The sequence below is a fragment of the Esox lucius genome, chromosome 14, assembly GCF_011004845.1.
Source record: "Esox lucius isolate fEsoLuc1 chromosome 14, fEsoLuc1.pri, whole genome shotgun sequence".
NCBI lineage: Eukaryota > Metazoa > Chordata > Actinopteri > Esociformes > Esocidae > Esox > Esox lucius.
In genome coordinates this window covers 7,117,725-7,189,813 of record NC_047582.1, presented here as the reverse complement: position 1 = coordinate 7,189,813, position 72,089 = coordinate 7,117,725, and the positions used below count along the sequence as shown (strand labels likewise).

The window sequence follows — 72,089 nt, the reverse complement described above, 5'->3', positions numbered from 1 at the left end:
ACAGGCTGTGCACTACAAAAGTCTCTAGAAAAACAAGCATCGCATTACAACATTGAACTAGTCCCAGAAGAGATCTTGGTAAGGAAAAGGAAGGGACCAGAAGCCATCCCAGACGTGAGTGTGTTTAAGCTTCTTGATCCCATGATGTTCCCATCATTGCAGGTGATCTTAAAAATGGCCCTTACTATACTGGTCAGTAGCTGCAGCTGTGAGGGATCATTTAGTGCTCTTCACCGACTACATAGTTGGCTCAGGCACACCATCGACCAGGAGAGGCTCAATGATCTGTCAATTGAGAGTGAGTTGGTTTGAGGCCTTGATGATGACAGTGATTGACACACTTGCCCAACTGAAATCAAGACCCCACACCCTGATGCTACCTCCCCAGAAAAAAATTAATATATTTGTACACAATAGTACAAAGGCCAGGAGAGGAGATACAGTACAATAGATGAATAAAGATTTGGGGGATGGAAAGACATGACAGGAAAGGGCAGAAACTCCAGCAGAACAAGAAGTGGCATAGAATGGAAAGATACAGAGAAGACAGACCAACAATGTTAAAATAACTGATACAATAAAAGAGAGAGAGAGAGAATTTGAAAGAGAAACAAGAGTAAGGGGTAAGGGGTGAGAATCTGAAGATACAGTATCTCACAAAAGTAAGTACACCCCTCACATTTTTGTAAATATTTTATTATATCTGTTCATGTGACACTGAAGAAATTATACTTTGCTACAATGTAGTGAGTGTACAGCTTGTATAACAGTGTAAATTTGCTGTCCCCTCAAAATAACACAACACACAGCTATTAATGTCTAAACCACTGGCAACAAATTTTAGTACACCCCTAAGGGAAAATGTCCGAATTGGGACCAACCTGTCAATATTTTGTGTGGCCACCGTCATTTTCCAGCCCGGCATTAACCCTCTTGAGCATGGAGTTCACCAGAGCTTCACAGGTTGCCACTGGGGTCCTCTTCCACTCCTCAATGACAACATCACGGAGGTGGTGGATGTTAGAGACCTTGTGCTCCTCCACCTTCCGTTTAAGGATGCCCTACAGATGCTCAATATCGTTTAGGACTGAAGACATGCTTGGCCAGTCACCTTTACCCTCAGCTTCTTCAGCAAGGCAGTGGTCGTCTTGGAGGTGTGCTTGGGGTCCTTATCATGTTGGAATACTGCCCTACGGCCCAGACCCTGAAGGGAGGGGATCATGCTCTGCTTCAGTATGTCACAGTACATGTTGGCATTCATGGTTCCCTCAATGAACTGTAGCTCCCCAGCTGGTTGTCCCCATGTCTTTGTACTCCTCACCTGGTTGCTGCCACACACGCTTGACACCATCTGAACCAAATACGTTTATCTTGGTCTCATCAGACCACATGACATGGTTCCAGTAATCCATGTCCTTAGTCTGCTTGTCTTCAGCAAACTGTTTGCGGGCTTTCTTGCGCATCATCTTTAGAAGAGTCTTCCTTCTGGGACGACAGCCATGCAGACCAATTTGATGCAGTGTGCGGTGTATGGTGTGAGCACTGACAGGCTGACCCCCCACCCCTTCAACCTCTGCCGCAATGCTGGCAGCACTCATATGTCTATTTCCCAAAGACAACCTCTGGATATGATGCTGAGTGCGTGCACTCAACTTCTTTGGTCGACCATGGCGAGACCTGTTCTGAGTGGAACCTGTCCGGTTAAACCGCTGTATAGTTTTGGCAATCAGTTTCAGGGTCTTGGCAATCTTCTTATAGCCTAGGCCATCTTTATAGAGATAGCAAAACATAGAGTTAACAGTTTATATTTGTCACAGTTCAAAAGGAGCCCCTGTCCCACAATAGAAGCTAAAGCATTGGTAACATTTAATCTAGCATACAATCTAGCTTTATCAATGTCAATGTTTTTTTGTTAGTTGTACTACTGCTAATGCAAATAAAAATAACGAAGTTGACTGAGAACTCAGATTGCACTCATTTTGTTTATTTTGATTTCATGTTGTGAAAGCCAGCCTATGCTACTGACCTGAACCTTTTGGTGGAGCACAGTGTCTCACATTTTATAATAATTTTACTCTAGCGCATTTTGGGTCCTCTCAAATGAAGGCACAGCTCTAAGATTGCTGCTGCTAGAAAACTTGAGAACTTTGTTTACCTCAGTACTACCAGCTGTAGTGAGACCTCCTATACCAGCTAACGTTGAATGTGGCGATGAAGCCAGCTAGCTAGCCAATTTGTTTCTTAAGCATTATGATGAAACCAGGAAAGAGACATAAGGTCGACTTCAGGGCGTTTTTTTTCCACACAATGTGAGTGCTTATAGCTCAGTTAGATATTTATGATTCAATGAAAATATTCCAAGAACAATATCAGAAGTACAGCTAAAGAGTTGATGTCTGATTGACAATGTCAGAAATGTCAAGCAAAATTCACAGCAAACTAGGCATTTGTTCTGGTTCGTTGGTGCAGCAATTTTTGTACAAAATAAATAAAACAAATATGAATAGTGGACTGAGCATTAATACAGTAGACTGAGCATTAATAAATTACTAAAATATACTAGAAAATATGTAAGGTGCAAGAATTGTCCACTTGAGGGTTGTGTGTATATGTGGGGAGGGGTCATAGATTTGTCTAGTTGAGGGTTGTGTGTGTATGTGGGGAGTGGGCTATAGTCAGTTTGGCTCTGGGGGCGTGTTCATGAGGCCTACTGCTGTAGGAAAGAAACTGTTCTTGTGGTGATCCTGATAGACCTCAACCTTCTCCCAGAGGGGAGAGTTCTGAATAGTCAATTTCCAGGGTGAGAGGGATCAGAGGTCAATATTTGCTGCTCGTCACCGCATTCCTGGAAGTGTGTAGGTCGTATAGAGACAGCAGATTGCAGCCAATCACTCTCTCTGCAGAGCAGATGATGCCCTGCAGCCTGCCCTTCTCCAAGGTAGTAGCTGCAGTGTACCAGACAGTGAGGGAGGAGGTCAGCTACCACAGGAAGTACATCCTCTGCTGAGCTTTCTTTGTAAGTGAGGTGATGTTCAGCTCCTGGGCGATGATGGTGCCTAGAAAGGGAAAGGACTCCACAGAGTTGACCAAGGAGCCACCCAGGGCAATGGGGAGGGGGGGAGCTGGGTTTCTCCTGAAGTCCACTGTCATCTCCACTGTCTTTAGGGTGTTTAGGTCCAAGTTTTTCTGACTGCACCTTGACACCAGATGGTCATTCTCCCACCTGTAGGTGGACTCATATCCATCAGAATTAAGTCCAATGAGGTTGGTGTCATTTGCAAACTTCAGGAGCTTGATGTGGTGACTTGAGGTGCAGCTGTTGGTGTACATGAAGAACAGTCGGGGTGACAGGACACAGCCTTGAGGGGAGCCAGTGCTGATGGTCAGGGTGTCAGACAGGTGCTTCCCCAGCCTCACATGCTGTCTCCTGTTGGACAAGAAGACTTGGGCACGCCCAGTTGGGACAGCTTGTTCTGGAGCAAAGCGGGAATTAATGTGGAACTGAAGTCCATGAACAGGATTCTGGCAGAGGTTCCAGGGGATTCCAGATGCTGGAGTATGAAGTGAAGAGCCATGTTGACCGCATTGTCCACAGACCTGTTGGCTCTGTAGCCAAACTGCAGTGGGTCTAGTAGAGGGTCGGAGATGGTGGGACCGCACAAGGTGCTCAGATGACTTCATAACCACAGAGGTCAGGGTGACTGGTCTGTAGTCATTAAGTCTTGTAATCCTTGGCTTCTTAAGGACTGGGATTATGATGCAGCATGTCTCTAGTGAGGTGTTGAAGATGTTCGTAAACACAGCAGAAAGCTGATCTGCACAGTGCTTTAGGGTAGATGAGGAGACACCGTCAGACCCTGCTGCTTTTCAGAGTTTCTGTTTCTTGAATAGTCTTTTGACACTAATAGACATTGAGCATGAAAAGTAATTGAATTAAGCTTGACACAATGTACGAGAGTACTAACTAGCTCTGTACGAAGGACACTAGGTAGGAAATGTGATGCCCCATTACTGATGGGTCCCAAACAATCTGTCCATACCACCTGCTAGGAACTATGTGACTGTCATAGGACTCTCTGAATAGGTTGGAATATACCATACAACGGTATTTTCTTAGGATAAACTATTTCTTATAATAAGAAATATATAAGACTTACTAGCAAGCTAGCAATATTTTTTTCAGATCTGTTTTTCTTTCCTTTTTCATCCAAAATCTTATTTCATCATTTTATTAATACTCATTAATACAGATTAACTGTTCAAAATAAAAATATTTTGAGAATTGCTAATGATCCACACCAGGATCCCCCTTGTATTGGGTGTGGACTCTGGGCTAAGCTCCCAATGTATTGAAATCCTAGCAACACCCCTGCTGCTCAGACCAGTAATGTATTTATTTTGAGAGACAAAGTCCCAGCAACAGCAAATCTTCCAACACTCTAAATATCCACCTTTGTCTTCTTTTTTGTCATACTGGCATGCGGCCCAGAACGTTTACCTGACACAATACAGCCCTATAATCCTAACTTGCCTTCATACTGCAGCTAATACCTAGCCTGAGTCCCAAATTTGTTTGTCCTGTCTTTCCAACCCAGTGGATGTCACTGAGAGTTGACAAGACAGCACACACAGATTTGGGACTAAGGCTACTACCAGATTAAACACGGTTGATGGGAATAACTCAGGTTTCCTAGAAGATTTGAAGGTCAAGCTCAAGGCCTAAATCAATGTCACCACTGCCTGTGCACTGACCTTTGGTAAAAAGTAAAAGAGTTTAAAAGATCCTCTCCAGGCTTACCCGTCCTTAAAAATGCTAATTAGCTAGGCCTTCTCCAAAGACTTCCTTGGAAATCCTATAGGTCTCGGCTCTACAAAAACACCTTTGCCCTAATATATGACAAAAGAAACCCAAATCCTTTTCTCAGTGCTAACTCATTGAAGAAAACCATGTAATTTACAGAGCCTTTTTGGCAGTGATATCTCAAAACGGTGGTTCAGAGGCATGTTGACATGAATCAGTATCCTTGGTAAGCTCATTCAAACAATAGACTCACTGGCTAACTGGCATTGGCAGGTGTCCTAAACATCCTGAGTGAAATGGTCCATACACAACTGCCTGGGCAAGACTGATATGCTGAGATGCAGTACAGAGGGGAGTTTAGGACTGCAGCCCAAATTACATTCTATTCTATGCACTACCTTTGACCAGGGACAACAGGAAATAGAGAACCATTTGGGATGCAGGAAATCTTAAGACAGTTCCCATGCAGTTAATCACCACCTCTATAGTAGTACAAAACTCACGTTAGGATGCACAATCATAATCAACTTTGATTGATTGGGTTGTTCATGCTTTTACTTTACAACAGTCATTTTAGTGTTAATCTGTCATTCACTGCTCTTAAACCATGATTGCAAAGCCAATCATTAGCAATTTTCATATTTCACTTTTAGCACCTTGCATACCAAAGTAATGGTGTCCTTAGGGGGTACAGAAAAACTGACTTGGTGTTGGTTGAACTGACAAAAAGAATATGATCAAAGGTAAGGAATAAAGGATAGCTCACGTCTTAGGGCAGAAGTGTGGGGCTCAGCATGTCTAAGGCAAAGAGCAGAGAATTAATGTATTTTTTCTTTTTACAGGAATGTCAGGATTTCTGACACTTTTTCCACAATCATCCCTCTTACTGGCCACTACACTTAAATGGCAACATGGTTTGGGGTTGTTCCATTAATCAATTCTTAGTTTAGATGTGGATAAATCGATTACGATTATAAAAACTTGAAAGGTCTCCTTGGGTTTCTTGCAGGTATCCAAAACACAGTTGGAGGTGTAAGTGTACTAAGGCTAGGGGAAGGTTCCCTGTTTGGGGAGCAATAAGTGCCACTGAGAAAAGACCTATCAAAAATGTACTTAACAGTATTTTTGTAATCGGTCTCTAGAGTCGTGATTGAAAAAAAAAACACTGAAGAATCAGCATTTATGTTTAGAACTAATCACTGCTGTCTAGCATCCACACATTTGAGCAAATGTATTTCAGACTTTTCATAGTTCAAAATTTTCATTAAAAAGGCCATACAGTTACATATGTAAACGGTTCAGTAGGCCAGGAATATTCAAGGACATCTTCACATTGCTCATTGGAAAGGCTTTTCACTCCTGGTCAAAGGGAGCCATTATTTTTCAATGATACTACAAGCTTGGTGATACTGTAGTTTGTCTGAAAGGGTGTGCTGTAGCATATATACCCAGCCCATGCATTTTCATAGTCGGTACTCAAGGAGCATATTTTGGTTAATACATAAAACATCCTCCCGGCGTCTTGTCGAAATGAAAGGAAAGCCAGGTTTCATATTCTATCTGGAGGTCAATAAACTGTGACTACACACTCCTAGCTGGTTATTCAGTGCATGAAAGAAAGCCTTCCGGGAGTTTCCAGCCACATAATCTAGAGTGACTCCCCTATTCTTCTCTCTGATAAGCCAAGGGCCAGGTTGAAGATGTCCATTGTACTAGAGCTGAAAGAGCCTGATAGCTCAGGGAATCTGGACATTAGATTGCAGGGACATTGGCACTGTACAGGACACACAGAGCCTCAGCCATTTGAACCAAACAAAGTGCTCTGTCTACAGTGTGGTGAAAAGAAATGAATTGAAATATCGGGCTAAATACTTTCACAACTGAAAGACTACACATCCCCTTCACTGCATGCTATGCATTCAGTGGTTGTTTTCCACATGTTTCACAGAAATATTTCTGAATTCATTAAAAAAAAGTATTGACTGCATTTAAACTCAGTCTTCACAACGCACTGTTAATGTTCAGTGGAAGTACCTATGGTAGCCATTACAGCTGTGAAACATTTCAGATAGGATTCTACTGCACTGAGTATCAACCATGCACGACATACATACAGGTATATCCTTTATGTTTGTCAACATTGCTCCAGCTCAGTAAATTTGGTTTGGAAACACATTACAATTTATTGTCCACGTTTTTAAAGGCAACCATTGTTTAAATCTTTTTGTAATTTTTTTCCCACAATTGTATGATTTCCAATTTGTGATTCAGTCTTTCCCCATCGCAGCAACTCCCAGCGGACTCAGGGTAGTCAAAGTCAAGATACGTGTCTTCTGGAGCACACCCAATTCCATTCTTACTGCCTTCTATCTTAATTACAGGCCCCCACAAGGAGTCGCTAGAGAGCAACGACTCAGGGACTATATTACTAACCTGTTAAACCTGACAGTACCTTCCAATTGCAGCACCCTCTTAGGGGGCACTGTAATTGGAACTATACTTCTATTGATGATATTTATATTTCATTGAGATATGAATGTTGTTAACTTAAAGCTGTTATAAGTAAATAAACGTAATAAGCCATGAGAGGTATTTTTTTATTACGTATAATGAGGAAGCTCAATAAGCGTCTCATGGTATCAGATGAACTTGCTCATTACTAACTGATTTAGGATTCTTAGAAAAATCTCAGTTTACAAAAACATTTAAGAATCCAAGTTTGAAGAAAAATATTATTTCTTCATCAATCAAAGGAGAAAGAGTGCACAGTGATTTTTGCTATTAATTTTGTACCAGAACATATCATTCAGCAGTAAGCATTAAAATAAAAAAAATGTATTCCCTTTTGGAAATGTTCTCATTTTCTAATTTTCATCCCAATTTAAAAGTAAACTGTGTTAAAAATATTATTAACTGAATAATTTTTTTTCATTGAAAACTTGAAACAATTCATGAAAGTCAGAAGACCAGGATAGATGATGGCAGTGTTTGTCTTTGGCCTGTTTTTTGCACTTGCATTGTGAGATTTAGATTTATATCATATTTTATTACCGTAAATCATTTATAACCATTAATTGTATAGCTTTGTGTGTACAAAACCCACATTTGTCCAGAGAACTGACCTTTTGCAAAACTCCTCGCCCAAACGGTCTTTGTCCAATCCTACCTTAGCAACCAATCACTACTTGTATAAGGTCGGTCAAGCTTTTGTTGTCAAAATGGTGAAGCGATCTGCTACAAATCTGACAGCAGGTACCCTAAACATTTAGAGGGGGAGTTATTTAAGGTCACTTCTCTTGGGTTGTGAAATGCTTTAGTCAACATTTATACATGATTGTTCATTAGACAACAATCTTATGTAACGCTGACCTTATAGTTATTAGTGCTAACACGACCATTAACATGACTTACTTGCTAATACTATGTTAGCTAAATAGCTAGCTACCTCTAGCTTTTGACGTCGGGGCACACATAGGCTTAACTTTAATAGGTGACTATCGGCTGAAGTTGATAGGATGATGTTAACTGAGAAGAGTTCAATAATAGCTATGTAAACAGAACTTACCCGGCCGTGCAAGAGCATGAATGGTCCACAAGGCTGTGCTGGTTGCATTTGAGTTCATGGGGTTTCTCATTCTTTGATTAAGATCTGTATGCTTGTTTCAATTAGTGTCCCCTTCCTTGTTAATCTGAATATTGTGAACATATCCTTCCTTTACATATTGCAATTCCTGGAGGATATCAAATTATACTGACGGGTAATATGCTACTTTTCCCCCCCGTGCTTGGCTGTTTACTGTAATTGCAGCTTACAAAGAAGCGCAGCTTGTGGGTGTAGCAACAGTAACTAAGATAGGCAAGGCTTTTGTGAAAGGTCAATTATGACTCGTACATACATACTTGTGTATTAGCCGTGCCTATGTATTAACCGAATGCTTAATACATAGTTGAAAATGTTTTCAAAATACACGTATAAGGCTTAGTTTATAAACTGGAAATTACGGTATGTGTCAATTATACAAAACCAACTGTCGAGGGACCATTTGGGCTAAACATACTGAAACGGTCAGGGACACAGGGATCAGACATACCACCAGTGTTCTATCATCGGCAAGAGTTGAGGAAAGGGAAAAAACGAAACAGAAGGACATCATTTAGATGGCCGTCTGGTGGCAGCTTGGAAGACATGAGTGCGGGTGGTCATAGCTTAGACGGCCTATAGTCCTGGCTGTCATTTCATCCCTAGCTTCTGCTTCACTGTGACAGACAAGTGGTGAGGGCAGCATGGAGTAGTGTCACTGAAAATGCTCTTCAGAATAATCTCTATCTTTACTCGATATTTCCATCCAAGCAAAGACAAGAGCCAACCGCATAGTTCTCTGTCTGGGAGATTACCGTATAGGACAAATTGATTAGCTAGAAGCTTTCTTTCCATTAAATGTAGGTAGCTCTGTAAGTTAGAAGTGTGTGTTAGCTAACTTGGTGTGTGGATAAAAGATCTGCTAAATAGCTATGGTTTGTGAATTGTCGATCAGTTTTAATCTTACCTTTTCCATCGGAAAACTGTTCGTCTGGGGATGTCACTGTTTTCTTTCAAATACTTACCTTCTGTTTGTGCATAGTTAATGTGCTTGCCTATATTACTGAAATGCCAGGACCAACCCAAATTATTCCTGGAAGCATGCAAAAGCAGCGAGCTTGCGCACAAATGCGTGGAGTACTGAATGTTTTTTTCAACTAACGACTAACACCTTGTTTACCTTATTTGAGTTAACAACTAGCCTGTAGTCTACAAAAACAAATTGAAATATAATTGCGCTGGTGGTGGGCTGCTTGACACACACTCAATACTGTTTCGATTTGTTCAACACTCATCAAAACAATGGCCGTTTATCAATCTGCGTTTTTGTCTGTTCTTGTGTTCTAGTGAACCCGTTTGACGTGATATTTCACAGTCCAAGTACTGTTCCAATCCAAAGAACACATGTCACCAAGAATGCCTAAAATGCCTGGTGTCAGGGCTTCGTAGAGACGAGGAGCAGGAGACATGGAGTCATTTCAGTAAACGTTTGTATTTTAATAATGCGAAGCACTAACATATGCTCACAAATGGCGAGACAGTAACACACAAAGACAGGGGAAGCAGAGGGAACATATATACTGGGGGGAATGATGTGAATGAGGACCAGGTGCTCTAAACAAGACAACAGGTGAGATGAATAGATGAGGTGAGATGAATAGATGAGATGGGCGGTGGTGTCAAAAGGCCGGTGAAGTATTTTTTAGCTTTATAGTTGATTTTCACTTATAAAAATGTCATATCGATCATATGATTATGACTATAGTCTCCAGACAACTTTCTACCAGTCATATTCACAGTAATATTGTATTCAGGGACTGCTTAGGAGACTACAGCCCTCATAGAGTGGAGGGAGGTGAATGATACCCGATTCCCTGGTAAGAGGAATTCTTTCAAAACCGGATGGGAGTGAGTAGAGATTATAAAGATCATAATTTTGGCAAATATTACAGGTTCACTTAAATACAAAAAAGATATCCTAGTCATGCTAGTTGAGGTATTATATACATTGTGGTAGCAGGTGGGAAATAGGCACCTGCTGTTGCCAGCCAAATGGCATTTTATGTAGAACACTAGTTTTCTCTAGTTTCTCTTTCACTAGTTTTTACTCAATAGTTTTTACAAAAAAAAGGAAAAAGCAAATTAGAGATGGAATTGCCTAATATTTATCAGTTTCCCTTAATAGTTGCCATGTGGATTTACACTGTCCTGATGTGACTTCCAGTCTCAGAAAGATGGAGTTTTCAGCAAGCCAAACGTGCGCCCAGATACGCGCCTTGGCGTGGTGGCAGTTGAACCGGGCCTCAACACATCCTGGTGGTATACATTATGGTGTAGAAATGTTAGACAGTTACATTATTTGGTAATGTTGTTGTTTACTGTGTTATTTAAGTTAGGTCCAGTAAATATCCCTACCAGCTACAGGCCTCAGCTGAGAGCAGGGGACTCTTACCAGATGCATGGTGGAAGCCTCTCACCAGGCCTTTCACTCGCCTCTGTAAGGTTGATTTTGGGATGTTCCATACCCTGGCTCAAAACCATAATTTAGGTTTTTGTCCTTCAAACACCTGCCCTGATATTCATCAATAGCCCCTGCCATTCTTTCTTCCTTCCACTGATGGTGTTTTTTCCCCTTATGTAGACATACAACAACAATACAATAACAACTGCTGTGACTGGCTTACAAAATTAACACTGCATACCACCCATAAGCTTAAGTGTCCCACTCAACCTGACATTACCCTATGTGTGTTCTCTGTCCTCGTGATCTTGCAAGACCATTCCCCCAAGGACACTTGGCAAGAACGTTCCTCTCAAGAACACAGGTACGTTCTTAGCGTTCTTGGAATTGATAAACAGCCAATGTTCCGAGATATATTCTGAAACACTTCTGGTCACTTGACGCTGGGTGCCAAAACAATGTCACAATGTTGTTGAACGAAACCTGTGCAGTTACGTCACAAACACTTTACTGACTCAGGTTTTGATAACCAAGTGCAATACCAACAACTTTGAATGAGTGGCGCCACTTTGTTGGATGGTAGCGTAGTTTGTAGTAATCATAGAAAGGTTCTATCATCTATGACCTTTGCTCAACACCTTATTACCAATGTCAGTAGGATACCACAGCTGTGAGGGAAGTTCAGTGGTGGCTCAGTGGGTAGTGTCAGGCTCTCCTGTGGAACTACAGAAGTTCCATTCCCGGTTCTTTTCTTCCAAATTAAACTTAACTATTTATTGTTTTGTTGTTTAAATTAAATGTATTGTTTTAAATTAATCATTTAATTTAAAACATCCCATGGCTCTGACTTTATCATCCAAATCTTTATAATGGATGCATTGTTTTAAAAATGCATGCTGAAATGTAGTGATGGCCTGTTCCAGTTTTTTCGACACTCATTGCATCGGAAACAATGTCTCGAGTAGTGATGGGCTGCTATGCACACGCTCAACACTGTTCCGAGCTTTTCGACACCCTTCCGACATTTACTGAATCAGAAACGATGTTTCCGAAACATTTCTGGTCGCCTGACAGCAGGTGTTGAAACACTGTCACGTGATATTTAACGAAACCATTAGTGTCGATTGAGTGTCAGAGACCTGACTGCCTCAGGCTTTGAATATTGAGGTGGCAATACCAATAACTTTGAATGATTTGTGTCAGTTTGTTGCAAGAGAAAAATGTTTGAGATGAATGAGAGATTGTAAGGGTTAGCTGTGTGACAATTGTTTGAAATTAGCCTGGTTAGTAGAAAGTCGTTTTAAAGTGCTTGTTGCAAATCACAGGTTTCCACAATTCTCCAGCACCTGAGTTGCCTGTCGATCGGTGTTGACACTTTCAAATACAGAGCTCTATTTAACAATTGAAGTAGATGTAAATCAAGTAAATGTGCATTAAATGTGTGTAATAGCCATGTGAGAAAGCACATTCTTCTTCAGAACTTTATTTGAAAATCAAATCTAATGTTTCATATGACGGAAAACATTTTGAGGACCGTGACGTCGCCCGGTATGGCGCAGCCGGGGCCCCACCCTGGAGCCAGGCCCGGGGTTGGGGCTCGTATGCGAGCGCCTGGTGGCTGGGCCTTTCCCCACGGGGTCCGGCCGGGCTCAGCCCGAAGAAGCGACGTGGGGCCACCTTCCCGTGGGCTCACCACCTGCAGGAGGGACCATAAGGGGCCGGTGCAGGGGCCTCGACAACCCGATCCCTGGACACGGAAACTAGTTCTAGGGACGTGGAACGTCACCTCGCTGGCGGGGAAGGAGCCTGAGATTGTGCGTGAGGTTGAGAGGTTCCGACTAGAGATAGTCGGGATCATCTCTACACACGGCTTGGGCTCTGGAACCACACTCCTTGAGAGAGGATGGACTCTTCACCACTCTGGAGTTGCCCATGGTGAGAGGCGGCGTGCTGATGTGGGTTTGCTTATAGCTCCCCCGCTCTGCCGCCATGTGTTGGAGTTTACCCCGGTGAACGAGAGGGTCGTTTCCCTGCGCCTACGGGTCGGGGATAGGTCTCTCACTGTTGCTTGTGCCTACGGGCCGAACGGCAGTGCAGAGTACCCAACCTTTTTGGAGTCTCTGGGAGGGGTGCTGGAAAGTGCTCCGACTGGGGACTCCATCGTTGTACTGGGGGACTTCAACGCCCATGTGGGCAACGACAGTGACACCTGGAGGGGCGTGATTGGGAGGAACGGCCCCCCTGATCTGAACCCGAGTGGTGTTCAGTTATTGGACTTCTGTGCTAGTCACAGTTTGTCCATAACGAACACCATGTTCAAGCATAAGGGTGTCCATCAGTGCACGTGGCACCAGGACACCCTAGGCCCCAGGTCGATGATCGACTGGATCCCGAGGGAGGCTGGAGATATTGAGTCCGAGTGGACCATGTTCTCCACCTCCATTGTCGAAGCGGCCGCTCTGAGCTGTGGTCGTAAGGTCTCCGGTGACTGTCGAGGCAGCAATCCCCGAACCCGGTGGTGGACACCGGAAGTAAGGGATGCCGTCAAGCTGAAAAAGGAGTCCAATCAGGCCTGGTTAGCTTGTGGGACTCCTGAGGCAGCTGACGGGTACCGGCAGACAAGCGGACTGCAGCCCGGGTGGTTGTGGAGGCAAAAACTTGGGCCTGGGAGGAGTTCGGTGAGGCCATGGAGAAGGACTATCGGCTGGCCTCGAAGAGATTCTGGCAAACCTGGCTGGCGCCTCAGGAGAGGGAAACAGTGCCCTACCAACGCTGTTTACAGTGGAGGTGGGCAGCTGTTGACCTCAACTGTGGATGTCGTCGGGTGGTGGAAGGAGTACTTCACGGATATCCTCAATCCCGCCGTCACGTCTTCCATTGAGGAAGCAGAGGCTGGGGGCTCAGAGGTGGACTCGTCCATCACCCAGGATGAAGTCACTGAGGTAGTCAAGAAACTCCTCGGTGGCAAGGCTCCGGGGGTGGATGAGATCCGCACTGAGTACCTCAAGTCTTTTGATGTTGTGGGGCTGTCTTGGTTGACACGCCTCTACAGCATCGCGTGGCGGTCGGGGACAGTGCCTCTGGGATGGCAGACCGGGGTGGTGGCACACTTCTCAGCCTCCCCAGGAAAGTCTATGCCAGGGTACTGGAGAGGAGAATACGGCCGATAGTAGAACCTCGGATTCAGGAGGAACAGTGTGGTTTTCGTCCGGGCCATGGAACACTGGACCAGCTCTATACCCTCTATAGGGTGATGGAGGGTTCATGGGAGTTTGTGTATGTGTTCTGTGGATTTGGAGAAGGCATTCGACTTTGTCCCTCGCGGCATCCTGAGGAAGGTGCTTCGGAGTATGGGGTCCTGGGTCCTTTGGTAAGGGCTGTCAGGTCCCTGTACGACTGAGGCAGGAGCATGGTTCGCATTGCTGGCAGTAAGTCAGACTTGTTCCCAGTGCATGTTGTACTCCGGCAGGGCTGCCCTTTGTCGCCGGGTCTGTTCGTAATTTCTATGGACAGAATTTCTAGGCGCAGCCAGGGGCCGGAGGGTGTCAGGTTTGGGGACCACACGATTCCGTCTCTGCTCTTTGCGGATTATGTTGTCGTGTTGGCCCCTTCAAACCAGGACCTTCAGCATGCACTGTGACGGTGTGTAGCCGAGTGTGAAGCAGTTGGGATGAAAATTCCAGGGCATGGTCCTCAGTCGGAAAAGGGTGGGTTGCCCACTTCAGGTTGGTGGAGAGTTCTTGCCTCAAGTGGAGGAGTTTAAGTATTTAGGGGTCTTGTTCACGAGTGAGGGAAGGATGGAACGGGAGATTGACAGACGGACCGGTGCAGCTTCTGCAGTAATGCGGTCGATGTATCGGTCTGTCGTGGTAAAGAAAGAGCTGAGCCGCAAGGCGAAGCTCTCGATTTACCGGTCAATCTACGTTCCTACTCTCACCTATGGTCATGAGCTTTGGGTCATGACCGAAAGGACAAGATCCCGGATACAGGCGGCCGAAATGAGCTTTCTCCGCAGGGTGGCTGGGCGATCCCTTAGAGATAGGGGGAGAAGCTTGGTCACCCGGGAGGAGCTCAGAGCAGAGTCGCTGCTCCTCCACATCGAGAGGGGTCAGCTGAGGTGGCTTGGGCATCTGTTCTGGATGCCTCCTGAACGCTTTCCTGGGAAGGTGTTCCGGGCCCGTCTCACCGGGAGGAGACCCCGGGGAAGACCTAGGACATGCTGGAGGGACTATGTCTCCCGGCTGGCCTGGGAACACCTTGGTGTCCCCCCGGAAGAGCTAGAGGAAGTGTCTAGGGAGAGGGAAGTCTGGGCATCTCTGCTTAGACTGCTGCACCCGCAACCCGGCCCCGGATAAGCGGAAGAAGATGGTTGGATGTTTCATATGACAATGTTGGATTTTTTTGTTTCACCCCCCCACGAGGAAAAGGAAAATAATAGTTTGTCCCTTATACGTACAGTAAATGTAATTGCTACAGTAAGTTGCACTGGATAATAGTGTCAGACTCATTCTGTGTTAATACCTTCTAGATATTTTGGTCTGAAGCCCTCTCACCACCAAAAAAAGAAATTCACATTAGCACCACAATGCCTTCTCCATTTAATTATTAAGAAGATTTTCCAGCACACACCGTTGACTTTCTTTAAAATGTATTCAGAATTTTAAGAAGCTTTGAATCCTAGCAACCTACCTATCTCGATAGAGGTACAATAGAAAAACGAAAGCTTTGTGCTGGAAAACCTTTGGCAGAGTGGAACTGAAATTCCAGTCTCCAGACCAATGCCTACTTCAGACTTATTAAATTAGAATATTGTGATAAATTCTATAAGAATTCTGCATTAGGGATACAACTGACTAAGCCAAAGCCTAACAGACCTTGATTTGCTAAGACAGTCGTTCAAGACAGATTGTACAATAATCAGAAGGAAAATTGTCAATAAACAAACAAACAATGCTCATATTGAAGAAAAAAATTGTTGACTGAACTATTATAATTGAAACTTTCATGTCTATTTAATCAACACATCAGTACACATGGAACATAGACTCCTGTCAAAAAAGGGTGACACAATAATGAAATGAATGAATTCAAAGTGAAAATTCCGCTTATATATATTCCTATAACTTTGTACATTTCTCATTTTTAACATTTCAGTTTGAGGCTTGCAAATGCTGATAAGGAAATGTAAAAGGCAGGGTTTGAATATTTTCCCACTTGATGGAGAAATGACTCTTCTCCCCTTGATGGTAAGATTTTTAACAGTCCCCAGCCGTTCAGTCAGCGTAGTGCAGTTATTTCATCACAGATTTTGATTATTCTGTTTCTAGCTCTTTTTTTTTTAAGACAACTGATGTGCCATGTCATTTTTTTTCTTTTCCAATCAAAGCTATTCAAAACTCTTTTTGGAACAAAATGGCACTATTGTCAGATCCACATTGGACTGCACTTTGCTGATTTGTGTCTTTGAAAATTCTCTAACAGTGTGTGATTGTAAAAGATTACCTTCCATCGCCACTGACACATATGCAGACACAATCAGTGTGACAGTTTCCACTCTGAAATTGTCTGAATGCGGTATGAAAACAATCTAACCCCGCAAAAGGTGAACAAGTATAATGTAATGCCACCTACGGTGTGTGCCGCATAAATAAAATACACCCATGGATACCTATATAAAACAATTAAAGACATTTTTTAAATTTATTTCATAATATACTGCTTTTATCATATATGAAATACAGATTTGCAATGTTGAAAAGTTTGACCGCAAAAGAGCATATATACTACCTGGCAAATCTATTTTCAAATGTAACAGCATTGTAAACACTCGAACATTGACCATCGCTATATGAAAGCTTGACCAGATTTGCTGCTCACACAATAGTCCTTCAAAATCACATGCACCAGCACATCAGACAATATCAACAGAGAGCAAGAGACAGTGTTTCTGGTTGAGACTCAGGGGGCTGCCTGGGAATAACACAGGAATAAACCCTATAAAGTCCATCTGCTGCTTGGAACTAGATTACTGCAGACAAACAACTCAGAGAATGATATCCGGAGGTGGAATGTGTGTGCCAAAGTGTCTGGCAGGAAGGAAACAAATAACATCTCCAGTATAGGGGTGTCCTCTTTTCTGATCTCAGAGCACCCGTGTCTCAAGTAGCACCTTATTGCCTTCATAGTTATGTCCTACGCCGATTATGCAATGCCAGTGTAAGATGCACACCATTCCTTTGGGCCTGGCTGCTTGTCAAAGGTAATGTTGGACAAAGCAGTGATTTCGTGATTGACAGACAAGACCCTTTGCCCTTCCAAAGTTGCATAGGGTGCCCTGCATTGACATGTCTCTGACAATACCTTGAGTGGCTTTCAGAGAATGGCGGCGGGATCAATAAACCCATCAACTTCGGGGACGCACATGACTTGAACGATGCAATTCGTGTTCCATTTGTAAATGATGAGTATGAAATTCAAACAATCAAATCTCTGCTGTCATTTTATGAGATATACAAAGCAGCAATAGTCAAACCTTAATTTTTTGAGATATTTAATATTTATATAACATATTTATATAACATGTCAAGTCTCAAAATAATGCCATATAATTTTGTGGGAAATGAAAGCACCGTTGTTGCAGCTACTAGAAGGTCTAATTAGTACATACACCCTCAATATTTTCCCTTATTTAGCTATTGGACATGGTGAAAATGGCGTGAACACTCAAATGAAGACCTGGGCAAAGAAAGAATTATTCAGGAATGAGCCATTAAGTGCTAATTCTCCATCCTTTTCCCAAAGTGAAGATCCTGTTCTTGCTCTGACAGATATAGTGGGGAGATATTAAAAATGTTTGAAAAGAGTTCTTGTTGTTGGGGGGGGAACAGACCTCTTCCACTTGGCATCCCCACTTGTTAAACTGAGAATTTAAAATCGGATCTTCAGTTTCCAAATATGGTACCAACAGTCATTTTGACATCACAGATTCTTGCATCAATTGCTCCGTCTATGAATTAGTGGTTACATTTCTCCAGCCCCATCATTCTGTCCTCAGAAACAGGGGCGGGAGAATGTTTGAGTATTCTTTTAACCGCTGATTCACACTTTTAGAGGCAAAGTCTACCCAGACCAGTTGACTCGTATTCATGCTGGAAACAACCACAAGCTCCCTACCCAATACAGCAGCCAGCCAGCATTCTGTCTTGCCACAGCCTACAGCCTTAATCCACACTGGGACCAGGCACAGAAGGTGGATTTGACGCACAGCCTTAATTAATGGTTTGATAACTGTTCAGGCGTTAACATGGGCACAGGGACAGGCATGAATTCCAATTGGAGTGTAAAAGCGAGGGGCTAAACTGCCTGGTAATATGCTGTGAAGGTTTCCTTAGGGGTTATCTCGCTGGCTGTCTTCAAAATGATACCCTATTCCCTATTTAGTACACTACGTTTAAACCAGAGCAATGTATCAGTCAGTCGTTGATATTTAGAATTTGCACAAGGTGGAAAAACAATTGTTATCAAATAATGATGTGAAACTGTTGGGAATGGTAGAAGACTACATTGCTATCCCTATAACGAAAGACTGTAAGAGTGCCCTTTGCTTTCTCAGCCACCCAATTAGCCTGTCTCTGGTTGATTACTACAGAGGCTTGTGTTTGGTTATTTAGAATTATATTATATTATTGTATTATTTTTTTCTTGTTGATATTTTAAGGCATTCTATGCATTATGGTACAGGGATGTGGGGAAAGACGGAGAGGATGTGCTGGATTCGAACCAGTGTTACAGCAGTACAAATGCACTGGAGGCAAAGGCTTAGACCACAGGACCACCCTAGGTCCCCAATGCAATTTTTTCAGAGTAGAACTTAACTGTCAGCACGCTTATTGTGGCCTGTCCTGTCAGCACTTCCCTCCCGCAGGTAGAGAGCCCAGTGCCAGTGGAAGTACAGGACCATGGAGAGGGCACATTGAGAGTGATTCTGGGAGCATTCTAAGGGCAAGTCAGAGGGTTGACCCCATCCCTCCACAAATGCCTGTCATAGTTAAGATGGTTATACAGGATAGGACAGAAGCCCCCCCCCAGGGGTAAGCACGTCACAGAAGAAAATAACGGCCTGTCTTTGTTTGTTCTCCAACAGACTGTGACGGAGAGTATTGAGGGCTGTGCAAAGACCCTCTAGGACAGAACCTGCCAGAGTGTGACGCCATGTAGGTTGTTTGCATGGAGGTATATTTCTAGCAAAATGATGTAAAGTAAGTAGTAAGTCATTGTCAAAGGATGTGTTGTGCAAATACAGCTCCGGAAAAAATGAAGAGACCACTGCACCTTTTTGTTTCCTTTCCAAAAAGGTTGAAAAGGAAGGTTTTGCGTGAGGAACAGAAGGTAAAAATTAAGAGACCACTGCAAATTGAACGCAGTGGTCTAATTTTTTTCTGGAGCTGTATATAATGCAACTGTCAAATAAAAATCACTTTCAAGAACACGATATGGCCAAAAGTATGTGGACAACAGACCATCACATCCATATAAGCTTGTTGGACATCCCATTCCATAACCATTGAAACAGCCGCCATTCTTCTGGGAAAGCTTTCCACAAGATTTTGGAGTCTCTGTGGGAATTTCTGTCCATTCAGCCAAAAGAGCTAAATGGACACAAATTTGTGAGGTCAGGCCCTGATGTTGAAGGGCTGGCTCTCAGTCGCTGTTCCAATTCATCCCAAAGGTTTTCAGTGGGGTAAAGGTCTGTGCTCTGTGCAGGCCACTCAAGTTCTTCCACAACAAACTTGTGGAACCATGTCTTTAAGCACCCCGCTTTGTTCGCAGGGGCACAGTCCTGGTGGAGCAGGACAGGGCCTTCCCCAAACTGTTGCCACAAACTTGGAAGCACCCAATTGTCTAAACTGTCTTGGTATCCTGTAGCATTAAGACCTTTCACTGGAAATAAGAGGTCTAACCCAAACTCTTTTCCACCAAACATTGCAGTAGGCAATATGCAGTCCGGTAGGTATTGTTCTCCTGGCATCTGCCAAACCAAGATTCGTCCACCAAGCTGCCAGATTGTGAAGCATGATTCATCACTAAAGAGAACACGTTTCCACTGAACCAGAGTCCAGTGACAGTGTGCTTTACACCACTCCAGCCGACGCTTGGCATTGGACATCCTGCTTTCTTGAAGCTCCCAACACACAGTTTGTGTGCTGATGTTGCTTTCAGAGGCAATTTAGAACTTTATGGTGAGCAATGCAAAAGATGATTTTTACACGTTACATGCTTCAGCATTCGGTAGCTTCGCTCTGTGAGTTTGTGTGGTCTACCGCTTTGTGGCTGGGCTGTTGTTGCTCCTCTATGCTTCCACTTCACTATTATAGCACTTACAGTTGACCGGGACAGATCTAGTGGATCCAAAATTTCACAAACTGGCTTGTTGCAAAGATTGCATCTTATGACAGTACCACATTTAAAGCCACTGAGCTCTTCAGTATGACCCATTGCACTGCCAATGTTTGTCTATGGAGACTTTATGGCTATATGCTGGATTGACCGATTGACCGTCATCTTGAACTTCTTCCATTTTCTAATTATTGCGCCAACAGTTGTTGCGTTCTCATCTAACTGCTTGCCTGTTGTCCTGTAGCAGGTCTACAATTTTATCCCTGATGTCCTTACACAGCTCTCTGGTCGTGGCCATTGTGGAGAGGTTGGAGTCTGTTTGATTGAGTGTGTGGTCAGGTGTCTTTTATACAGGTAACAAGTTCAAACAGGTGCAGTTAATACAGGTAATGAGTGGAGAACAAGAGGGCTTAAAGAAAAACTAACAGGTCTGTGAGAGCTGGAATTCTTACTGGTTGGTAGGTGATCAAATACTTATGTCATGCAATAAAATACAAATTAATTATAAAAAATATCATACAATGTGATTTTCTGGATTTTTGTTTTATTTCCCGTCTCTCACAGTTGAAGTGTACCTATGATAAAAATTACAGACCTCTACATGCTTTGTAATTAGGAAAACCTGCAAAATCAGCAGTGTATCAAATACTTGTTCTCTCCACTTTATCTATATTGTTTATGTCCATACAGTTTAACAAAAAATTGTCGAGATTCACAAACATATTTTGATTAGCAAATACATGAAAGGCAATTTTTAATGGTCAATCGTGTTTGTGAACTCGTATTTGAAGAACCTTATTTGTGAAATTATGTTTGTCAATTACATTTTGCAGATTTGTATTTGAGACCACTTTCCTGACTGCTAGCAAATCTGTGAGCTGTCTCCTTATGGATGTATCACGGCTTGGTGGGTGGTGGAAGTAAGCGCAGGCAGGATGGTGGTTCAAACAGGTACGTTTAATGGAACCAACCGGAAAACAAAAGGAAACCAGAACACAAACTGAGTCTCCTCAGGACAAACAATTACCAACAACAGCAACTAAAATGGATAACAGTAATTAAAATAGGATCCCCAATCAGAGGCAATGCAGGCCAGCTGCCTCCAATTGGGGACAACTGAAACAAAACACAGAGATGTGCGTCTTTTTCTGCCAGGTCCTGACTGGCCCGCAGACCAGAGATGGCTAGAGACATCCTCATAGCCAGGACCTGACAGGTTGTTGGTAACTACAAACTTTCAATAATGCCATAACATTAGCAAAGTAATTTACACAGTTACTCTGCTAACAAGTTATTTACCTACAAACAATAATACTATCAAGTAATGTCACAAGGTGCTTACAACTTTAGTCCTCAAGAATGGACAGACTTCCAGTCCAGTATGTCCAGTATGAAAAAATACATTTTAAACCTAAATCCAATTTCACTGTAAATGTGTAGGATCCCCCAAAACATGAGCTAGCAGTAATGCATTTTATTTTTCTGGACTGGTATACATCTGAAATACAATGAGATTCAGGCTACACCTATTAAGATAATAGGATAATAAACATTAGCTGTAAGGTGAGTAGGTAATTTGTACTTTCATTTTGATTTGGCTAGATCAAACAAAATACTCACTGGCTTTACAAAACAGACGGCACATAGTGCAACAAGCAGCTAACATGGTACCAGCCTAGAGTCTTAAATAGAAAATAACAGGATATTAAATTGACTTAGATCTGCAATTTGCCCCTTCTCCCATCATTTTCATCCATTTGCAATCTGTATTTTGCAGCCAGTGCATAATGTCTAGCTCTAACTTTATCATGAGTAAGAGGAAGGCAGCAGACATTTCATTGCAAAAAGAAAGGTTGCTTAAGACATTAAGTTAAATCAGTACATATTCTGTACTACAGGATAAATAGAAATGAAATGTATATCTGAAATGCTGAGGGAATCTCCACAGGTTTGTCTGACTTATATGACTAATTCAGAAGAGTAAGTCTGACCCAGATGCAATGAGTGGTAAAAGCGATTCTGTAGAATCGGATCTTTACCTGTTTAGGTAACTGGTGTACATTCGATTATTCTAAGGTCATCTAGATATACACCAATCAGCCATAACATTATGACTAATGACAGGGGAAGTGAATGACACTGATAATCTTGTTATCATGGCACCTGTGAGTGGGTGAGATATATTAGGCAGCAAGTGAACATTTTGTCCTCAAAGTTGATGTGTTACAAGCAGGAAAAATGGGCAAATGTAAGGATCTCAGCGATTTTGACAAGGGCTAAATTTTGATGGCTAGATTACTTGGTCAGAGCATCTCCAAAGCTGCAGCCCTTGTGGGGGATTCCCAGTCTGCAGTGGTCAGTACCTATCAAAAGTGGTCCAAGGAAGGAAAAGTGGTGAACCAGCGACAGGGTCATGGGCTTCCAATTCTCACTGATGCACGTGGGGAACAAAGGCTGGCTTGTGTGGTCCAATCCAACAGACGAGCTACTGTAGCTCAAATTGCTGAAAAGGTTAATGCTGGTTCTGATAGAAAGGTGTCAGAACACACAATGCATTGCAGTTTGTTGTGTATGGGGCTGCGTAGCCGCAGACCAGTCAGGGTGCCCATGCTGACCCGTCACACTGCCGAAAGGGCCTACAATGGGCATGTGAGCATCAGAACTGGACCACAGAGTAATGCAAGGTGGCCTGGTATGATGAATCATGTTTACTTTTCACGTGGATGGCTGGGTGCATGTGCTTTGCTTACCTAGAGAACACATGGCACCAGGATGCACTATGGGAAGGAGCCAAGCCAGTGGAGGCAGTGTGATACTTTGGGCAATGTTCTGCTGGGAAACCTTGGGCCCTGCCATTCATGTGGATGTTACCACCTACCTGAGCATTGTTGCAGACCATGTGCACCCTTTCATGGCAACGGTATTCCCTGATGACATTAGCTTCTTTCAGCATAATGGTTCAGGAATGGTTTGAGGAACACGAGTTCAAGGTGTTGACTTGGCCTCCAAATTCCCCAGATCTCAATCCAATCGAGCATCTGTGGGATGTGCTGGACAAACAGGTCCGCACCCTCTCAGCGCTATTGAAGTGTGGGCGCGTCAGTTATTTTTTTTAATTCAGTGCTCCGTAATGGTAAAAGTTAGATGCTTCATTCTTCTTCCACGTGAAAAGAGATATTCTGCTGCAAATAACGACATCTCATTTGTGTACTTTCGTAAACCAGAAGCGCCACCATCACAATCACAAAACCTCCAGTTGACGCGCCGGCGTGTCCAGGTCACACATTTTTATTCATTGCTCCGGAACGGTAGAAGTTAGAGGAACAACGACACGGGAACAACAACATTCCACAAATAACAACGTCTCGTTTGTGTACTTTCGTAAACAAGAAGCTCTGTAATCGTGATCACATAACCTATAGTCCTTCAGGATTTCAGCAGCAGCCCTAACTAATTATACTGGATCTAATTCTGTTGTTTAGAAGTCTACAATGCATAAACCAATCACAGACTGTGGTGAAACACCCAAAGTGAAGTCTATCCATGTCACCTCCCTCCCCAAAAGAGAGAGAAAGAACAAGCGAGCGTGCCACGGGGAGAGGTGCGTGTAGCACTTACCATGCTTCCAATAAAGTCATTATGCACTTGGATGCATTGAAGACACATTCAGTTGCTACAAGCAATTGTTTTCTGAAAAAAGAAATGGCCAAACGGATATTCACGGTGAAAGAAGTGGAATAAATGATTATGGAGAGCAAGGATAGTGAAAATGGGTCTGAACATTCAGACGATAAAAAGTATCAGGACAGAATTGACCCATTTGTAAAAGTGTAGCCTAAATGCTATTCTATAATAATGTTTATTATTTTTTTGCTTATTTTATGTGGAATTACTAGGCCTATATCAATTTTTTTTCAATGAATCAAATGTATTTATGAAGCCTTTTTTACATCACCAGATGTCACAAAGTGCTTTTAGAAAACACCTAACCTAAAACCCCAAGGAGCAAACAACAGTAGTGTTGAATTTCATCTATGATAACTTGATATAACGGTACAGTAGATATAACCTTTGGAAGTACACTCACCTAAAGGATTATTAGGAACACCACACTAATACTGTGTTTGACCCCCTTTCGCCTTCAGAACTGCCTTAATTCTACGTGGCATTGATTCAACAAGGTGCTGAAAGCATTCTTTAGAAATGTTGGCCCATATTGATAGGATAGCATCTTGCAGTTGATGGAGATTTGTGGGATGCACATCCAGGGCACGAAGGTCCCGTTCCACCACATCCCAAAGATGCTCTATTGGGTTGAGATCTGGTGACTGTGGGGGCCATTTCAGTACAGTGAACTCATTGTAATGTTCAAGAAACCAATTTGAAATGATTCAAGCTTTGTGAAAGGGATGGACATGGTCAGAAACAATGCTCAGGTAGGCCGTGGCATTTAAACGATGCCCAATTGGCACTGAGGGGCCTAAAGTGTGGCAAGAAAACATCCCCCACACCATTACACCACCACCACCAGCCTGCACAGTGGTAACAAGGCATAATGGATCCATGTTCTCATTCTGTTTACGCCAAATTCGGACTCTACTATCTATATGTCTCAACAGAAATCGAGACTCATCAGACCAGGCAACATTCTTCCAGTCTTCAACTGTGCAATTCTGGTGAGCTCGTGCAAATTGTAGCCTCTTTTTCCTATTTGTAGTGGAGATGAGGGGTCTTCTGCTGTTGTAGCCCATCCGCCTCAAGGTTGTGCATGTTGTGGCTTCACAAATGCTTTGCTGTTGTAACAAGTGGTTATTTCAGTCAAAATTTGCTCTTCTATCAGCTTGAATCAGTCGACTCATTCTCCTCTGACCTCTAGCATCAACAAGGCATTTTCGCCCACAGGACTGCCGTATACTGGATGTTTTTCCCTTTTCACCCCATTCTTTGTAAACCCTAGAAATGGTTGTGCGTGAAAATCCCAGTAACAGATTGAGCAGATTGTGAAATACTCAGACCGGCCCGTCTGGCACCAACAACCATACCACGCTCAAAATTGCTTAAATCATCTTTCTTTCCCATTCTGTTTGGAGTTCAGGAGATTGTCTTGACCAGGACCAAACTACCATGTGATTGGTTGATTAGATGCATTTGTCATAACATTGTCCATCAAACAATTTCATTTTCTATTTTAGGACAAATGTAGGCTATTTGAAACATATGTGTTAAATAAAAAGGTGTATTAGTTTTTAATGCTTTAATATCTTAAGGCTATGGTTTGTTGTGACTGAAATGCATCAAAATTGCATTGGGAACTTCATTAGGATACACCAACTTCTGCGATTCTCAGCAAAATACGTGTCCATTTCTAGGCAAGTTCGTCACAGTTCCGGTTGATTAAAACCTCTTAACTATAGTGGATGAGTATTTTCAGGTGGTTAGCTATTTATTTTACAGCCATTATCTAGTTTATGAAGGTCATCTACCTTTTTGCAGATTATATTTCTTTGTTTAATGATCTATCACCATATTGATAGACGTCTCAAGGAGTTAGGCATGTGTCATCACAAATATAGCTAAACATTGTATGGAACAATTAGAATTTTGAATAATTTGGTTATTTTTCGTGAACCTATTTACCCCATATCCTTACCGATAATAAAAAATGTAGATTGACATTTTACTTATGCTAGCTACTTCTGCTCTCAATGTAAACATTGTTCTTTGATTAAAAAAACAACAATATTTTCTGCATACACGGCCACAAGCAGCCAGTGGAATCCGAAACAAGCTTAGGCAGTCAAAAAGCCAACATGCCTAGTGGACACCACCTGTAAATCCTTTAGATGTCAGGGCCACCAAGAGGCCTATAACTAGTGTCCTTCTCACCCGGATACTCAGTTTTTAATGACGATCTGTTCTAAATATATTCACAGTTGTGCCATATTCTTTCTATTTCTTCATAATTTATTTGACTGATCTCTGGGGCATTTCCAATGTCTTGGAAATGTCATATCCTAGTTGATATGACATTTCACAAAAGAAATGTTGACCTTGAAAAAATTACCTTACATTTACTAATCATCATTGTCACGTCTTTGCACAGCAAGCTTGCTGGGCCAGTTAGGTCCAGCGCCCTCTCCCCGCATTTAGGACAAGGACACCTATTCCTTCTTATTACTTCGCCTGCGTTCCTGACCACTGTCCGTTTTTGAGTTAATTCTCACATGTATTTTGTAACATTGTTCTGCTTTGGTTTTGTTACATCTCAGTTATTTTTATTAAAAGTGGTGGTGGGGGGGGGGGGGGGGGCATATTTAAGGCATTTGGTTGCCTTACATATGATTATTAATTTGTCAGTCAATGCTAGTATTCAGTACTATCGAGAAGGTTACCAGTTATTTAACAGAAGAATTGCATTGATGAAGTAATTCATGTTTTTTACTCTTTTCTGTGTTTTTGCTGGACTGCATAAGCGGAGCCGGCCAAGAAGAGCGAATGTCTCTTACTGAGTGACTGACCACCCCTTGTTAAATAGCGTAGTGGTTAGAGAAGCAGACTTGTGAACTATAGGTCCCGAGTTCTCCTTGCAGGCGAAACAAAGTATGCATTATGAATTATTCCATATATATGAATCCTTCGGTAAAATGCTCTGTATCTACATTATAGTAAGCATGAAATAAAACCATTTATGCTTATATTGCGACTGTTTCTGGTGGATGTATGCATCCGTGCATGCATTTGGGTCAGGATAGACAAACACATTTGCTGGCTGCAACATACAGTAGTTACGTTATAGTAAGCCTTAAATGAAACTGTATAGTGTTATATTGCGACTGTTTCTGGCATGGAAACGTTAATCTTCAGTCTCACTAGCAACTGCTCAATTCTTATGATTATTCCTAGCAAGTTAGTAGATACGAGTAGGCCTATTACTGGCTAATAAGCTGTTAAAACGGCCAGTGGCAAAAGCAATACATTTCATAGATGCTATTTGTGGTGGATATAAACTTAATATGAAACGTTAGTCAGTTTAACACAATCCTCAATGTCTAGCGACTGCTGAAATGTGTAATGCCGTGGGGTAGTGGTTAAAGACAGTGCCTCTTATGTGGAAGACCTGAGTTCAAATGTATTGAGTGCTACAACATTTATTAAATATTTCAGCTTTTCACTTAATGAAAAAGTTAGTTATCATCACCTTAATTAATAGTTATTGTATCAATGTTATTCACCAATGAAAGAAAAAAGTATGTTGTTTTGCCATGAAAGAAAAAATTAAATGAAGTAGCTTTGGCAGACTCGCTAGCAATTGCAAAAATTGTATGACTATTCCAGTATGTTAGTAGATACCGGTAAAGCGTATTACTGGCTAATACACTGTTAAAAATGACAATGGCAAACGCCATACATAGACACTATTTGTGGTAGAGGTAAACCTAGTAAGAAACATTAGTCAGTTTAACTGTACCAATGTAATTCACGAATGGCCAATTAACTGTTAAAACGGCCAGTGGCAAGAGGCTATACTGACACCCAGCAAATGTGTAATGGTGTAGTGATTAATGACATAGCCTTTCATTTCGGTGACCTGGGTTTGAATCTTGAGTGGGCAACACTTTCTATTGCGGGCCAGCTGAACTAGGCTTGCCTGGTTTCTTGTTTATTCAGCATGACGATTACACTTTTTCTGTAAAAATGGTGTGTTCTACCACCAGCCAATCAATGATACCCTAACACCAACAGCCAATCAGGGATATACCCTAAACACCAGCGCCAACATAACTTTGTTAAAGCTGCCCTCGATAGGATTTATTCAGTAGGAAGTTCAGTGCCAGTGGAATGTTATTTTATCATTTTTGGAGCATGCCGCTACTTCCCAGCTAATCGCCTTCTGCGAGGCAGGCTTTCTTCTTTGGCTTACCTGGATTATATTATATATAGCCTAAGTATGTCATAAGGAGTGCAGTTTGCTTACTGTAAGAAAATATAATGGCAACTAGAGACCAGGACGACAGACAGTTCCTCCCTTGTCCACTACAGCATACTATGAAAACGGCAAAGCGAAAGAAGACTTCGATCAACTCTCTGTAGCTAGCTACCAGATAACATTAACAAGGCTAAGAAGAACGTCGTCGAACTCTGAGTTAGTGCTTTTTTTTGGAAAAGGTAATTCAATTTTTCATATTTTTATTCGGCCGTTGGTGCAAAACCGCTTTCTGACGGGTGAGTAATTGGAAAATGCTTTAATTTAATAATAAAATCCTACACAGTTCAGCTTAATTTATTTTCAGATGTAACCAATAAATGTGTTTAACTACAGTACTGTAGCTATCTGGCTAATACATTGCCACCATGCAACCAAAACTAGAAGCACAGAAATGGAAGGACAAATCTAAAAGAGAACGTCTAAATACAGCTCTGGACAAAATTAAGAGAACTCTCCTAATTTTTTTAAAATCAGCATCTCTACATATATGGCAGCCATTCCATTCCAGTGTCTGTTAAATTCCAACACAGTCACACCTAATTTTACTTAATGAGGTAATGATTAGGTGATTACCTGAACCAAATCTAATTTAACGAGGAAAAGTATAAAAACCACTGCTGTGGTCAGCACTATCCTCTTGCAATAGGACCAGCTGGATGGCAAAAACAGTGCAAGTAGTACCTCAAAGGTAATATGAATAAATAAATAACTAATCTGCATAAGAAAATAGTTGAAAAGAAAAGCTTTGAGTGAGGAAAAGAAGGGTTCAATCCTGGCTTTACTGGCAGAGGCATAGACTAAGCGTCAGGTGGCTTTCAAAAGAACAAGGTCAAGAAACAGACACTGGGGACAACAAAGCTACAGACTGGCCGAGGGCGAATTTGATCAAGAGGAAGATGGATGGTCACAAGCCATCAAACAAAGCCTAGCTACTTGAATTTTTTTGCAAGGAGTGGCATAAAGTCAGCAAACAGCAATTTGACAGACTGGTGGAGAGCATGCCAAGACGCATGAAAGCTGTGATAAAGAATCTGGGTTATTCCACCAAATATTGATTTCTGAACACTTCCTAAGTTAAAACATTAGTATTTTGTTGTTGAAAAATGAATCTGAATTTGTTTTCTTTGCATTATTTGAGGTCTGAAAACAATGCATATGTTTTTGATTATTTTGACCAGTTTTTATTTTCTACAAATAAATACTCTAAATGACAATATTTTTATTTGGCATTTGGAAGTAATGTTGTCAGTAGTTTATAGAATAAAACAAAACTGTTAATTTTACTCAAACACATACCTATGAATAGTAAAACCAGAGAAACTGATTATTTTTACAGTGGTCTCCTAATTTTTTAGAGCTATATGATTGTTGTTCGCTACTTACAGGTTTTCAACATTGTAATAGAAATCTACCTCCATATTAGACATTCTCTAATTATTACACCTCACCTGGAGTTGAGGAAGCAAGAATCCTTGGACTACCATAGTCATTCTCAAATCATATTAACAAAGTTGTGTGGGAGACTTATAGCTGGTATAAAAATGTAATTGTTGATGCAAATATACAGTAGTAAGGCTAATATTAATTGTATGTATGCCAGTCTCTATTGGATAAAAGTAGTGGAGCTGCATTATTTATTGTTTTTATGAGAAGTATTATTGCGACTGAAATCCAAATCGTCTCAACACTCACAGCATGCAGCTGAGACACCCATATTTGCCCCACAATACATTGGAGGCAGCCTTATACTCCCCAGGCCTAGAACAGAAGCAAGGAAATGCACAGTGCTATAAAAACAATGACAAAATGGAAATCTTGCATATCTGGTTGCAAGCAGTAAAATCTGCAAAAAATACCAAACATAATTTAACACCTATTTGCAAATTGGGTCTGTGAAGACAGACAGATACACAAATATACAGTACCATCTCAATTGCAGTGATATAACCACAGTTTCTGCTTAGGCCTGCAAGGAAAAAACTCAGGAGACATAAAAAAACAAGTAATATTTATTTATTTAAATAAAATGTCTGGTATTTTCTGATGATTTTGGTAGCTCCACCAGTACCTAAATTCTCTGCTCAAATTATGTCAGAACTGGGCACTGACAATTAATCTCAGCAAGACAAAAATAATTCCAGATGCCAGGACTGCAAACATTAATTCTACCTAGAGTATTTTGCCCTAGACTAGAGCAAACAAACAACTACACTTACCTTGGCCTAAATATGAGAGCTTAGAGACAAGGCATGAAGGCCATCTATTGCCATTATACATAACATAAAACTTGACATCCAATTCCCAATTAGAATCTTACTTAAAATACTCCAATCAGTCATAGAACCCATTGCCATTTAAGTCTGGGGTCCATGTACAAATCAAGACTTGATTAGATGGGATGAACACCCCTCTGAGAATCTGCAAGCAAAATGTTTTCTGAGTACACTACTAAAAACTCAAAATAATGCATGGAGGTCTGAATTAGGGCTACACCCACTTATCATCAAAATCCAGAAACAAGCTATTACATTTCACATCTACTTAAGACCTTTCATAACACAGCCCTAATCTACAGAGAGATGAACCTAAAGAAGAGCCTCTTATTTCAGCATGTACTGGGGCTCTCTGCTCCCAGACAGACCCCACAGAGACCCAGATGAACAACACAGACCAAACCAAATAATGAGGAAACAGAAAGAAAACACGCTGGAAGGAATACACCAACAAAAGCCAACTGGAATGCTACCTTACTCTAAACAGAGAGTAGGCAGTGGTAGAATACCTAACCCTGGATACCAGATCCAGAATTACTAAAACCTTGACTATTTACACTCAGTGTGCATGCCCTTGCTGTACTTCCTAAACTCCCCCAATTATATGACCACATTAGCGGCACATATTTTTCTCAGATCGTAAAGAGTCTCAGTGTTTAAATGAAATGAAACGTTGATAAGCTCCCATATCTGTTAGGTGAAATAACTTAGTATGCAATTATCGCAATAAGATGAGGAAACCATGAGAAAAGGGCAACCAGTGGAGCAGAAACAACATTGTGAACCTAACCCATATTCATGTCTTTATTTTTTTGCCTGTCATTCTCACTTGTAACTGACACCTTTATCTGTCCTTAAACGTGCATGTAACTTATTTTTTAGGCCATCCTGCTAACTAGTGTTTTTGCGCATAACTATCAAGCCTCTGCGTGTAAATTCTTCTGCCAGTGGTAGTGGCTGACATCCATGCCTACCTCCAGGAGAATGTTCCTGATCTGTCAGACAGGTCAAAGTTTTTTTTTCTCATTGTGGGGTACACGGTGTGGTCAGACACCAACAACTGATTCCAAATGGAAATGCATAACCTAGGATCAAGACTAGACACATACAGCTCTTTCGTGTATGCTCTAATGATGCAAACATAAAACACCTGCCTAATAAGAGACAGCTGTGAAATAAACTGTCCACATGTCTTTGGTGCCTTCAAATGGCCGGACTGTTAGCAAATGTTGCTATTATTTCAAAATGGTACCCTCATATTAAAGCAGTCATTCTGCACTTTCACGTCATTGTCAATGTATTATTTTAAATCCAAAGTGCTGCTTTACAGAGCCAAAACCTTAAACAAAAAAATGTCCAAATACATATGCAGTGCACTGTATATATTTTTAAAGGGGTCACCCTCGTCCTTGTTTTTTTCCATGTGTTAAGTGTGAAAACAGTGGGAGATGAAGGGATACAATTTTGGAAGGGAGAAGGCTGGGATTTAACATTCCTGAAGTTATACCACTGGACCATGGCTGTACAATGCAATTTTGTTCTAAATCCGCGACAGCGCTAGATTTCACATAGGAAGGCAAATCACAGTGACCAAAAATACTTCAGAAAATACATAAAATAAAGTATAGTTAGTCACTATGGTACATTAACCAATTAATATTGAGTGAAATACAAATGTATATAGGAATGTAATAGGAGAGCACTTTCACTCATGCTTAGACTCAGTTAGCCTTACCCAAAACATCATCTGGAAACAATTTAAAACAAAAGGTCAAAATTGTAGTGGCATATTAAAATTAACATCTTGATGTTAACCTATTAAAAACTGATGAAAATTAAGTAACATTTAGGAAACACATTTGATCATGTCACATAACATTTAATTCAAATTGGTCGCTCACAGAAATAAACTTAAAAAGCAATGTCAATACACACCACAGAACTTCAGTGACAGAATCTGTCATGGAGCGACTTAAAATTTAACTAATGTCACATGGTCAACTATCTGAAGTTTACTTCCTTCGAAAAGTACTCTCCTACAAACAAATGTTTGATTTTGAAGACAAAAAGTGTGATAACCAATTCTAGGCAATTGAAACAGAACAGTGCATCCCCTTCCCAAATGTCCAGCTCCTCACCTGAGCTCATTTTCACTGGAATTGGGAGTGATATGTCTGAGAAATGTCTTAACAGTGTGTTTTTTATAATAGTTTGAATGGGGTGGTGACCTGACTGTTCGTCCCTTTTAAGGAGTGATCTTTACGTGATCTTTGACTGTTTACCATGACTTGTGCTCCTACACTGACAAAACATTGGTTCCTAGCCAGTCATGCTTGGGATCCTATTTGGCTACATGCATGAAAACAGAACTTGCTAAGACAAACATACAAAAAAAATACTATTTTACAGTGGGGAGAACAATTATTTGATACACTACCAATTTTGCAGGTTTTCCTACTTACAAAGCATGTAGAGGTCTGTACTTTTTATCATAGGTTCACTTCAAAGAATCACACTGTATGAATTTTTTTATAATTAATTTGCATTATTAATTTTATTGCATGACATAAGTATTTGTTCACCTACCAACCAGTAAGAACCCGAAACACACAGACAGGGCAACTAAGGAGTGGCTCCGTAAGAAGCATCTCAAGGTCCTGGAGTGTTCTAGCCAGTCTCCAGACCTGAACCCAATAGAACATTTTTATAGGGGGCTGAAAGTCCGTATTGCCCAGCGACAGCCCTGAAACCTGAAGGATCTGGAGAAGGTCTGTATGGAGGAGTGGGCCAAAATCCCTGCTGCAGTGTGTGCAAACCTGGTCAAGAACTACAGGAAACGTATGATCTCTGTAATTGCAAACAAAGGTTTCTGTACCAAATATTAAGTTCTGCTTTTCTGATGTATCAAATACTTATGTCATGCAATAAAATGCAAATGTATTACTTAAAAATCATACAATGTGATTTTTGGGATTTTTGTTTTAGATTCCGTCGTTCACAGTTGAAGAGTACCTATGATAAAAATTACAGACTTCTACATGCTTTGTAAGTAGGAAAACCTGCAAAATCGGCAGTGTATCAAATACTTGTTCTCCCCACTGTTTATATCTTTTTATCTCTAATGTATTTGATGTTGAGTGTCGGAACCTAGGAAAGAAAAGCTGTCGCCTTGGCGTCGGCTAATGCAGAGCCAAATAAACATAAACTCATTCACTCACACAAAGAGCTCTTGTCCCAGGAGGCCGGACTCTAATTTTAGGCTCCTAGGCATATTGATTAGCCTGTGCTAGTGTTCTGAGATGAACAATGTTTGTGTGATGAGAGCTTAACGATTAGATCATACGGATAAACGCACAGCGGCGAGTCTTAATGAACATAGTATTTTAAGCCTGTAATTAGAAAAGTGTAGATATAAAACACAGCGATGTGAAAGATGTTAAACAGTGGGTAGCAGGTAGTTATCAGATTTGTAAGCACCTCTGATGTATTAATAGTTTTGGCCACGTGTCACACTACTCCCTAGTGACAAAGGGGCCGAAATCCAATTGAGTGTGCGTCTCCTCTCGGAAATAGATTCACCCATCTGGATTACAGAACAGAGACAAGGATAGCATTTAAAACCCCCGTATTCAATCTGCATACGTTTGAAGTTGTATCCCCGTGCCGGCTTGACTCATTAACAGGAGGTAATTGGGCAGCAGTGAAGCAATGTTCTGTGAGCTATAGGCTAGGGCACATAATGAAGAAGCCGGACAATTAGACGCGTAATGAATGCCTCAAGGCATTACCATTTAAAGGAACAGGTGTTCTCGCTGGAGAGGAAGTGAGAGAGTGAAAAAGATACAGCACACCACCAAACTACAGCGATGCTGATAGGATGGGAAAAAATGGATTAAAAAAACAAAGTAACATAATTCTGATAGTAAACGAACATAGGTTGGCCTACATTGTGAGAGTCCCTCCCCATGAGATGTTTAACTCCAGTGTGTTCCTCTCTGGTTATGGCTAAACATTTTCCTGTGTCAGAAGAAGACCTGGCCTTTGTAGCACAGCATTAGGAATCATAAGTTGGTTGCAAACTTGAGACTGTACAAAAAATGCTTCTTGCCCCCTGGTTTCAGAAAGTATTCAGTGGCTTCAGACTTTTAAACTTTCTCTAAGTATTCTGCCATTACTGACTAATTATAAATGATCACTCTTTCGCCATCAATTTACACACAGTAGCCCATGATGACAAACCAAAAACATGTTTTTGTACATGTAGTCAACTCACAGGTCATGAAATTATGAATACAAATATTTTTTGCAATATTTTGCATTCAAACAATGGGGAGACATGTACTGTTATTTCAACACAATAATTTCTCAAACACAAACATTTTCATTTAGTATGATATTTTTCAGAAAAATATAGATATCAAAAGTTAAAATCTATATTTTTCATTGCTGAATAAATTTAGAATGTGTTGAACTAATGTACATCCTTCCTCAAACTGTGTTCAATCGGGAAGCAATAAAAAGGGGGAAACAGCAATATTACTAGTGGACACTAGAGGGTGTAGAATAATATGAATATATGTTTTATTGAAAGTTAAATGCCTAGATAATGAGAAAAACAGAAATGTGTTTAGCCTACCTCTGTAGGTTGCGCTCTGCCAAACCTCGGGAATGTGGAATGTTTACATTGACAATCTGGAATGGGGGTTATTGTGTTGGAAACATGATCTGTATTAGGTAGACACACACTTCAATGTATACACCAGCTAGTAAAAAATTTTTCAGTGAGAAACAAGGGCATTGAGCTGAGATGCAATCTAACAACCCAATCCCAAACAAGAAGAGATGGTATTACCCAAACAAACAAGGAAAAACGAAATATTAAAGCAATAAGCTATGAAATGTATTGACCAATCAGCACTTGAATATGAACATTGTCATTTAATTATTTAATGTCTACGTTCATTTATACGTAGTGGTTACACTATCACTTGTAATGCACATGTCACAGCTACATATGCTATTATGTGGGACTGCTGACAAACTAAAAAGCAAAATAGCTGGTGGATATAAATGATCTTCTCTCCTAAAAAGAGCCTTTAGTTAGGTCCAGGACTTTGCCTGTTAAGCTGGGAATACTGGCTAGAAAAAAAGCTAGCTGATGGATGCAAATGACGTTCTTCCCTAATAAAAGAAACGCACAAGTTTGAGGCCAGCAGCTATAACAACATTAGTTATCTTTGGGACAACAGGGCTGGTATGCTAGCTTTTTAAAGTTTTTACAGTTAATTATAGTTTGTATTTACCAAGTCATTCTCAAGTTCAAATGTTTTAATAGTGCAACGTAATATAGTCACATGAATCATAATCACAGTTTTTAAAAAAACATCAAACACGACTACAAGTTGCTGGTCAGTTTTCATGATAGTTCCCTAACATCTTATTTGATGTGTCAGAAAGTGTTTGTAATGTGGTAATTTTGAGACAAAAACACCCCATCAGCGTTCTGTTAATCAGCATCCTTGTTGAATAAATGATTACACATTAAAATAAATTTAACCAAGAGGAAGAAAATGATTAAGACTTTGGTTACTAGACTTTGGATTGATTCAAGGAAAAAGGTTATGCACACAAACACTCACAAAGACCGAAACTACCCAATTTGTCACAAAATCTATTCACATGGCATTGTGATTGAGAACCATGCCTTCATAACAATGAAATATGCCCTGACATTAAGCCTCCTCAAGTAATATCTGTCAATGTTGGCACACACTTTGAGGGATCTTGGACCATTCCTCCATGCAGCAAATTACAAGATCCTTGATAGTCTAACATTTACGCTTGCGGGACAATAAAATTTCTTGTTGAAAGGTCTAATCACAGCCAAGTATCAAGATCCTGCAAACCAGGTTTTGGGCTAGAATATCCTGGTACTTGTGGACGTCGTTATGCCATTGATTTTAGCAAGTGCCCCTTGACCACTAGTAGCAAAACAGCCCTAATGCATTTTCCTTGTATGTACTCCTTTTTTATCAACAAAACATGCTGTTGGTGTGCTTGGGCAAAGATTTATATTTTTGTCTCACCTGACCAGAACACACAATTCCAATTTTAGTTCCAATAGCACTTGGCAATGTTTGGGCGCTTCAATTTGTGTGTTAGACTCAAAAAACCAATGGCTTCTTTTGTGCAACCCTACCAAAGAGCTTTATGACAAGTCTAACAGTTGATATTAAGACTTGATAACCCCAAGATTCCACTAGATGGTGCAGTTTTAAAACTGTGGTCCTCTACTCATAATCATGCATAACTAAAATAAAATGGTTTTAAACAATGTTTTGTGGAAAGTCAATTATACAGCTCCCCCGTATGTTTGAGTCCAAAATATGACTAATTATTTTAAAATGTTTTGCATTCATTTTTGCTCAAATTCAGGAAGGGTATCAATACTTATTGAGTTGACTGTAAGTATTCAGGTCTGTTGCCATGACTTTCTAAATTGAGATAAAATGCACCTGTGTCTTTTGATTATCTTTCAGTCCACCTGTGACAAATCCAATGTATTGGACATGATATAGAAAGGCACACATTTGTCTATATGTGTCTACACTTCACCGTAGGGATGGGAAACCAAGACTTTCTGAACCATTGAGGCTTGTTATGCAAAAAAAAACGCTACATTGTAAGAAACTTTCTAACATCTGCTGGACAAAGAGTAATATGATGTTTGATTTAGACGTATTGTATTTAAACCCGAAGTGATACATATTTTTGTGAGGTTCGCGGCCACCAGCCCTTTACTCAGTCGTTATCAGTGCATTCAGAGTAATGGTAAGGCTTAAGGAATAATTAAGACCATTGAAAAGTCTAAGCTCAATAAAACAGGAATTTGTTGATGAAGAAAGGCTCACTTTTTGTGTTTAACAAAACCATATTACTTATAGCAGGAAGAATCGACCATGTTACCATGTGAACAGTAGTCTGGAGTAGTATGGTTGCGCCACAATATTGGACACATTGATTTGGTACTTGGTCATTTGTGCACTGTGGGATATTTTGTTCTGGTTTGTAACAAACTTGGTCAAACGAAGCTTCAGATGTCATTGATCACATGATTATGTCCCTTTGAAGCTGTAAAGTTCACCATAGGCAACAAGTCAAATCAAGTCTGTTTATCTAAACAGCAAAAGGAAGCACACTATGCGGCTTTACACAAAACACAAATCACAATAACCCAACTTAAAGCAAACATAATCAACACAACAAGACAAAGGTGCAGGAATGGTTGTTAGTACACCGACAAGGAGGAGCACGGCAGAGAGGTTGGCAATACCACACCCCGGGACACTGGCGTGATATAACTAGCCAACTAACACTCTAAATATTTCTCTTGTATAACTCTCAAATTACTGTTCTATGACTACTATCAAATAACAAGCTCTATTTTATGACTATCTTGACTAACATGCTCTTTCAAATCTGTCTATATAATTTCTATTTGCAGGCGTTTCTCAAACTCCTACTGACAGCCCTCAAAGTAACCAGATTTCCTTAACCTTTTATGCATGCAGTTTCAAAACAGCCATTTTGGAAAACAACACAGGTTAGAACTCAAAATGAATTTTGTAACATCTGAAACTTCAAATGTCATTGGTCAGTAGAGCTCAGAAAACTGAACAGCGTACTATCCCTACTTCTCTGTGCATTTCAACCAAGTCCAAGACTCTGTAGGCCTCTGAAAGAGAATTGTATCAATGCATAGATCTATGGAGGACCAAACCTACCAAAATTAGAAATAAATGAATAAATAAATGTCAATAAACATATTTATAAAAATAAAATAATGAATGTATTAATCAATATAATTTCTCTATTTAATTCCTTGATCATTCATTTCTGTGTTTATTTATTTTTATATACATTTTCATAATCTTTTTCTGTATGCCTTTTATGCCTAGAGGCACCTCTGCGGTCAGGTCTTGACTGTGGTCCCAAGGCGCATAGAGATGCCTAGAGGCCCCCAGCCAGGAACTGACAAATGCCAAGTGTTACATCCAGCAAAAACAAGGTACCATTCATGACCTGGCTAATACTATCCCAACGGTGAAGCATGGTGGTGGGAGCCTCATGTTATGAGGATGATTCTCAATGACAGGGACCGGAAAACTGGTCCGGATTGAGGAAAGGATGAACAGAGCAAAATACGGAGAGCTCCTTGAAGAAAACCTGATAAAGACTTCACAGGATCTCAGACTATGCTGAAGATCCCTTGTCCATCAAGAAAACAACATAAAGCACACAGCCAGGACAATGCTGATGTGGTTTCAGGACACATTTTTGCATGTCCATGAGTGGCCCAGTCAAAGCCTCCACTTGAACCTCTTGAAGAATGGGAGAAATAAATCCAGATCCAGATATGCAAAGCTAGTAGAGGTATATATTCTTTACAATATATTGCCACACTTTTCTAAATGTTTTTGGGTCTTCATTATGGGGTAGTTATATGGGGCAGTTATACATTTAGTCTACAACAAATGTAGGGCTCTAAATACCTGCTGAAACCACTGTATGTCTCATATAACCTATAGTAGTAACCTAATGGAGTGTTTGCTGCAACTGGGGCCTAGTAGAAGTGACGGTATGATCACATTGGCGCTTTTCCACTGCATGGTACCGGCTCAACTCTACTCGCCTCGCCTCTACCCGCTTTGAGAGCTTTTCCACTGCATGGTACCGACTCGGCTCACAATTTGCTTTTCCACTGGCCAAAGGTTGAGATAGTACCTATTACCAGGTACTTTCATCAGTAGGGATGGGAAGGGTCTTTTATGTAGCAGCCATAGTGTACATACACTTTATCTCATGCAAGGTTACAATTCAATATTGAATTTGCCATGAATGAATTCTGTAAATTCAGCCACCCGTTTAACTGTTATTTAATCACGACTCAATAACACAGTGTAAATATTGTTATAGCCCTGATTCATTGTCTGCACTGTTTGATTGTATTGTACTATACGCCATATGTTAGCCTTGCCATCTTTTAATTAAAACTGGACAACCTTTTATCAAACCTACAGGTGGTGCCTCTCATCTGGGAAGGTTCCCAGGATAAATATAATGTACATTCTTCTGTAATTAGAACAAGACCGTGCCGCTATGTTGCCTGCCATGACAAGAATTCAGCAGACACATCCATGGAATCTTTACAAATGCATGCACGCACACACATATGCAAAGTTAAGTGGTGTATTGGGCCTGTAACTGAAAGGTGGCAAGTTAAAAATACAGAGTTGTGGTGGGTGGTGGTGGTGGGGGGGTTGATCCAATTAACCTCCCAGGGTCATTGTAAAAACAAAGTCAGATTCCTTGCCATTGAAAATCTAGATTTTTCTTCAATCCAATTGCTGTGTATTTGGACTAGAATGAACATAAACTTTCCATATTCGACCTTAGACACATCCACATACAGCAATGACAACATCACAACAGCCTCATCTAAGGGTGACCTAATTTCCTTGACACAGGAACATCATCCAAAGTTGAATATTAGGGTGCCTTTTATCTGTGTGGTCCTATTAATCACCTTCCATGGAAATAGAATACTTGACAACCTTTTATAATGATGAGATTGGGATGTCATCTAGAATTAGGTACTTTTTCTTTACTCAGATTTCAATTTTAGGGAAAAGGAAGACAGCAGTTTTTTTCCCTTCTTTCTTTTTGCCATCTGGAACTTTAACAAGCTTTCTTTTTAAAGTTCCACTAGATTAATGGGGAGATAAGGCATGCGTCCAAAATGGCGGTGTTATAGATATCCTATTAAATTACAACCGTCAATTAGTACTCTCATTCTGCAATCTATGGACTAGGGTGCGATTTGGGAAACTCAAGATATGGAGAAAAAGTATGTTTCTGAGAACAAAGGGCCTTTTCTCTTTGTGATGCTGTGACACTTCAATAACCGTCATACTGACTATTATCATCATTGTAATTGGGTGCCTTTGCAAACGGTTTTAGATATAGAAATTGTTTTTTGGTCACACTTAGAATGAACAAATTAGTATGCTTGCTTCAGTAGGGCATTCAAAAGTTCTTCATTAAAAGCATAAAGGATTATGGCATCTGGAAATAAAATATGCAGTTACTTGAATGGTCTTTACCATCTATGTACTGCATGACATGGAAATTATATATATCTTTTTTTCAGTACAGACAGTCCCTTATCTTGTTTATTTACATTTTAATCACATTTTTTACTCCCCAATTTGATGATAACTAATTTGTTATTATTACCATGCTTCATCACAACAACTTCCATCAGAGTTAGGGATGTCAATGTCGAGATAAGTACAAACCCGATTTCAAAAAAGGTGGGACACTGTACAATTGTGAATAAAAACAGAATGCAATGATGTGGAAGTTTCAAATTTCAATATTTTATTCAGAATACAACATAGATGACATATCAAATGTTTAAACTGAGAAAATGTATCACTTTAAGGGAAAAATAAGTTGATTTCAAATTTCATGGCATCATCACATCTCAAAAAAGCTGGGACAAGGCCATGTTTACCACTGTGTGGCATCCCCTCTTCTTTTTATAACAGACTGCAAACGTCTGGGGACTGAGGAGACAAGTTGCTCAAGTTTATGAATAAGAATGTTGTTTCATTCTTGTCTAATACAGGCTTCTAGTTGCTCAACTGTCTTAGGTCTTCTTTGACGCACCTTCCTCTTTATGATGCGCCAAATGTTTTCGATGGGTGAAAGATCTGGACTGCAGGCTGGCCATTTCAGTACCCGGATCCTTCTTCTATGCAGCCGTAACATTGTAATTGATGCAGTATGTGGTCTGGCATTGTCATGTCAGAAAATGCAAGGTCTTCCCTGAAAGAGACAACGTCTGGATGGGAGCATATGTTGTTCTAGAACTTGGATATAACTGTCAGCATTAATGGTGCCTTTCCAGATGTGTAGGCTGCCCATGCCACACACACTCATGCAACCCCATACCATCAGAGATGCAGGATCTGAACTGAGCGCTGATTACAACTTGGGTTGTCCTTGTCCTCTTTAGTCCGGGTGACATGGCGTCCCAATTTTCCAAAATGAACTTCAAATTTTGATTTGTCAGACCACAGAACACTTTTCCACTTTGCCACAGTCCATTTTAAATGATCCTTGGCCCAGAGAAAACGCCTGCGCTTCTGGATCCTGTTTAGATACGGCTTCTTTTTTGACCTATAGTTTTAGCCGGCAACGGCGAATGGCACGGTGGATTGTGTTCACCGACAATGTTTTCTGGAAGTATTCCTGAGCCCATGTTGTGATTTCCATTACAGTATCATTCCTGTATGTGATGCAGTGCCGTCTGAGGGCCCGAAGATCACGGGCATCCAGTATGGTTTTCCGGCCTTGACCCTTACGCACAGAGATTGTTCCAGATTCTCTGAATCTTTGGATGATACTATGCACTGTAGATGATGATAACTTCAAACTCTTTGCAATTTTTCTCTGAGGAACTCCTTTCTGATATTGCTCCACTATTTTTCGCCGCAGCATTGGGGGTATTGGTGATCCTCTGCCCATCTTGACTTCTGAGAGACACTGCCACTCTGCGAGGCTCTTTTTATACCCACTCATGTTGCCAATTGACATAATAAGTTTCAAATTGGTCCTCCAGCTGTTCCTTATCTGTACATGTAACTTTTCCGGCCTCTTATTGCTACCTGTCTCAACTTTTTTGGAATGTGTAGCTCTCATGAAATCCAAAATGAGCCAATATTTGGCATGACATTACAAAATGTCTTACTTTCAACATTTGATATGTTATCTATATTCTATTGTGAATTAAATATAAGTTTGAGATTTGTAAATTATTCCATTCCTTTTTTACTCACAATTTGTACAGTGTCCCAACTGTTTTGGAATCGGGTTTGTATGTTCTGAAGCACATCCAATTCCGTTGAAGTCCTCATCACTCTGGTTGTCTAGACCGGTATCTTCATGCAGCAGAAAAAACACACTACCCTGCATTCTACCTTGATCCAGCTCACATGCACACAAGCCGTCACAAGGAGTCGCTATAGGACGATGAGGCAAGGTCTACATGACACACAAAATCTAATACCAGTCCGAATTTTGATGAACATGTATGCTTTTAAGAATTATATTCATATCGAATGTTTTGCATTTAATATAAGAGTGAATGAGCATTGAGGTCAACAGGCTGTCCTAAATCCTTTTTGAGACATCGACCTGTAAGAGTAGTTGTTATTAGAGAACATTGTACATTTCCTGTCTGTACGTTCTGGGTATTGTGATTTCACATCACCAGCGCTGCTTACTGCTATTTTCTTCATATTATATTTATGGAGACACATCGTACAGCTCCTATAATCATTGTTGCCTCTAGATTAGGAAAAATAATGTAGTGTTGTGAATTAATTTGCAAGGTTGTTGTGTGTTGCTCTATTAAAGTGAAATAACATTATTTAAATAAAATAAAAACACAAACTTCATGTTCAAATACATAGCACTCAGTACTTTCTGCAGTAGAAACTGAATGTTTTGGCCTTGTTTTATCAGACAACATTGCTTTAAATACTGTTTTCTAAAGTAAATGGACTGTATACTCATTCTGTGGTAACTCTAGTCATAAATCTGAATTGGGTTTACACAGACTAAAATGCACTTGACATAATGTTGCTGCTACTTGTAGACAAAATATAGGGTTATCATAAACATAATCTTCATACTATTATATACTATGGCTGGTAAGAATTCATATAAAATAAAGGGTTATGAGTGCTGATGTTCTGGATCTAAAGTAGATGTATACATTCACTATTTCACCATATAGTATTTTTCTGTATGCAGGGACTGAGCTAAGGTTTAAGTAAGGGTATAGTGCAGCTATTAAACAAACCTATTACATTAACAACTTTAGATTTTGTGGGGAAGATGGCCGCATAACAACAATGGCAAAGAATCTGTTCAGAACTTGAATGTTGCTTGATGTGATGAACATGGTCTCTTTAGATTCTGTGGGGAAGATGGCTGCATAACAACAATGGCAAAGAATCTGTTCAGCTGGCAGAATATTTCTGTCAAGACTGACCTGTATTTTATATTTTTATCTTGCCTGTACACTTCCATGCCCTGGAGTCATGTAGGTCTTCAATGGAGGGCAGGTGGAAGCCAAATACATTTTGGAGAGTGTACAAAGCAATTTCACTTCAGCGGTGCAGATCCAAATGCAGATCCAAACCAGACAATGACTGAGGAGGTGAGGATGGACTCTACGATGAATGCATTAAAGGTTGACTGGGAAATTTCTTTCCAGGGGTGTAGCTGCAGGTGCTGTTTTCCTCTTACCTGAGGTTGTTGGAGGGGATATTTAGGAATTTTAATGATTCAGCCCGAAATAACAGCGGAATCCTCTACAGGGAGAGGTTGAGGACATAGCTGTCCCCAAAGCGTGTTAGACATAAAAATAGATCCTTAAACTTTAGATACACTAGCAAGACCAGGTGTGAACATATAGTGAAACCACTTCGTATGAGTTGAAACCTCAGCCAGCTCTACTGTGCTTTTGGTTTGATTGAGGACAGATACAAGTGTGCTGCTTCTCGTAATACTACAAAGAAATACTCTGTCCATCTTCATTTCCTGCACACACTTCTAAACAAAGATGTTGATCCCTAGACTACACTCCCATGTTTCCCCGACGTGCTATTCCTCCTCAGAAATGAGGAAGACAGAAGATCAGCAAAGTATAACAGAATGAAGAAACAGAAGATCTAAAGCCGTGACACATGCCGTAGACAAAGAAGGGGCTTACAGTCTTGAGGCCAGTTCAGACCAAAACTTTGACTCAGTAGAGATGTTCACTGAAAAACCTTTATGATAATTGCTGTTGAACTGTACTTGTTACACATACATACTCTTTAAGGGCCAGTTTCACAGACACGGATTAAGCCTAGTCTAGGACGAAATAATGTAGTTCAATAGAAAACCACTGAGCTCCATTGAACTTGTTATTTTAGTCCTAGACTAGGCTTGATCTGTGTCTGCGAAACCGGCCCTATGTATTATATATTGTTTAGTACAGGCTGGACCCCTGTGATAAGGAAACTGGAGAAGCTTAAATTAGCCACATCAAGAAAGCAGCTTGGAAGAACGTAGGTTAAGCTGAAAAGCAAGCAAAGGAAGTAGCCAATATTAGGAAATCTAGCTATGTTGTCGAGAGTGGACACAGACATATAAAAGCTCCTAAATCTGTGTTTGGATATAATTACGAAAGGATTTGTGTGACACCAAGAATAAGTCATCCACACAAGACCTGCCCCCCCCCCCCCCCCCCCCCCCCCCCCCACAAATTAATTAAGAGGCCTATTCTATGAAAACATCTTACGGTTTTTTTATGGATTACGGTCAACAAGAGACCAGTAGACCCTGACTGATACTGTGATAAGAAAGAAAAAAACAGAGCCCATGTGGTTCTACTCTCCTCAGCTACTAAACATTTCAGTCCATGGTCCTCAGCAATTGGATCTCTCACCCTATAGTCAGCAAGAAGCAACTTCTAAAATGTCCTGAGGAACCATCTAAGACTATTGAGCCCCTTAGTTGAAAAGATAGGCCTACTAAGGATGGTGAGTCCAAAAACTAGATAAAGAGCCCTGAATATGGAACACACAAATTATGTGGACTATCATAATGAGCAGTACGACATCTCTGTTCAGAAGAATGTGCAGGCAATGTCGATGGACAGAGGGTTTCTTTCTAGCTTCCTGGTTTGCGAGAAGCTGCAAGCATGTCCTCCATGGAATAAAATCAGTAGATTCCAAAGACACTGACGACCTAGGGAACATGAAGTATAATTACAATGGAAAACCCATGATAATATACATACATTTTATGGGTTGAGAGTTTGTTGGTGACCCTGGAGTCTCAATGACTTTTGCCCTCAATGTGATGTTGCACTCATTTTGTATTTTGTCTGTGTAGAGATTGCTCATGGACGGTGAACTCTGCTTGTCCGGCTTGTGTTTAACATTCCCCAGTTCTCCCATGTCAACCCACTCTTCCACACAGTCTACTTCCTTCCAGGTAAAGCTTAAATGCTCAAAAAAACCATGGTGCTCGCTTATGGAGCAGCAAAGGAAACCCAAACACCTTCTTCTGCCACATCTTCTGCCTTCGCCATCCCACATATATGAGAGGCAGCTCCTGCTCAGTCCTGTCCAAACTTTTCTCTGTCCTGGCATCCCAATGGGGAAACCTACTTCTGTCCAAGCAAGAACAGCAGAGACATTTCTGATTTTCTTAAAACGTTCCTGAAAGTGTTTTAAAGCTTTCAGTGTGAAATAATGGACATAGTCATTTTGTTCTTTATATAAATATATAAAGAATGATAAATATATATATAAACAAAAGTGTTGCATTTATAATTTTGTTCTCAGAACAAAATTATAAACGCAACACTTTTGTTTTTGCCCCCATTTATCATGAGCTGAACTCAAAGATCTAAGACTTTCTCTATGTACACAAAAGGCCTATTTCTCTCAAATATTGTTCACAAATCTGTCTAAATCTGTGTTAGAGAGCACTTCTCCTTTGCCGAGATAATCCATCCTCCTCACAGGTGTGGCATATCAAGATGCTGATTAAACAGCATGATTATCTGGTGTGACCAACATTTGCCTCACGCAGTGCAACACATCTCCTTCGCATTGAGTTGATCAGGTTGTTGATTGTGGCCTGTGGAATTTTGGTCCACTCCTCTTCAATGGCTGTGCGAAGTTACTGGATATTGGCAGGACCTGGAAAACGCTCTCGTATACGCCGATCCAGAGCATCCCAAACATGCTCAATGGGTGACATGTCCAGTGAGAATGCTGGCCATGCAAGAACTGGGATGTTTTCAGCTTCCTGGAATTGTGTACAGATCCTTGCAACATGGGACTGTGCATTATCATTCTGCAACATGTGGTGATGGTCTTGGATGAATGGCACAACAATGGGCCTCAGGATCTTGTTATGGTATCTCTATGCATTCAAAATGCCATCAATAAAATGCACCTGTGTTCGTTGTCCATAACATATGTCTGCCCATACCATAACCCCACCGCCTCCATGGGCCACTTGATCCACAACGTTGACATCAGCAAACCGCTCACCCACAGTTTGTGCAGAAATTCTTTGGTTTTGCAAACCGATTGTTGCAGCAGCAGACCGGGTGGCTGGTCTCAGATGATCTTGGAGGTGAAGATGCTGGATGTGGAGGTCCTGGGCTGGTGTGGTTACACACCATCTTTATTCATACACACAGTATCTCACAAAAGTGAGTACACCCCTCACATTTTTGTAAATATTTGCTTATAACCTTTCATGTGACAACACTGAAGAAATGACACTATGCTACAATGTAAAGTAGTGAGTGTACAGCCTGTATAACAGTGTTAATTTGCTGTCCCCTCAAAATTCCTCAACACACAGCCATGTCTAAACCGCTGGCATTTGTTGTGCGATGGAGTTATACAATGTACACTGGAATTCCAGCATATTAAACAGTAACTTTGACATTGATGTGCAGCAATTTGAGCGTTCCGAAGTGCAGCGAAACAAAGACAAAGAACAGTAACTGATGTTATGGGATTCTGCCTTGGCTTCTCTAGGTCTTTTGGAAGTTACAGCAAAGATGACACACTATTTATTTTCTAAAACAACAAAATTTTCTCAAGATATTTGTCCATACGATGTTCCAAAAAAGACAATAACAAATTTGTGAACAGAATTGAAGTAAAGGCCTTCTGCCTTTGCACGGCAGTAGACACTTATCACATCCAACACTATCCGTGGTTTAATTAGTGTAATGGTTAAACATACAGTGGATCAAAACCAGCCAAGGACCACAACATTCATAATTGTGAGCCTGCTGAACTAGGCTTGCCTGGTTCCTTCTCTGGTTTATCAGATACTGTTGCTTTAGATACCAGTCTCCTTTCAGAACTACTGTAGGTCGACTGAATGCACATACATCGTTTTTCCCCCCAAAAAATCCTTTGTGTTGCTATATGCCTAAGGTAAAACAAGACCCTATGGTATAAAGGAAAATTCAGTAATATTCTGTCTCCTTAAGGGTCAGATTTTAAGGATACAAATAAAAGTTTTTTTTTCTGGTGTGAAAAACAATCTACCAAATACTTTACTAGTTGAAGGGGGGTCATTTTGCTCAGTTAATACGCAACTGTTCAGCACATTGTTACATTAAGAGCTTGCCCTTACATTGTTCCCATGGTAACTGAGTAGGCGCCATGACACACAAGTGCTCTGGATTTGGTACTTTGATTCTGTCATGTACTATATCCATGAATCCAATCAAGGTGAGTGCAAAATAGGACATTACTAACCCAGCAGAGCCATGGCAGCTCTTTGGGTCCCCAGGGGCATTCCATTCCTACTTACAGCACCTTCAGAAAGATCTCAGACCACATACTTCTCTCCACATTTGACAATGTTATGGATTATTTTATGATTTTACTCATAATGGAAAATGAAAACATATATTAGAAAGGTTTGCCAATTTATTGAAAATAAAAAACTGTAACGGTCCCAGCCTGAGGGGACTGTCCCACTTCGTGTTTTCTGTTTGTCCTTGACTTGTCTTGTCCTTGTATGGTCTTTCCTGTTCTGGTTTCAGTTAATCAGTATATTCCTTTCACCTGTGTTTAGTCCCCACCTGTTTCTGTTCTCCTCGTTAGTCTGTGTATTTGTTCAGCCATTTTCGCCATGTACCTGTGCGGTCATTGTGCTTGTCATGTTTTATGTATTCGCGAAACTCTGAGTATTTTGTAGTGCCCGGCACTCTGTTTTGCTTTCCTTGCTTCATTTTTTCATTAAAAGAGAAACGCCTCAAAAGTCTGCGCCTGCCTCCGTCTCCCTCTATGAAACGTGACAAAAACAGTTCTCTTGTACGTAAGTATTGCCATCACACTCCAAATATACTTAGCTCATAACTTGATAGAAATCCACATGAGACAAATTCATTTAGAAAGGCACACTCCTGTCTATATAAGGCCCATCACCTAACAATACAGGTCCAAGGTATATTTGTATACCTCTAAGATGTTATTGTGTAGAGGCACAGATCTGGGATAGGATACATAAAAAAATTCTATAGCATTAATAGTTCCTGGAAGCAAGGTGGGCTTCAATATTGTCAAATGGAAGAAGATTGGAACCAGAAAGACTCTTCTTAAAACTGGTGTCCGGTGTAAGTGTTTGAGATGCCAACAATAACAAGAACGAAAGCGAGACAGTGGATAAAACAAGCTGGCAGGTGCTCGGTATTATGCCTGAAATCCCTTTACTCATGGGTGGGGCTACTAGCCTACTCCACATCTGTCACACACCTTCCCCCTCAGGATGGGCCCAGAGGGCTGCAAGCCAGATGGGTACCCCTGGTCGTGTCAGCACATCTGCGTTTTCATGCCTGGAGCTGGCCCTGGAGATGACACGATAAGAGCTTGGCCATCCACTGAAGAGGAGTGGTCCATGACCAGACAGAACCTCCGGCCTCCCCACCTCCCTCTGGGGACCATCAGACCTTCACTTGGATGTTCTTCTCGCTCAGGTTAGTTAAGGAGGTGGCTATTGCTGCATAGTCTGGGATGAGCCTATTGTAATACCCTGTAATCCCCAAGAAGGACCTCACCTCCTTTATTGTCTGAAGTGGAGCTATTCTACAACAGCCCTGGTTTTGCATTTTCCAATGGTGTATCCGAGGTATCCAGCCGGAACGAACTTCAGATGTGGCAAAAGCATATCCCAGTCCTTGGCATCCCAGGATACCCCTCTGCAGAGCATGCTTTTAATGGTTTTATTTAACTGTTCACACAGACCATCAGTCTGTGGATGGTGAACATTGGTTCTCAACTGATCTACTTTGTACTTTGGCATAAAGTCCTTCATAATGGAGGTGAATGGGGTTCTTTGGTCCGTTAAAATAGTCTTGGGCCCACATGAGAGAACAACATGAAAACTACTTTGGCTATCCCATTAGATGCCATATTCTGGAGAGGTATTTTGGTTCGGGGAACTTGGTGGCATAGACTAGTATGACCAGTATACAGAAAAAGGTGCAATGCTCTCTTAATTTTTTCCGGAGCTGTACACTCATGCTCACACTCCGACTTAGGAAGGGACCCACCAGGTCCATGGCAATCCTCTCAAACATGGTCTCTATAACGGGGAGAGGTATCAAAGGGTTACGGGGCTTGGGTGCTGTGCACATGAGGGAAACAATTATTTGATCCCCTGCTGATTTTGTACGTTTGCCCACTGACAAAGAAATGATCAGTCTATAATTTTAATGGTAGGTTTATTTGAACAGTGAGAGACAGAATAACAACCAAAAAATCCAGAAAAATGCATGTCAGATGTTATAAATTGATTTGCATTTTAATGAGGGAAATCAGTATTCGACCCCTCTGTAAAACATGACTTAGTACTTGGTGGCAAAACCCTTGTTGGTAATCACAGAGGTCCGATGTTTCTTGTAGTTAGCCACCAGGCTTGTACACATCTCAGGAGGGATTTTGTCCCTCTTCTACATTAAGGTTTCGAGGCTGATGTTTGGTAACTTGAACCTTTAGCTCCCTCCACAGATTTTCTATGGGATTAAGGTCTGAATACTGGCTAGGCCACTCCAGGACCTTAATGTGCTTCTTCTTGAGCCACTCCTTTGTTGCCTTAGCCATGTGTTTTGGGTCATTGTCATGCTGGAATACCCATCCACGACCCATTTTCAATGCCCTGGCTGAGGGAAGGAGGTTCTCACCCAAGATTTGATAGTACATGGGCCCCGTCCATCGTCCCTTTGTGGTGAAGTAGTCCTGTCCCCTTAACAGGAAAACACCCCCAAAGCATAATGTTTCCACCTCCATGTTTGACGTGGGGATGGTGTTCTTGGGGTTATAGGCAGCATTCCTCCTCCTCCATACGCGGCAATTTGAGTTGATGCCAGAGAGCTTGATTTTGGTCTCATCTGACCACAACACTTTCACCCAGTTCTCCTCTGAATCATTCAGATGTTCACTGGCAAACCTGAGTTCTGGGCTGGTTCCTCACCGTTCTCATGATCATTGCAACTCCACAAGGTGAGATCTTGCACGGAGCCCCAGACCGAGGGAGATTGACAGTTCTTTTGTGTTTCTTACATTTGCGAATAATCGCACCAACTGTTGTCACCTTCTCACCAAACTGTTTGGCGATGGTCTTGTAGCCCATTCCAGCCTTGTGTAGGTCTATAATCTTGCCCTGACATCCCTGGACAGCTCTTTGGTCTTGGCCATGGTGGAGAGTTTGGAATCTGATTGATTGCTTCTGTGGACAGGTGTTTAAGAGCACTCCCTTTAAGAGTATTCTCATAATCTCAGCTCGTTACCTGTATAAAAGACACCTGGGTGCCAGAAATCTTTCTGATTTAGAGGGGATCAAATACTTATTTCACTCATTAAAATGCAAATCAATGTAGAATGTTTTTGACATGCATTATTCTGTATATTTTTGTTATTCACTGTTCAAATAAACATACCATTAAAATTATAGACTGATAATTTCTTTGTCAGTGGGCAAACGTACAAAATAAGCTGGGGATCAAATAATGTTTTCCCTCACTGTACTTAGCCAAGTCTTCTGTGACCTGTGACCAGTAGAAACATTTCAACATCTGATTCACTGCCTGTCTTGTGCTAGATGGCCCCGTGAAATGTGGCTGTGGGTGAGTTGCAATACAGTTTCTCAGTAAGACTGAGGAACCACTAAAAACGATTTGAAAACTTAAAAACTATTTTCCTCTTTACCACCTAGTATAAAAAAACCCTGCTTGATCACATAGTAGGAAGGAGAGTACTCATCAGCAATGTCGGTTGTTTTTCCTTATGGTTCTTAAAGGATGTTGTTTTTCCTTGTGGTTCTTATTGGTTTTACTGGTACGAGGCATTCTAGGTAGGAGCATAAGTTGTAAATCTTGGCCCAATAGCATAAGGTTTGGCCCAACAGCACCAGCACTTTCAAGGCTTCTACCAACCCTGCGTTTACCTCACCTACACCCCTGGGTGTGGTGATTTTTAACTGGTAAGGCCTGAGCATCTCCATGTACGCATGACACACAAATCTTTTCCTCTTTGTGTACGAGGTCCTCTGCTATGTCCCTCTATATCAGTGTTACAGTGCATCATAGGTCAGTGGTTCTCAACCGGTGGGGCCCACCCCCTGAGGGGGTGCGGACACTTTCCCAGTGGGGTGCGAGTAGGCTACAGGATGGGAGAAAAAAAAAAGAACTTGGACTCTTGGACTATTATAACACACAAACCATCCTCCTGGCGACTTTTGTGTCAAAAGCGACTAGCGACAAATCTAGTGACATGTATATAACATATTTGTCATAATTTAAACAAGTCTCCCGAAGAGAAACGGTATCTCTCTCTCGTGTGTGTGTGTGTGTGTGTGTGTGTGTGTGTGTGTGTGTGTGTGTGTGTGTGTCAGCCTGGTCAGCGAGGTTGTCAAACCCACAGGGCACTCTTGGAGTTTAACTTGGAAAAGACCAGTTAACCACAGGTTCCCATTGATCTTAAGATGGACATGTGGTGTGATATAAACAAACGAACCGTCAACGGCGAAATAAAAGCCTCTTATTAATGAGAGCGGTCTGAGAGACCTCCAGCTTACAGTGAGGTCTCTGCGCACGATGAGCTAGCAGCTGGGGCAGGCACTAGCTGGCTGTCGCATCACTTCATGGAACTCCAAAAACTTTGTCAATTCCTAAAACGTTGTCAGAAGTGAATTTAGTGATAAATAAAATGGCGAAAAATGTTTTGTGGTGTTTGGAGACTTGAAAGCAAGTATCACTCTGCAGTTACTGCTCGTTGAGCACCCGCTGCTCCAAAAGCACTCACAGGTGGTCAGTCTCTCAGTAGCCTCGCGCAGCAGTGAGGACACTCACACCACTCTGCGTACAGGCTGCAAATGAATCGCGCATGGCCGCCGCCGTTCCCACCCTGGTTTACAGAGCGGGATGTAAATGTTTCTTCACTCACTCTCACACAAAAATAAATCACTGCATTTGACTCACATGCATTCACTCCAGTCTAGTCTCTTGCCAAGTTCGCTTGTGCCATCTCTCGCTAGTCTAGTTGTTATCCATCAATGTCAATTTACTTCAAAACCCAAACAGTCTTTTTAAAGACTTCCCACAAAGTCTTTTTAAAGATTATACCCATCTCGGCCATAGCCAGTAATTGTTTATTAGCTCTTAGCTAACTACCCCTCTGTCTTTTTCACCGTGTTGCAACACTCACGCAAGAGACACACCACTCACTCACTCACTGACTCACTGACAAAGAACTACAATCGTTAAGTCTTAAAATAAAATTTGCATTGCCCATAAAATCATTATTTTGTTTGTTGTATTAAAGATTGTGCCTTAGTCCCGACTGATTATCCGCCGATACTAGTCTCTCAACATAGCCACACGCACACATCTTTACATCATAGCCTAAACTTTATTGAAAACACAACCAATCCACATTATTTCAAAAACAAACAAAAATTGAGAGATTTCTAGTGAGCACCACCAGCTGCAAAAAAGCTTTGAAGGTACGATGAAGCATACCTGCAGTTTGGGTTTACAGTCACGGCTGATCTGAGACCTCAGTGTGTCGTGTGTGCCGAGGTGAAGCCCTGCAAACTAAAAAGGCACCTTGAAACAAAGCATGCTGGCATTAAGGATGAACTGGATGAATATTTTAAAAGAAAGCTTGATGGCCTCCATCAGCAACAATTTCAGTTTACAGCATTGTGTCTAAACAGTGTTTGGAGGCATCGTATGTAGTGGCCAAAGGAATAGCTAAACTGGGTAAACTGCATACAATGGCAGAGAGACAAATTTTGCCGGCCGCGCAAGACATGTGCAGAATAATGATAGGAGATAGTGCAGCAGCCAGGCTCGGTACAGTACCACTGTCCAAAGACACAGTCGCAAGGAGAATTTCAGACATGTCTAATGATATCAGAGAGGTTGGTTTATGCACTGATGGTGCGCGGGCAATGACGGGCCATGAGCGTGGCCTAGCTGCTCGCGTTCAGCAAGTAGCTCCACTTGTGAAATGGACACATTGCATGGTCCATCGCGAAGCACTAGCTGCTAAAAAAATGCCAATTCTCTTTGACTCCGTGCTGAACCAATCCGTGAAAATGATAAATCTCATCAAATCACGACCGCTAAACTCTCGCTTGTTTGGGGTCCTCTGCCAGGAGATGGGGTCAGGGCACGAACAGGTGCTTCTGCACACTGAAGTTCGCTGGCTCTCCAGTGGGCGGGTGTTACAGTGGTTGTATAAGCTGCGAGAGGAGGTGAAGTGTTTTTTGACAGAAATCGGATCTGGCGAAGCATCTGGATGACACTGTGGCTTGCGTCTCTGTCCTATTTGGTCGATATATTTGACCGCTTGAATGGCCTCAACCTGTCTTTGCAAGGCCGCGAAACTCGTATTTTGCTCCTTGCAGACAGAGTGGAAGCCTTCACACAAACTTGACCTCTGGCATGGCCGCATCAGTCGCGGGAACTGCGACATGTTCCCCAGCCTTGCAGTCTTTATCACTGATGCAGGCACCTCACACGATTTCTCCTCTCAATTTCAGTCAGCGTCTGAGCACCTGTCAGCAATGAGAGAACAATTTGCGACATACTTTAAAGAGGATTATCGCTCTTTTGGGTGGGTTCGAGATCCATTTGTGTGCACAGCAAACAAGCTGTCAATTGATATGCAGGAACAGCTTATTGAGCTGAAGAGTGACAGTAGGCTGAAGGATCTCTTTACCTCCTGCCCTCTTTTGTCATTCTGGGCAGCATTGATGCAGAAGAAGAAGATTCTCCTCCCTTTCACGTCGACATATTTGTGTAAGGCAGGATTCTCAAAAATGACTGCACTCAAAACGAAATACTGCAATCTGGCACAAATTGAGGATGATTTATCAGACATTGCGCCAAGAACTGAGGATCTTTGCAAGGCAAAGCAGGCTCAGGTCTCACATTAACATCACCTACCTGCAAGCTTCTGTAAAAAATGCAGATGATATGCCTACTATTAGGCCTAGTAATAATAACAATAATAGAGCATACATTCATTCAATTCCCAATTATAGCAATAGCCAATCAATCAAATGTATTTATAAAGCCCTTTTTACAACAGCAGTTGTCACAAAGTGCTTTACAGAGACACCCAGCCTTAAACCCCAAGGAGCAAACAACAGTAGTGTTGGATTTCAGTGGCTAGGAAAAACTCCCTAAGACGGCCGAATTTTAGGAAGAAACCTAGAGAGGACCCAGGCTCAGAGGGGTGACCAGTCCTCTTCTGGCTGTGCCGGGTGAGATATTAAGAGTCCAATTGGAATAATAAATACATTTCTCTGTGCTAAATCCAGAGTCTATTTGATTCTAGACTAGGTCAAAAGTATGACCAGATGGACAGGGATAGCAACGCGCCCCCCAAACCAGGTACTCCGTAGGTGTGGACCAGGACCTCATCTCCTCCTAAAATGTAAAACTGGAGGAGACTGAGAAAAGTTAGAAAGTGCATTCCTCATATCCCCCAGCACAATAATATAGCAGCGTAACACCTTGGAACTGAGACGTGGGAGTCCGGCGACACTATGACCCTACCCGGGGGAGGCCCCGGTCAGGGCCCAATAGGCAGGAAATCAATCCACCCACATTGCCAGGCATCAACCAAATGAGGGCCGAGTATTGCCAGCAGCGTACAACCCAATTGCACAAGTGTGCAACAGAGTCAACAACAAGCCAGTGACTCTTCCCCCGAAAGGCATTTGAGGGAGGGCATCCCAGTGGCGACGAGAGCCCACCTGGCAAGACAGCAAGGGTGGACAGTATCAAGCCTACTGGTCACCTTCATGCCCCCGGGCCAGGCTACACCTAATTATAAACCGTGCTGTAGAAATGAGTTTTTAGTAGACACTTGAGTTTGCATTTCTAACCTTAATTGGCAGATCATTCCACAGTAGTAGAGCTCTATGAGAAAAGGCCCTGCCGCCAGCTGTTTGTTTAGAAATTCTAGGTACAATTAAAAGGCCTGCATCTTGCGATCGTAGGTTACGTGTAGGTATGTATGGCTTGATCATTTCAGCAAGGTAAGTAGGAGCAAGTCCATGTATTGATTTATAGGTTAAGAGTAAAACCTTAAAATCAGCCATAACCGGCAGCCAGTGTAAGGACGCTAGGACAGGAGTAATGTGTTAAATTTTTTTTGTTCTAGTTAGGATTCTAGCAGCCGTGTGCAGCACTAATTTAAGTTTATTTATTAATTTGTCTGGATAACCAGAGAGAAGAACATTGCAGTAATCTAGTCTAGAAGTAACGAAAGCATGGATTAATTTTTCTGCATCAGTTTTTGATAGAAAGTTTCTAATTTTTGCAATGTTTCGAAGATGAAAATAAGCAACTCTTGAGACATATTTCAAAGGAGAGGTCAGGATCAAGGGTAACGCCATGCAGCCATTGAGGTTCACAGTGAGATCTGCTAACAACGCTCTTTGTTTCTTGGGTCCTAAAACAAGCAGTTCTGTTTTCCTTGAGTTTAAGAGCAAGACATTATCTGTCATCCACTTCCTAATATCTGAAACGCATGCTTCCAAAGTAGCTAACTTAGGGGCTTCTCCATGCTTCATTGAGTCATCAGTGTAACAGTGAAAGTTTACATTGTGATTTCGGATTACATCGCCCAGAGGGAGCATATACAGTTAGAACAATAATGGGCCCAGAACCAAACCTTGAGGAACCCCAAAGCATACCTTTGACTTGTCAGAGGATATGCCATCCACACTAACAAATTGATATCTTTCAGATAAAAAAGATTTAAACCAGGCTAGAACATGTCCACGTAGCCCAATATGGGTTTCCAGTCTCTCTAAGAGAAGGGAGTGATCAATAGTGTCAACGGATGCGGAACCTTTGTCTGAAGCCATTAGAAGGTCATTTGTTACCTTCACGAGTGCAGTCATAGTACAATGATGGGATCTGAAACCAGACTGGAGTATTTCATAAATGTTATTTGTCTTTAGGAAGGCATTCAGTTGTTGGGAAACATATATTTCAAAGATTTTTGAGAGGAACGGGAGGTTCGATATTGGCCTATAATTGTTTAATATGTCGGGATCCAGATTTGATTTTTTTAGAAAAGGCTTAATTTCCGCAATTTTTAGTGAGTTTGGTACACATCCGGAGGAAAGGGAGCAATTTATTATGTTCAGCATTGGCTGACCTAGCACAGGAAATAGGTCCTTAAGTCATTATGTTGGAATCGGGTCTAGCTGAGAGTTTGTGGGTTTAGAACTCATTACAAAAAAATTCAAGTGTCCCCATAGACACCTGGTCAGGGAGGTTCAGAAAAATTTTAGGACAACTGAGATTTTGAGGACCATAACTATTTAAGGAGGAGTCAGTTATTTGTTTTCTAATGGTGATGATCTTTTCATCAAAGTAGTTCATGTATTCATTACAACTAAAGTGAAGACCCACTTCACTTGCTAAGCTTTGCTTTTTTGTTAACTTTGCAACTGTATCAAAGAGAAATTTTGGATTGTTTTTGTTCACCTCAATCAGGTTGGAGAAATAAGCTGATCGAGTAGACGTGAGTGATTTTCGGTATTGTAGTGTACTGTCTAACCAGGCTAGTCTAAATATTTCCAACTTGGTGGAGCGCCACTTTCGCTCCAATTTTCTGGAGGCTTGCTTAAGTGCTCTAGTATTGTCTGTGTACCAGGGAGCAAGTTTCTTGTTGCATATTTCTTTAGTTTTTAGTGGTGCAACTGTGTCTAATGTATTTCGCAGTGTTGAGTATAGATCCTCGATTTGATCGTTTACAGATTTATTTACTCTGTCGTTAATGAGCGAACTTGTAAGAATATCAAGGAATTTATTTGTAGTCTGAGAATTTATAGTACGACTTTTGAAACTCATTGTTTGCGGAGCAAGTGGATTTCTTGTTTTGACGGTAAATGTAATAAGACAGTGATCCGATAATCCAGGATTTTGGGGGGAAATTATTAGATCTACAATATCTATTTCTCGTGACAGGAATAAATCCAAGGTATGATTGTGGCAATGTGTTGGACCTGAGACATGTTGGATAAAACCCATTGAGTCAATTATGGCTTCAAAGGCTTTTTGAAGAGGATCATTGGACTTTTCCATATGAATATTGAAATCGCCAAAAATGTGAATACTCTCTGCCATGACTACAAGGTTAGACAAGAATTCTGGAAATTCAGTGAGGAACATTGTGTATGGCCCGGGGGGGCCTATAAATAGTAGCTATGTAAAATGATTTATCGGCCTGGTTAACTTTCATTAGTAAAACTTCAAAAGAATGAAACTCAGTGATACGTTTGAGAGTAAATTTATATTTACTGTCATAAATATTAGCGACACCCCCTCCTTTTCGGGATGCACAAGGGATATGATCACTAGTATAACCAGGAGGAGAGGCCTCATTTAAGGCAGTGAACTCATTAGGCCACGTTTCACATAAACCAATAACATCTAGTTTATGATCAGAGATTAATTCATTTACGGCAACTGCCTTTGGAGCAGGGGATCTAACATTTAGGAGTCCCATTTTGAGATGCGAGGTGATAGTCATTTTATTTTTTATTTGTGACCGAGGCGGAGGAAGGCTTTATCTTAATAAGGTTGTTTTTGTTAGCACTACCTTGTTTAACTTTTCTCAGCCTGGAACGAGTTACAGTGGCAATAGGTAAAGCTGTACTAACTACTCTGGCTATGCTATCGACAGACTCCACTATGCTAACAGGCTGGCTAACAGCCTGCGGCCTGACCTGCACCCTATCTCATGGTGAGGCTATAGGAGTGAGACTCCTGTCAATGTTCCTAGATAAAAGAAGAGCACCACTCCAGCTAGGATGGAGTCCGTCGGTCCTCAGCAGATCAGGCCTGGCCCTATTTCTGGGAGAGTCCCAAAAAGAAAGACAGTTATTTACAAACTCTACCTCCTGCGACGGGCAGAACTCCGTTTTCAGCCAGCGATTGAGTTGCGCAAGTCTGCTGTAGAGCTCGTCACCACCCCTAGCTGGTAGGGGGCCCGAGACAATTACTCGATGCCGACACATCTTTCTAGCTAGTTTACACGCTGATGCTATGTTCTGCTTCGTAACCTCTGACTGTTTCATCCTAACGTTGTTGGTGCCAACGTGAATAACAATATCTTTGTACTCCCTATACTTGCCAGTTTTAGACTTCGCTAGCACCAACCACAGATTTGCAGCTAAGTCGGTGGCTCTGCCCCCTGGTAAACAGTGTACGATCGCCGGTTGATTCTTTAGTCTAATACTGCGGGTATTGGAATCGCCAATGACTAAAGTTTTCAGTTTTTCAAGGCCACCGGTAGAAAATGCCTGCCGATCATTCCCCTCCGAAGACGGCTCGGGCCTTGACTTGGACTCCAGTGGGGAAAACCTGTTGAAAGTCTGTTGGATTTAGCAACGATTCAGGTTTAACTGGTCGACGGCATTTCTTCCCAGTGACCAAGAGAAAGTTCTTGCCCGGCTGCAGGAGCTGTGCCGGGGGGCTAACAAAACTATCGTTCCTTCCTGGTGGCACTGACGCAGTTTTTTCTATTTCTACACTAGCATAATCCTTGCCTGACATTTGCATCAGAAGCCGAGCCATTGTAATGATACTTAGCCTCGGGTGTTCAGGGGTGAGTAGTTCCGTTAATTATGTCCAAAAAGAGTCCCAGTGTAATAAAGTTGGGTAAGAGGTCAACAGATAAAAATATTGCGTTGGTAAAACTCTTAAAATAGAATTTTGACCAATTAGTTTATATAGAGTAAATTCGAAAAAAAGTTTGGCAGGTAGCTAGGTAGGTAACAGCAGCCAGCGTACAGCACGTCAACAATCCGCAATCTCAACAATCCCACAATGCAGTTCGTGCATTGAAAAAGCCTAGTAATGATAATAGGCCTACTGATGATGATGATGATGTGTGGGCCTAAAAATAATAGCCTAGGGGGCTATTTATCTATCTATCTATCTATCTATCTATGCAAGGTGGTGTAGTGGGGGTGGCGCTGGGTAGGGGGGCCCCAATTGCAATGAACCAGCTTTGGGGGGGCCCAGCTTGCAAAAGGTTGAGAACCCCTGTCCTAGGTGAACCACTGCTGTAAGATCTCTTCCCAATGTGTATGGGGATTACTTTTAAATCCCTAGCTCACATAGAACTTCATCAATAACCAGGGTTTCCACTATACGTTCTACTTCCTTTCCTGGGTCTCGCTAATTCTTGGTTACTTTTAAAAGACTATGTAATTGGGCTCTAACCGGCTCCTCCCATTGGTAAATCCACTGATGGAAGCGGCTTGCCTTCCGGGGTGTAATCTGATATCTCAACAGTATTAATGTTTTTAACCTCTTATAATCAGACGTGTTGTCAAGATGTAGGTCACAATATGCCAACTTGGCTATTCCCATCAATAGAGGTGGGAGGACTCCAGCCCATCCCTCTGTTGGCCGCCATTCTGGGGCCGTGGGGCATTCAAATACAACCAAATAGGCCTTGATATCAGCCTCCTTTGTCAGTTGCGGGAGGACTGTATAAAAGGCCGTTCTTTGCAGCCTGTCTTCTGCCACACATAGGGTTCATTTTTTTTTTCTGCCTGAGTAAATCCAAGCTCACCTTCTGTGCTAGCGTGTAGGCCATCTTCTGACTGATGTTCTCTTTGCTAATTTCGCCAAAAAAAAAATGAAATATTTAATTCAACATCTTAAAAAATGGGATAGTTGTCAACTTAAAAGGCACATCCACCTAAAGGGCCTGCATCCTCCACCATTGTAAACGTTTGAGGTTCCAAACATAGCGGTACAGTGGATTGAAGTCACAAAACAAGAGTTTTCATCAGGGATTATTATTTTGGGAAAAACAGTGATAACAAAAATACATGACGTAAAATAAGAAAATACAAACAAAACAAATAATAAATACAAACACTACTAAACCATAACGTTCCAGTGTGAGGGAGGACACACTCCTATACTTTGACCTGATCAAATTCAGAAGAGTCACACTACGGGAGTGGGAGATGTCAGTCTGTATCAGGGTGTTTCGTTCTTCTGACGCTCTGCACTCAAACCCGCATCTGTTCTCCTGCCACACCGGCCAAACTTAGTTACCTGGCCACAAAGAACCCAATGGCCACTCTAACAGAGCTTCAGAGTTTCTCTGCAGAGATGGAAGAACTTGGAAGAAGGACAACCATCTCTGCAGCACTCCATCAATCAGGTATTTATGGTAGAGTAGCTGGACGGAGGTAAGAGTAAAATCCATGAGACATGCAACCTGAAGGACTTTGAAGGAATATAATCGGGGCTGATGAATACAACATCAAATAATTAGGTCTGAATGTACCAAAGTGGTTTGTCTAGCGGAAACAAGGTACCGCTTATCTGGGAGCATCATGCTATGGGGATGCTTCTCCGCATCAGAGACAGAGATGGTTTATGATTGAGGGAAGGATGAAAGAAAATTGATCCAGAGTGAAAAATACCTCAGACTGGCAACAACACACACCTGAAGCAAACAGCCAAGACAACACTAGAGTGGCTTTGGGACAATTGTAAATATCCTTGAGGGACCCAGCCAAATCCCAGACTTTAAGGTGCACTATGCACGTTTATACGCCACTTATCAGCAGTGAGTTGAATATGGTTCTATAACTCCATTAGGATCTGGCACTATCATATCTAACTTTGACCATACTGACTGGTCTGAAGCACTATCACCTCCAACCGTCGATGCTGGATCAATGAAAACAGACTTTCGTTGATGGGCCTTTTCCATAATTACGGAACACAGAATAAACAAAGTAAACAGCTAAATCCATCAAAACATCATCTGGGCTATCTATTGTGTTAGATGCACTGCCATATTTCAGAGACTCATTGATGACTAGCTAGCAAACATAAAACCATAGTCATGCTTGCTAGCTAAAAGGCAATGTGATTGCTTCTTCCCAGCAATAGTTGCTTATGCATTAGGTTTGGTTATGTTATTTTCCAGCACGAAATGGAATCAATGAGTGTCTGCTCAGACACATAATTTAGTTAGCTAATGTTAGCTCATTGTCTCAACCAAAGAAACTTTGGAGAAACCTTCCTAAAACCTATCTGCACTCATACAAATAAAATAAACAAGAACATTGAATGATTTTCTATGTCGTATAATTGTTTCCATCATCAATCTAGTATTACACAGAACTTTCCTTGGCTATCTTGCCAACTAGCTAAATGAATCTAATGTAACCTTACTTGTCAAGTAGAAAGGTAGCCAACTCAGCATCACTGTTCATATAAACTTCAGCTCTCGCCATCAAATAAATGCCAAATCCAAATTTACCCTTGTTTTACTTTGTTTTATCTGATGCTAGCATTGCTTCCGTATACTTGAGTTTCTGGAGTACTAGGTGTAAATGAACTCAAACAGAGCTTGCCATTGGCCTTCACCTGACAAACCTCCAAGGAAGTACACAAACATCCCAAACTGTCTACATTTTACTTGCAAAAAGGAAGAATTGGAGGAACTGCCATTATCCAGATGTTCAAAGCTGGTAGAGGCTTACTCAAGAAGACTTGAACCTGTGATTTCTGCGCTCCTACGCAGTTCAAAATAAAGGGTCTGAATTAGGGATGTACAACAATTCAAATAAATAATGGTGATTAATCTCAATCTTTTACGGTTACACTTGATGAATCGCAATTTTAGAATTGTTCAAATTTTGCCCTAGTTATATACTCTGCTGTTTCGTTTGCATTTTGTTTATTTGTTTTGTTGTAAACTATGGACAGTTCTTGACTTGAAATTAAATAAGTACAGGAGCTGTCTTTTCTCCAAATTGGTCCAGGGTGTCACTGCGAAGGACGTAGTAGAACAAGATCTTCAGTTTCTTGGTAATTTCTCTCAAGGAATACCCTTAATTAAGACTGAGTTTCAGAACTGGCCATTTTTAGCTTGTAATTAAACCCTCAATTGCTAATGCTCCAGATAATCAGCTAGTCTACAGAAGGCCAGTTTCATTGCTTCTTTAATCAGAACAACAGTTTTCAGCTGTGCTAACATAATTGCAAAAGGGTTTAGATAAACTTAGATTAGCAAACACAACGTGCCATTGGAACACAGGACTGATATTTGCTAATAATGGGCCTCTGAACGCCTAGGTAGATATTCCATTGAAAATCAGCTGTCTCCAGCAGTTGAATAATGGTAGTTTATGTTTACACTTTATTTCTGATCAATTTGATGTTATTTTAATGGACAAAACATTTGCTTTTCTTTTGAAAACAAGGACATTTCTAAGTGACCCCAAACTTTTGAACGGTAGTGTATATACACAGACAACAACATTTTACAACCCATACTCATTCAACAACAAAAGCAATATTTTGACCCCTGTTCACATCCGAAGACCCCCAAGACTTACCCTCTCCCATTTAGATGTTTCTCTGCCTCCCATCTATATGGCTGGCATCATGCAATAGCCATCTGTTTGGATTGAGGAGGTCATCTTTTGGACGATTATGATTTTGCTTTTGGGGGCTAAGTGCTCTGCTCTCAGCTTCTCTGGCTTCACTTTTTGTCATTATAAACTGTGTCCTTAGACACATCAAACAGACTGCTGAATTACCATAAGTCTCATCATTCAAATACTATGCAAATAAGTGTCAAAACAGCCAGCAATCCTGCATATTTTGCATTCTTATTTTGTGTGTTGCAAACAGCTTGCTGTAGAGATATGCTGAATATGTTGCAGAAAAGCATGAGGTTTGTGAACCTGTTCTGACAGACAGATTACTTTATAGCTAATGATTATGACATGATTACAAATTATGCTGCCTATTGTTATTAAGAATACTGATGCAGAATGTCTGCTAGATCAAATCTATGACCTGGCAAGGAGAAAAACATATTTTGCTCTGTCCCTGAGCAAGGCAGCTAGTGGAGCATGTTTAGTATGGTAAAGTATGTGGAGTAATATCTGAAGTAATACTACAGGTTGCTCAATTTCTGTTAATGTAGGGAAAGACAACACATAACAATGTGTCATCTAAATTGCAATAACATAAAAAAAACTGCTTTTTAAGCTGTTGACACAAAGTGAAAGTAAACCAGATGTGGGAAACATTGTTTGGGGTAGGTTTGTTTATATGTGAACTCCTGTTGCTGTGATTCACCTACTGTAGCTTCCACACAAAAGCTGTTTTTTATATTTTCTCCAACTACACACATGCTTCTAATTACAAAGCGTAATTATTACTTTTTTTTAATGTGTCATGTAGCCTAGTGTAGTAGGACTATTTAAATTACTTGTGGAAGTGTAGGGTTAAATCAAACATGCAAAACCTCTGAGGTAGCCTAATGAGTGTTTGGGAACACCTAACCTACACACTGCTAAATTAATGAAATTCCAACAAGATTCAGTATTCAGTCCAATAAACAACATGTTCTAGATTTACTCAAACATGTATTATATTGGAAGAAAGTCAGGTAGGTCCCTCCTACTTGATATCACCAACATTCACATTCTCAAAATGTTCAGGTGTGCAAAATAAATTACAATAATAACCAAGAAATGTATCTTCACTTAGAAAATGTATTATCTGGAAATGGTGATTAACCATTTGCAGAAGCTTGTTAGAAGGATTCTGAAGCTGTAATCTGCATCATAACATCTGACATAGACACTGGTGGGTGAAGAGTGTTTTGTACAGATTGACTGACTACAAAACTGTGTAAAAACTGTAATTGCCCACCACCAAATAATTTGCCTTTCCATTCCCATTTTTAAAGCACTCTGTAAGCAACAACCTTCATATCACAAATGTTTCTCCCTATGAACAGTAAAGCTAGGAAGACAATTTATAATTGCTGGTCATTAGGTCCCTCTGACTGAGACCTCTTCTTCCAGTAGATGTTTGGCACATGTAAGACATTTAAAAAATGCTGAGTTTATAAGGGCTGTAAAGTAATTGTCACTGGCAATACAAAGTTTAGTACGCTTGCGGGCCAACGCCATCTCATCACAGAACATTTCTAGATTTGAGAGGCATAAGAAGATCTCACCACGCATACTTGTCATCAGTAGGCATCGCTTATAGATGCACCTCCTGTCCCCAGATGTCCAGATTTGGGCCTCAGTTGCTGAGCCTGCTCTATCTCTCTCTATTGTCCTAGATCTGTTGAAGCTCCTCATGTGTGTACTGAAATCAGCATCAGTCTGCATACCAGGAAGAAAAATGTAAAAATAGGTACACAATATACACTCTAGCTAGGGTCCTACACATGAGCCTACTCAGAATTGAAAATTGGTGTGGTAATAGCTTATGGTGTTAATTTATTGGCGGTTACATCTTTTTTATGATCAGCAGTGAGAATTACACTTCAATATTTAGATTTGCAAAAACAAATACAAGTTCATACATCTTGCAGGTTTACAATACAAAAGTTCCCCCATGATTCTACAATGTATTTTGGCAGTGAGTCAAAGCTAGCAAAAAAACATAGCTTGAACATCATTTACAGTGCTGCACGCTTCCTAAACACGCATACGGGCACCTCATGGAGGACTGAGAGAAGATTAACCTTGCACATGCACTTCAAAAAATCTGTCAAACGTATACATAAATGAAGTATAGCGGTGCTAATACATTTTTCAGTGACACATCTTTGTCTCTACATCTATAGACCTGCATCATGCTACTGGGAGCTTTGCAGCTTATAAAAGGGTATATTTGTGTCTTTTTGGAGCTTTTGTTTGTGTTTTTGGTATGCCTTAATATCTTCTGAATGGTGCTCAGAAAGGCAAAGCAGGTTAGGTAAAACTGATTGTAATTAGACAAGGAAGTAAACCTTAGCTTTTTGTCAGACCGCATAAGCAGAGACATTCAAGAAGAGCGAATGTCTTTTTACTGAGTGAGTGGATGAGTGACTGACCGACCAACTACTAGGGGTGGGCGGATCGATGCCAAAATATTGATTCTACAGATACTACATTTCGTTTTTTAAGATTGATTCTAGCATCAATAGGATCGATACCAGTTTCAGTTTCTTTTTTAAGTTGTACCCATTTCATCAAAGTTAAGAACTGTCACTTTGCAAACAATGTTCAATTGTCATTAACATATCTTAAGTACTTCTCCAGCTCCACTGCTGTTGCTTGTGACAGTGCACTCAAACAACAAACTTTTGATGGGTCATTTGCGAATGATTCATTCTTTTTTAACAAATATTTTTGGTAGGATCTTCAGATCTTCGAATCTCGTTCACCGGAAGGAACGATGAACAAAATGAATGGTGATCTGTGGCTCTTTGGGATTCTAATCTCGTTCACAGGAAGGAACGATGAACGATGATCCACAGATCTTTGAATCTTGTTCACCAAAAGGAGCGATGATTGATGATCCATGGCTATTTCGGATTTCCGAATCTTGTTCCCCGGAAGGAATGATGAACAATGAACTACGGATCTTCCAATCTCTTTCACCGGAAGGAACAATGTACAAATTAAACGATGATCCACGGATCTTCAAATCTTGTTCACCAGAAGGAACGATGAAGAAAATAAACAATGATCTTTAGGCACTTTGGGTCACTTGAGAACAATGGAAGGCGAACGACTAATGAGGAAATAAGTCTTTCAATCTTTCTGATCAGATTTGTTAATATACTCTCTCATGGTCCTTTTCATCCCGTAATCACCAGAAGGAATGACAATGACTAAGGAGAAGATAGCATAAGTCTGTTAATCTTTTGGATCTTCAAGTCTCTCATTTATTATCATCCTCAATGTTCCAAAGTAAAAAACGTTAGCTACAATAAATTATGACAGTAAGCTGTTATTCAGCTGTCAAGTGATGTTATGTACATGTCTATGGGTAATAGCCTACAGTAACTGTCAGATGGATAATTTGGTCGATTGTCATCTATTAGATTAAAATAGTATTAGTACATTTTTTAAGTTGTAATGATAGGATAAATATCATTACATTTAAAATGAACTTTTTATTACTATTTTCTAATGATTTCTTTCAATCTAAATTGGTCCTTGATCTTGCCTCTTGATTTTGACTCTGGATAATGAGTTTCTCTTGGGCATTTCTTGATGAGTAATTCATTTTTTATCTTCTAATACTACACATAATGAACATGTAAAACAAGATATGGTGTCGCATGTACTGTTAGAGTCCTACGGTGCCTTCCTATTTCTATCTTTATATCAAGTGTCGCCCGACTCAGACGGTTATTTGAGGGAGTGCTGTGCCGGGACAGGAGGCTTGGAGGACTGACTTAAAAGAACGATTCGATCTCTTTACTTATTAGAAAAGATCCTGATCAATAAAGTGAGTCGAACCCGCACGCAATAGTTATGGGCATTCTGAATCACTAAAGTGAACTGAATCATTCAGTACAGTTTTTTGAAAAGATTCATATCATTTGAATCACCGATTCATTTCATTCTTATTCTTCGAAGCGAAGTACGCATTGTGATTTATTCCGTATTGGCGAAAACTTCACTGGCTAAAACTGTATATGGTTATATTGCGACTTTTTCTAGCATGGAATAGTTCCTCTTCAGTCTCACTAGAAATTGCTCAATTCTTATTACTATTCATAGGAAGTTAATAGATACTAGTAAGCCTATTTAACACAATCGTCAATGGAGTCTAGCGACCGCTGAAACCTTTGATGCCGTGGCGTAGTGGTTGAAGACAGTGTCTCTCATATGGAAGACCTATGTTTGAATCTATTGAGAGTAACAACATTTATTATTTCTGGTAGATTCCTCGTCTTTTCACTTGATGAAAAAGTTTGTTATCGTCTCCTTTCTGTTCCTCACTCAAAACCTTCCTTTTCAACTTTTTTGGAAAGGAAAGAAACCGGTGCAGTGGAATGTGAGGATCAGATATCTGAAAATTCTGTGTCTCATGGTGACTTTGAAGAGGAAGATAAGATTGAGCATCAGCTAGTTCCAAAAAAAGACAAACCACAGAACCAGCCCACTCCAGGACCAGCCCGTCAGCAGCCAGCTCCAGGACCAGCCTGTCAGCAGCCAGCCCCAGGACCAGAACAAGCCCGTCAGTAGCCAGCCCCAGGACCAGAACAAGCCCGTCAGCAGCCAGCCCCAGGACCAGAACAAGCCCGTCAGCAGCCAGCCCCAGGACCAGAACAAGCCCGTCAGCAGCCAGCCCCAGGACCAGAACAAGCCCGTCAGCAGCCAGCCCCAGGACCAGAACAAGCCCGTCAGCAACCAGCCCCAGGAAAAGCCCGTCAGCAGCCAGCTCTAGGACCAGAACAAGCCCTTCAGCAGCCAGGACCAGCCCGTCAGCAGCCAGCCCCAGGACCAGAACAAGCCCGTCAGCAGCCAGCCCCAGGACCAGAACAAGCCCGTCAGCAGCCAGCTCCAGGACCAGCCCGTCAGCAGCCAGCCCCAGGACCAGAACAAGCCCATCAGCAGCTAGCAAGTGAAGAAATAGGGATGTCATAAAACTGTGAAATTGAATGGTCTTCTTGCCCAAGAAATGAGCCTGCATGGCTGCCAATGTGATGCCTAGGATGCAACCAGGGCCAACATGGATGGCAGTTACTCATGTGCAAGACATCAAGTCTTCTTTTGATCTTTTCATCCCAGATTCCATCCAGAAAATTATTCTGGATTGCCCTAATTTAGAAGGAAGGCATGTTTTTGGAGAGAGGTGGAAGGAGATGAACCAAACCCATTTACATGTCTACTTTGGGGTTCTTATCCTTGCTGGAGTTTTCAGGTCCAAAGGGGAATCCGCAGAAACCCTGTGGGATGCAGAAACTGGCATAGAACCTTTCCGTGCAACAATGTCTCTGGAAAACCTCCACATAATTTCCAGGATTATCCGCTTTGATAACCGAGATGACAGACCAGCTTGATGGCAGAGAGACAAGCTAGCTGCAATCAGGACAGTGTGGGACAACTGGGTGCATCGCCTCCCCGTTTTACAACACTGGGCCTAATGTCACCATTGATGAGCAGCTGATGTCATTAAGGGGTTGCTACCATCTAAACCTGCAAAATATGGTTTAAAGATCTGGGCTGCCTGTGATGCCACTTCCTTACATGCTTGGAACTTACAAGTCTGCACAGGGAAACCTGACTGAGGAGCCCCTGAGAAAAATCAAGGAATGAGAGTTGTCCTGGACATGACTCAGGGACTCAACATAACATGCAACAATTTTTTTACCTCTGTACAAGCTGGGACAGGAACTCCTAAAGAGGAAGCTGACCATGGTGGGAACGATGCGGAAAAACAGGTCTGAGCTCCCACCTCAACTGACCATGGTGGGAGCAATACGGAAAAACAGGTCTGAGCTCCCATCTCAACTGACCATGGTGGGTACCATACAGAAAAACCGGTCTGAGCTCCCAACCTCAACTGACCATGGTGGGAACGTTACGGAAAAACATGTCTGAGCTCCCACCCCAACTGCTGACTACAAAGAACCGGCCTGTCAAGTCTTCCAAGTCTGTTTCCACGGCTGAGACGTCCCTGGTATCCTATGTGCCAAAGAAAGGCAAGAATGTGGTACTCATGAGTACACTGCACAAGGATGTGAGAATATGTGGCCAGGAGCATCAGAAACCCGAGATCATCATGGATTATAATGCCAAAAAAGGAGGGGTGGACAACATGGACAAGCTGGTAACTGGCCACAGCTGCAATAGGTGGACCTTATGCTGGCCACTGGTGATATTCTTTGACATATTGGACATCTCAACGTAAAACACCTTTGTCTTCCGGATGGCACTGAACCCAGAGTGGAACAGAGGGACGCTCCAGAGGAGATGCTTCTTTCCCGAGGATCTGGTAAAGGCACTGGTGAGACCTCAAATCCAGAGATGACATGTTCCAAGAACCCCAGCCTCTGCAGCCATCATGAGGAGGATTCAGGTGGAGAATGCTGGTGCCCCATCCACCCGACCTACAGAACCACCATCTGCAGCCATCATGAGGAGGATTCAGGAGTAGAATGCTGGTGCCCCATCCACCCAACCTTGCGAGAGAGAGGTGTTAGTAAAATTCCTGATCTTTTCATTATTCTAGGTTGTGGCCAGCAGCAACAAAAACAAGCGCTCCGTAGTGTGTGGACACAAGATGGACAGAAAAACACAATATACATGCATCAAGTGCAAGAAGTACATATGCAACACATACAGTAATACTCTGCCCGTCATGTGTTGTATAGGCTGGTATGAAAAGGCAATGTGTTCAAAGGGGCTGATGTGTCTAGACTGACATGGTTACTGTATGTGTTCAAGTTGTGTGTAAACTGACCTGAATGGGTTACATTTCTAATGAAGTTCAAATAAATAAAAATCAATAGTTATGAAAAACCTTTCTTCATTTGTAAATTTGTTAATTTGAACAAAATACGAGTATATAAAAGTATATAAATGTAATCTAACAAAGGTAAAGGGCTAATATTAACCATATATACTGTTTATATTGCTTGTAATTGGGATGAAGTAAACATCTGTTGAGTATTTTAACATAAGTGTTTGATTGTGTTGAATTAAAACCCCAAAATGCCTCGGGTCCACCAGACCCACGAACACTGGCTGACATGATTTATCTTTGTCTCATTGTTTTACATCACAAAAACCTGGCATTTTAACAAGGGTGTGTAGACTTTTTATATCCACCGTATAATACAGACATATGCATACATACACAGTCATACTCACTATGCCAGCCATGGTCAGTTTTTTCTTTGAGTAGCCATTGCTTGGTTATACTGTATATTATACAGTAGAGGGCCATCATTTGGAGGTTGATGGTTGAGAATGCTGCTTACTGCAGTTACAATATAGATCTGATCTGATATTGATTTGACCTGTACGTTATAAAGTGGAACAGGCCTCCCTTTTGCACATTTTATACAGGATTACTATTTAGGCATTTTCCATAGTTTCAACATATCAAACAAATGTGTACATCCTGTGTAAGGTACACTGTGCGGTGGATCTGTGAGCAACAACTTCAGCTAAACTGTTCGGAAGGTCCTTTGCCGAGACCTCTTGGTTCTGCTATGTAGATCTGACCAGTTTTCATACAAATCATTGTAGTGGTTTCTCCTTCCTTTGACTTGCAATGTTCAATTTACCAGCATTGTTCTAGAAAGCTGAAACTGGTAACTGGAAATGTAGAATTTTCTATAGCCTGTTGCAGAAAGGTGGCAAGTTTAAATTTGCATCAAGTAGAGGTCAGGTCAACATCTGTTTACAGAAATATTAATTATTCCGGGGGTGCCTGTAACAAGAAGATTTTTAATTCTAGTGTAATGACAATGGACTTAACATTGTTAGGAGGAATATACAGTGGGGAGAACAAGTATTTGATACACTGCCGATTTTGCAGGTAGAGGTCTGTAATGTTTATCATAGGTACACTTAAACTGTGAGAGACGGAATCTAAAAATCCAGAAAATCCCATTGTATGATTTCTAAATAATTAATTTGCATTTTATTGCATGACATAAGTATTCGATCACCTACCAACCAGTAAGAATTCCGTCTCTCACAGACCTGTTAGTTTTTCTTTAAGAAGCCCTGCTGTTCTCCACTCATTACCTGTATTAACTGCACCTGCTTGAACTCGTTACCTGTATAAAAGACACCTGTCCACACACTCAATCAAACAGACTCCAACCTCTCCACAATGGCCAAGACCAGAGAGCTGTGTAAGGACATGAGCGATAAAATTGTAGACCTGCACAAGGCTGGGATGTGCGACAGGACAATAGGCAAGCAGCTTGGTGAGAAGGCAACAACTGTTGGTGCAATTATTAGAAAATGGAAGAAGTTCAAGATTACGGTCAATCTCCCTCGGTCTGGGGCTCCATGCAAGATCTCACCTTGTGGGGCATCAATGATCATGAGGAAGGTGAGGGATCAGCACAGAACTACACAGCAGGACCTGGCCAATGACCTGAAGAGAGCTGGGACCACAGTCTCAAAGAAAACCATTAGTAACACACTACGTCGTCATGGATTAAAATCCTGCAGTGCACGCAAGGTCTCCCTGCTCAAGCCAGCGCATGTCCAGGCTTGTCTGAAGTTTGCCAATGACCATCTGGATGATCCAGAGGAGGAATGGGAGAAGGTCATCTGGTCTGATGAGACAAAAATAGAGCTTTTTGGTCTAAACTCCTCTAGTCGGAACCTCTCAACCTCTCGCACGATCTCAGGCTCCTTTCCCGCCAGCGAGGTGACGTTCCACGTGTCCTAGAGCTAGTTTCCGTGTCCAGGGATCGGGCTGTCTAGGCCCCCGCCTTCGACTGCCGCCCGATCCTCTCTGCACCGGCCCCTTTTATGGTCCCTCCCGCAGGTGGTGAGCCCACGGGAAGGTGGCCCCACGTCGCTCATACGAGCCCCAACCCCGGGCCTGGCTCCAGGGTGGGGCCCCGGCT

General features: G+C 41.4%; 2 long non-coding RNA genes across 2 annotated transcripts; both read left to right on the top strand.

The window, feature by feature from the left end:
- Positions 1–21,079: 21,079 nt before the first annotated feature.
- LOC109616592 lies at positions 21,080–39,549 on the top strand. Its single transcript, XR_002197785.2, has 3 exons — positions 21,080–21,189; positions 21,394–21,461; positions 38,459–39,549. It is a non-coding gene; the product is annotated as an uncharacterized LOC109616592 (long non-coding RNA).
- An 8,872-nt stretch (positions 39,550–48,421) lies between these two features.
- On the top strand, positions 48,422–67,835 carry LOC109616582. Its single transcript, XR_003782878.2, has 3 exons — positions 48,422–48,483; positions 48,933–49,141; positions 67,521–67,835. It is a non-coding gene; the product is annotated as an uncharacterized LOC109616582 (long non-coding RNA).
- The last annotated feature ends 4,254 nt before the right edge of the window (positions 67,836–72,089 follow it).